This window comes from Artemia sp. Qi Xiang Cuo, unplaced genomic scaffold, assembly GCF_049724085.1.
Source record: "Artemia sp. Qi Xiang Cuo unplaced genomic scaffold, ASM4972408v1 HiC_scaffold_3386, whole genome shotgun sequence".
Lineage (NCBI taxonomy): Eukaryota > Metazoa > Arthropoda > Branchiopoda > Anostraca > Artemiidae > Artemia > Artemia sp. Qi Xiang Cuo.
In genome coordinates, this window is record NW_028300811.1 from 2561849 (window position 1) to 2629283 (window position 67435).

General features: G+C 34.1%; 1 protein-coding gene across 1 annotated transcript; it reads left to right on the top strand.

Annotated features, from left to right (window-relative positions):
- Positions 1 to 6983: 6983 nt before the first annotated feature.
- On the top strand, positions 6984 to 58427 carry LOC148938352 (protein Star-like). Its single transcript, XM_089107868.1, has 2 exons — positions 6984 to 7215; positions 57910 to 58427. Exons 1-2 carry the CDS (start codon positions 7008 to 7010, stop codon positions 58425 to 58427), a joined length of 726 nt encoding a protein of 241 aa, XP_088963994.1. The 5' UTR covers positions 6984 to 7007.
- The last annotated feature ends 9008 nt before the right edge of the window (positions 58428 to 67435 follow it).

Here is a 67435-nt window from a genome sequence, read left to right on the forward strand (position 1 = left end):
ATCTAAAACTGAAATTTATTAGGGATAACTACTTTCCGGGAAGTCAAGATTTTGGTAGACTGCAGGATGAGAATTTCAGAAAAACGTTCCAGGAACAGTTAAATACTAAACTGAAGAGTTTAAAATTTTACAATGTAATATTGGGATAAAATCTGTTTTATGTTTAATAGAGACGAGAGAAGTTTCTACAATGCTTATTTAAGAGATATATAAATTAAAAATAAGAGGAATGTAAAAAAAAGTTGAGAAAGCTTTATAATATGAATTGAAGAGGTGTTAAGTGGAAGCCATGGATAAAATTGCCGAAGATCTTGAAGAGGCAGCCAGATGGCATAATAATAGAATAGTACTTTGGCATGAAGATAAACTGAGAAGGAGTAGTAAATCTTGATTTGTACAAATTAAAGATAGGAACAGGTTCACAATTATTTTTACAGAAATAATTATAGAGAGATGTTTGCAACATTTTAAAATGTACTAATCTGTGGTGGAGCTACGAGAAAAGATATAGAAAAGAATGAAAAAGCTTACGACACTTCGGATGTGAAGTGTGACTTAGTTTATAAGGAATAATTGATGAAAATAATAAAACTAATAAAAATGTAAGATCTTTAATAGTTTTTTTAGTTCTTTAATATCGGTTATTAGGTTAGAAATTAGTTACTGTAGATTATGAATTTTATTTTTGAATAAGAAAAGTAGCTAGTGATTTCAGGAAAACTAATGAAACCTCTCTATGAGAAAAGTGATAAGAGTGAGTGAAGTAAATATAGAGCATACTTTCTGTAGGTAGCAAATTACTTAGCATAATGCTACTTTATAGACTTAGATTTTTTGTAGATAAAGTTTAAAGGAAGAGCATGGTGGTTTTAGGGATGTTAAAGGATGTTTTGACGAAATTTTAACCTTTAGATTAATAATTGAGAATTTTCTGATTCATCCAATACTCTAGTTCTTAGTTTTATGGATTTAGCAGGTAAAATAGCTTAGGCGATGGTCTTATCGTTGTATGTATACCAGAAAAATACATCAAAGTGATTAGTGCTATGTTCGAGCATAATATTGCTGCTGTTAATCTAGGAAGTAAGATTAGTTGCTGGTTTCATATTAAATCAGTAGTAAAGTAGGGTTGCATTCTATTCACATTAATATTGAATATTTTGATGAACTTTGCCCTAAGAAGGAAAGCAATGGTAATGGGAGAACATTTAATCAAATTGGGATTTGAAACACTGCTGGACTTAGATTTTGCTGAAAATTTAAACATCCTAAACGAAAGTACTAGCAAAAGTAATGAGCTTTTAGAGGTTTTACGAGTTCAGGGTACAAGAATAGATTTGAAAATTAATGTCAAGAACACTAAGGTGCTAAGGCTAGGAATAAGTGAATACAAAAAGATGATGTTGGGTAGCGAGAAGATAAATCACGTGGAAGCTTTACTTACCTAGGTAGTATTCATAGTAGAAAAATGCCAATAATGTGTTTTCACAGTCGAAAAGATTTAGTAAAGATAGGAAAATAAGTCTACGAACAATGATTAGAATATTGGAGTGATGACAATGTTATAATATGGTTATGATGCCTGGGCGCTCGGAAAAATGGAAAAAGATTATCTATATGTTTTCCAGAAACATAGTCTATCGATTGTTTTTGATACCAAAATGACTGACCGTATCTTAAACAGTAGGTTATACGAAAAGTGTAGTTCAAAACTGCTTTCTAGAACTATAATAAGAAAATGGTTATGTTGGCTAGGGCACGTTTTGAGGATGAAGAATAGCAGATTGCTAAAAAATTGCCCTTCTCGGCCCATTTTCTAGCGCCAAACGAAAAGCAGGTCGTCCCACGTTGGCTTAGGAGGATGTGGTAAGGAAAGATTTAAAGCAAATATGAACTTCATGGGAGGGTTGTAAAACTAGAGGCTTTGAATAGATTGGGATTGAAGGGTACCGTGTGTGTAGCTGTGTCTGCCTTAGGTGGCTTGGTGCTGCAGTGAGTTGATAGCAGTACTACTAGTAGAACTTTATGATTTTTGGGGATTTAACAAATTCTTAGATAGCGCAGTGGTTATAGAACAGAACAGAACTTAATTTACAAATTTCTTTCACAGCATGGTTGTCAAATTTAAAGTTTACGTCACAAATGGCACTTATATATATATATATATATATATATATATATATATATATATATATATATATATATATATATATATATATATATATATATATATATATATATATATATATATATATATATATATATATATATATATAAATATATATATATATATATATATATATATATATATATATATATACATATATATATATATATATATATATATATATATATATATATATATATATATATATATATATATATATATATATATATATATATATATATATATATATATATATATATATATATGAACGAATTTGAATTTCACGTCAAAAATAATCCATTGCACAAAATACATAAGAAAATGACAAAACGAGTCAAAACTTAGTTAAAACTTACTTGGGGTTTCATATTAAATCAGTTGTGAAGTAGGGTTGCATTCTATTCACATTAATATTGAATATTTTAATGTACTTTGCCCAAAGAAGGACAGCAATGGCAATGGGAGAACACTTAATCAAACTGGGATGTGAAACACTGCTGGGCTTAGATTCTGATAATTTAAACATCCTAAACGAAAGTATTAGCAAAAGTAATAAGCTTTTACAGGTTTTAGGAGTTCAGGAATTTAAGATTAGATTTGAAAATTAATGTTAAGAACACTAAGGTGCTAAGGCTAGGAATAAGTGAATACGAAAAGATTATTTTGGGTAGCGAGAAGATCGATCACGTGGAAGCTTTACTTACCTAGGTAGTATTCTTAGTAGAAAAAGGCCCCTACGAACAATGATTAGAATATTGGAGGCTACAGTGATGACAGTGTTAAAATATGCATATGAAGCCTGGGTGCTCCAAAAAATGGAAAAAGATTAGTTATATGTTTTCTATAGAAATAGTCTATGGATTGTTTTTGATACCCAAATGACTGACAGTATCTTATACAGTAGGTTATACGAAAAGTGTGGTTCAAAACTACTTTCTAGAACTTTAATAAGAAAAAGGTTAAGTTGGCTAGGGCACGTTTTGAGGACGAAGAATGGCAGATTGCTAAAAAATTGCTCTTCTCGGCCCATTTTCTAGGGCTAAACGAAAAGCAGGTCGTCCCCAGTTGGCTTAGGAGGATGTGGGTGGGGGCAGAGCCAAAGCAAACAGAGACTTGGCGGGGAGGTTGTAAAGGGAGAGGCTTTAAATAGATTGGGATGGAAGAGTACTGTGTGTAGCTGTGTCTGCCTTAGGTGGCTTGGAAGCTGCAGTGAGTTGATAGCAGTACTACTAGTAGAACTTTATGATTTTTGGGGATTTAACTAATTCCTAGACAGCACAGTGGCTAATTTACGCTGAGAACAATTTTCTTGAAATGATAACGGCATCACTGGTGGCTTTTTTACCTAGCATGTTTTACCAATCTCTACCAAATCTCTTGGTAGCACGGGGAGTAACCAATGAAATCAGAATAAAACAAAAAGTAAAGGTATCGGAAAGAAAACAGGAAATGGGGGTAAAAAGAGGATATAGGGGAAAGGGAGAATTTTTTTCTTTTTTAACAAATTAAATGCGGAGAGCTACATTAAACATGAATGGAGCAAAAAAGCAAAAAGACAGACATTCATTTCAGAATTTGTGACAAAACAGAATATAGATGTAGCGTATCTAAAAGAAGTTCACTCGGAAAAAGTTTAAAGTCCAGAAAAGTTACCAGTATGTTCATCGAGGGCTTCAGCCAGATGTTGGTTTCCTTTTAAAAGAAAGTGTACAGTGTGATCAAGGAAGCATGCGTTTTGAAGATGATGCAAGCATTTGTAGTGTGTGTTGTGTGTCCTTGGTAATAGTAAACGTCCACCTACCGTTAGGAACGGGTAACTTCACACAACGGGGGAGTACCATTCGTGAAAAATTGCCAAGGTTCCTTTGTGATGAAAATTGATAATGTTGGGAAATTTTAATTGTATAGTGTCCAGAGCGGATGCTTTAGGAAGGAATGAGAAAGTAGCAAGAAGAAGACGTAATGAAGGCTTAAAGTCGTTGATAAGAGCTTGGAATTTTAAAGATGTGTGGGTTCACTTAGGGAAAGGATTTGTATTTACCTGAATGGATAGTCGAGAACCAAGAGAATAGACCAGATTTATGTGAGGCAAAATCTGTTAAAGGAAGTGATAAGTGTGCAGAACAAACTATTATCTTTCTCTGACCCCACTGCTCTTATGATGGATATGGGAACTAATACAAACTGAGAAAGAGTCAGAAAGAGTGGTTTGAGACTGAATCCTTCAACAGTAAAGGGTCCACTGGAAGAGCTGCTGAGAGTCAGTATTGGATCTTGGATGTATGATTTTACTGATGGAACAGAGCCAGTGCAATTTCGGAAAGTACTAAAGCAAAAAGTAAAAGCATATTTACAAAACTGGGAAAACGAATCAAGAAGGGAAAATGAAGCACATAAAAGACATCTTTATATAGTACTAAACCAACATAAAGAAGAGATTGACGAGGGGATGGAGGTATGGTACTAGTTCAAAGAGGTCAAAGATAAAATACGAAAGATTGAACAAAACAAATTTTAAATATCTCCTTGAAATCACTCGATTTTGTAGATGATGAGGTCTTCCTCCCTCGGAGTGTGGCTGATTTGATGGAAGTGGTGAGAGGACTAATATGGTATGAGGAGCATTTTTTGGTAAAAAATACAGATGAAAAAGAGCCAGTTACTAAACATAGGTGAGTTTGCACGGTTAGATGATAGCATCTGGGTCGAGGAGGCTCAGTCAGTGAAAGTATCAGGTGCACTTTTTCAAAGAACGGTTAACGTGGAGGAATTTGAGGGAAGAGCGTGTGCAAAAGATTGAGGGGTCGCTCGTAGCCCATAAAACAAGACACTTCGTGTCAGTGTTTGAGCGAGTAGTATATGCAAACAAGTATGCTCTCCGCTGCTAATTTATCTGGCACTGGCTTGTAATCTTGATGAAAAGTATGCTAAACAGGTAGAAAGGAGCATTAGGTGGAAGAGGTGGAAGAGTATGAAAATGTTGTATGTGCTCCAGGAAGAGGTGGTTTTGGTGCTATAAACTTCCGAAAAGTGTACAAGTCTCTGAGAATTAGAAACGTATGTGAGATGATCTGAAGTAAATGGATCGACTGTGAAATAACAAGAGGATGGTCCTTACCAGTGATAAATACTGAGGAGGATGAAATAGCAAAATTAAAAATGATCAGGGAAGTGCAAGAGAAACTCACGGAAGAAGAGGTGGATTTTCACGTGAAAAGAAAACAACCGAAGGCTGTGAATTTTAAGCAATCGTCTGGGAAAATCAAAAGTGTGCCGTATAGTCAGTTTATAAAGGAATTTATGTTTCTGTTTATTTATGAGATACTACCGCATCAAGATCGAGTAAGTCGTTTTACCCAAGATGAAGGTCCAAAAAAAAGCTTTGTAACAAAATAGTGATAAATGGCCTAAAACACGAATTTTTCAATTGTAAATATAATGAAGGATTTGTAGATCAGTCCTTTGGTGCCTTAAGAGATAATGGAGTAATTTGGAAAACTGAGGACGATGAGATTAGGTTAATTAAACTGAATGTAGAAATTCCTGGAAATAAGAGTAGAGAGCGAGCTGTGGTGTTGATTGTGATGGAATTATGTGAATATGTATGGAGAAGAAGGAAGAAGAGAAAAGGGGTTGAATTAAGAAGGATTGGTTGTGATTGTAGGAGAATGAAAGTGCGTTTAAGTGAAACTTAAAGATGGAAAGAACGTGTGGAGGTTTAGTGGATGGAGTTGTTGGTTCAATAGTTTGTTGGAAAGAAGTAGGTTATATGTGAAGAGAGATTTCGTGAGCGTGTGTTTGTGTGTAAGTAGAAATTGGTAAGGCAGCCTCGCCTGTTTTTTAATTTTGCTTTTTGTTTTGGTTTGGGAGTTTATTAATAGCCGAAGTGCAGTTAATTAAGGGAAGGGAAAAATTAAGGTAAGAGAAAAATGAAAAGATACAGTTGGAAAGTGTTATCACTATAACTTTCTTTGAAATCTTTGTATTTTGTAAATATGTTGGTGTATTTTTTTGTAAAAGAAAGTTATACGATAGGAAATTTGGTTTATTTTTTTTATTATTATTAATTTAATTAGTTTATTTTGAATTTGTATCATTATTATTTGTTTTATAGGAGACATGTAGGATCAGCATCCAAAAGAGGCTAGAGGTATGGTAAGAAATAGCCACCGTATGAAGGGCTTCCTGTTGGGGGAAGACGCCCTTTTCCACGGGAATCACAATTTTTTTTTCTTTTATTGGGTTGTTTTTGGTAGTATATGGTGACTTGAAGTGTGTCCAGTTCGGCTGCTATTTAATAAAAAAAGAGTAGGTAACGTCTGAAGTTAAAATTAGATGTATTTTTAATTTAAAATTATCGTCACTGAGAGGAGAGGAGGTGGATTTTTCTAATTAAAAAAAAGGAAAGAAAGCAATATTCTAATGCCAATAATACTACTAAATAGGCTGGATTGGCACTATTTTAAGATGAAGCCTATTTCACACATGCTAATTCTGCATTGAATTTTTATACATGACAGTATCATTTTCCCTAGCCTATATAGTTTGTAACTGGTTCAGTCAGTTAAATTCATGGCTATTGACAAAATGGTACCTTCTAATGATTCAAATTTAACCAAATTGATTAAATATGTCTAAAACTACACAAAGGAAGTGAATAACAACCATCATTTGTTATGTTTTTGTTAAAATGAACAGAAAATTACAACGTAGAAGCTTAATAAAATTCTGGTTGCAGTAGGAATTCCTTCTGAACTTTATTTATATAAATAATATAGCCCTTTGAAGTTTACAGGTTGGTCAAAGAAAATTCTTGGAATGTGGAGCGCTAGATGGTGTAATGTTTTCAACAACACTATACTTGGAAAGGTTTCTCAACTGGACTGGTATACTTATTGAGCCAGATATTAGATATTACTCAGATATGAAACATGCACATCGAAAAGCTTATGGAGTTCATTCATGTCTAAGCCTTGAACAACATCCTACTATTACACCCTTTAAGACTTCTCCTGTTCTACATAAAATCAAAGGAAGTAACAAATCACGTAAGTTGGAATTCAAACAATTTTTTATGTTATAGAATTAGATTTTAAGATTTATTTTTCCTCAAACAAATTATGAGCACGTTTATCTCAAGGTTATTTCAGCCTAAATTTGAGAAAAGCTGAGCAAAATAATAGAAAGTGAGTTTTGATAAAAGATCAGTATTTTGAGAATTTCATTTTTATATTGATTCTGTATTTATTAATTTTCTGCTAAGTTTTGTTAAGGAATAAATTAACCAACCAAAAATATGTCTCGTATTTAAAAAGGTGGGAGTATAATTCTCAAAGGAAAGTGATATTGAAGAAAATTAACCGCCAGTATTAGCTTACTACAAAGCCCTTTTTCTGAGCATCTAATCTTTTTTCTAGAAGGCCATACTAAATTCTAAATTTAGTCCAAGAAGTATGGCCGCGGATTCATATTTTTCTTTCTTGAATTCTTTTGAATTTAACTTATTATGAGAAATGCTGAGATAGCCAATTTATTATAAACTATTAATTAGTCTTGAGTTGAACCTAAAAAATTCAAAAACAGCAACACCTTACGTTGGAACCCTCCATACTAAAAGTCACAGTGTCCGAAAAGCCAAAGAAGGTTTTGGACTTTTGTAGATTTGTTTTAGTCATATTAGGTCCATTGAATCTGAAGTCAGAATATAACAAGACTTAAAATTACCCGTCCAAGATGTATGGCGAAGTAAAATATGCCTAAGAAATGTGTTAAATCTTATTAATGCTCATGATGTGGATTTGAGATCTCAATACCTTCTTTAAGGATGTCTTTCACTACCCCCAGCATTTTTTACAGCACTCTCGTATAAAAAGGATCTAAATTTGGGCGTTGTTATTTCCTAAAACAGTTACCAGTGTTCGTATGCATTAAAAAGTGATTTTCATTTTCTTTTGTGAATACCTTAAAACTTAAATAAAAAAGAAAAATCAATGCAAACTTCAATGTAAATTAGTGTTATATTAGTGATGGTATAATTTTGAGGCAAAAGTCTTTAAACAAGAGTGCACGAATTACCATTAACAGCGCATTGCGCTTTAGTTTTCATTTGCTTGAGTTTTTCTTTAAATCCATTCTCTGTTTTCATTCTTACTCATTTATCTTTGCCCTTTGATGTGACCAACTGTATAAAATAATTTCAGCGGGTCAAAAAGACGAGAAAGAGTGCCATATAGTATCTGTATAAGAAAGGTAATAGGAGTGAGTGTGGTAATCATAGAGGCATTAACCTAGTTTCTGTAGGTAGGAAATTACTTAGTTAGATATTACTTCTTAGACTTAGAAATGCTGTTGACAAGGTATTAAGAGAAAAAAATGCGTATTTGGAAAGGCTATGGGATATGTTGACCAAACTTTCAATTTTAGATTAATAATTGATAAGTGTATGAATTATCAAACAATTTTATTATTCGGTCAAATTACGAGCAAGTGTATTATTCAGGTTATATTAGAGCCTTAGGGAAGGAATTATCCTGGTATGATATACCAGAAAAATATGTCAAATAAAGTTACTTATATGTACTAAAATTAAATTACTGTGTTTAAGGTAGGAAATGATATTATTGACTGGTTTCATAATGAATCAGGAGTTAAGCAGTGTTGAACTCTATTTCAATTTATACAGATCATTTTTATGGACTCAGTATTCAGGAGCACAGGAACAGCAATGGGAGAACATAGAATTAAATTAATAAGTAAAACTTTCCAAGACTTAGATCATGCTGATGGTTTAATCATTCTTGATGAAATCTATAGCTTTTAGAGGTTTTGTAGAATCAGTGTATAAGAACAGGTTTGAAAACTAATGTTAACAAGACTAAATCGCTAAGGCTAAGAAAAAGTGATGCTGAAAAGGTGACGTTGGGTAACAGGTAGATCGATCGTGCTGACAGCTTCAGATATAGGTAGTATTATTAGTAAAGACACGGGTGCAGTGATGACACTGATCAAACATAGCTCTGAGGCAGGTGAGCTCCCTAAAAGAAATGTAGATTTGCTACATTTTTCAAGAAAAATTTGCCTACGATTAGTTTTGGGTAGCTGACTGACTGACTGACCGTATTTCAAACAATAGGTTAAATCCCGCTTTCTATTGTTAAAATGTAAAAAAAATTGGAAAAGACTAGGGCACGTGCTGCGGATGATGAATCATAGATTTCCAAAGATTGCCTTTTTTGACCAGCTGTTTTGAGGAAACGAAAAACAAGTCGTCCTCGGTTGGAGCGGAATGAGGTTGTAGGAAAAGATTTAAGAGAAATGGGAACTTCCTGGGGGGGGGGTTAAAAAAGGAGGCCTGAAATAGATTGGCTGAAGGAGGGCAGTTTATACCTGTGTTGCCCTCAGAAAATTTGGTGCTGTTAGAAGTTTTTAATAGTAGTAGCAGCAGCAGTAAATTGAACTTGGTGTAGAAGCCTTACCGACCTCATAACCCATGTCTTAACAAAAATTAAGATCTGAAAACTACCGACAAAATAAATCGAGAAATCCTTGAAAAATGTGTTCTTTCTTTGTCTTCTACATGGCAGTTGTCCATCATGTCTTAGTGAGATTCTTAGGAACAAAATAACAGGTTTGCAAAAAGTGCAATTTATGCTTCTTATCACGTATATGATATTGTCTGCAACGCATTGGTGGTATTTTTTTTGAGTTTGTGAGTTTTTCTCAAAAAATTTGACCTATTTAAACTTCCGGAGATTTTGAAAGATCTTTAATAGGACACCCTATATGCCTAGGTGAAGAACAGTCTTGTCTCCATGTATTATTTATTCACTTTCGTTTTGTTTCACCCAATGCATACGTAGAAAACATTGTTCTAGAAACTTTATAACAATCTCATTCAATTGAAAATTGAAAACAATAGTACTCTCTTAAAAAGTGAAGTAATTTGAAGGCAGCCAGCTCTCCTCCAACGCCCAATAAATGTCGATAAAGCCAAAAAGAATTTTGAGATAGCCATTTTGTTCAGTATAGTGAAAAGTTCTAGTAATTACGTCTATGAGGATCTCCAGCCCCAGAGCACTAAGGGTAAGGGCTGTAAGTTATGAAATTTGCCCATTGTTTACATATAGCATTTGTCAGAAGTGGTGTCAAGGCATTGCCTATAATAAAGAACCATGACACTTCAATATTAATTATTATTATTTATTTTTAGTTTTCTTCCTAGATGCACTTCGTACGGAAGCAGTGATCTAATGAACTTTGAAGGGGCAGATTTGATTTTATTTGGAAGTTCTAGCGCCCTTTGATTTAAGAACTATCAAAGGGTAACATCCCCCCTCATACCCTCTTCTCCCTGAAAGCATCTGATCAAAATATTAATAAAGTAATTTTGTTGAATATAATCCAAATGTCAATTAACTATGCCTCCGGGGTTGAAAAAATCCTTTATAGTCCCCAGGGCCAGGGCCATAAGTATTTTGTAATCTATCCATTGTTAACATATAACATTCTTAAAGAAGGTGTGGTCGTATTTTCAGCCTTAAATGCGGTGTTTTACAGAGTTTATTGTCCAACAAGAAATGATGAATAAAACAGTCTCTATAGTTTTGTTGAATATAAACGGGACAAGAAATTAAGTACTTCTAATCGATAAGGAATCATACCGGTCTATGAATGATGCGGGTTTTTCTTGATCCACAATTGTATGTCAGAAGTGGACAATTGAAACCGCAAGTTGATGCTTTGAAAAACTTGTATTAACAGTGATTTGTTTCTAATTATTCTTTAGTTGTATCTTTCTAACTTCGGTGGAAAAGCTACTCTAAACATCCACCTTTTCTATTTTTAAAACAGTTTACCTTAGCTCTGATTGATGTGTGAACGCCACTTAAATGCAACAAATGAAGTTGGACAACGGGACAACTAAACAATTATCAAGTTTTTTGAACAAATTGATATCAACAAATAAAGGACAAAATGAAGAGCATGGAATTGATAAATTAAAACTATATGCGTAAATCAAAAGATTGTATAGACACATAAAAACATCTTAAAATAGCATAACAAGTTTACCTATTTAATTTATATAATATACTAAATTATATAGGATTTCCAGCCTATTCATCCCGTAGTTTTCCCAAAAATTCAAATGAATTTACTGAAAAAATGTACATTGTCAGTTTAATATGCATATGCTGATATTTATTCCTTAATTTATTAATTGATTTTTGATTTTATAAAGTTATAAAAGTGAAAATATTTAAAATACTTTTTTTCAGTAAAGTACAAATTATATTATGGCTTTTAGAAAGCATAGGGTTTAGAACCCTACTCACATTAATTTCTGCTGGTTTTGAGTTTGACTTATTTTAATTTATGTTTGTTTTGGGTTTCATTTACTTATTGATACTTATTTGTGGTAGTTGTATGCTGGGTAGATTATTTGATTATAATTTTGTTCATTTTTGGTTTAATGGAGTTCCTTACTTTTTTTGAGAAACTTATTTTTTGCAAAAAGATATTTTTATTAATTTCTGTTTGTTTTATATTGACGTAGTCTTTTTCAGGGAGAAAGACTGAGCCTCTTCCGAATTTAAACAACCATCCCTACCATAAAAACCTTAAATACCCCCTGGGCATAACTTACAACCCTTGCCCCTAATCCTTGGGGTTTGTTTCAACCCAAAAAGGGAGGTTATATGATATTTAGACAATTTTGAACAGAATAGCTATCTCAAAATTTTATTAGACTCATTTCGAAGCAATACGACGTGTGTAGGGGGGAGAGGGTAGCTGCTCTCTGATCAAGTTTCTATCTCAAAATTTTGATTAGATTTGTTTGGGGAAATGGTGGGCACGAGAGGGGGATAAGTTGCCCTCCAATCACTTTCGACTATCAAAAAGGCCACTATGCCTTTGAATTTCCAAACGAATGAGCCATTTTTGAATTTTCTATGACAACTCATTCTATAAAAATCTTATATACCCCCAGGGCATAAATTACAACCCTTGCCTTTAGGGCCTTGAGGGGGAGTATCCTCCTCCAAAACATAATTTCCAGATCTTTCAACTACGTCAAACAAAAGGTCAATTTACAAATTTTGATTGGATGTGTTTGGGGAAATGGTGGATGTGAGAGAGGTGTTAATTGCCGTTCAAGCACTTCCGACTATCAAAAAGGTCACTAGCTCTTTGCATTTCCAATCTAATGAGTCTTTTTTGAACTTTCTACGAAAACGCTTGGGTAATGATAAGATTGATCAGGTGGGCAGCTTCACTTACCTTGGTAGTATTATTAGTAAAGATGGTGGGAGCAGTGAAGATGTTAAATATAGAATAGCCAAGGCTCAGGGTGTTTTTTTACAGTTAAAAAAAGTCTGAAAGAATAGGAAGATAAGTCTGCAAACCAAGATTAGAGTATTAGAAGCTACAGTGATGACAGTGGTCAAATATGGCTCTGAAGCGTGGACCCTCCGAAAAGCGAATGAAGATTTGCTAGATTTTTCCCAGAGAAATTGCTTAAGGATTGTTCTGGGTACCCGGTTGACTGACCGTATTTCAAACAATAGGCTGTACGAAAAATGTGGTTCAATACCGTTCTCTAGGGCTAAAATGAAAGAAAGGTTGAGGTGGTTGGACCATGTTGTGTGGATAAACGATGACATATCGTTAAAGATTGTTCTTTTCGGCCAACCATCTAGCGCTAAGCGGAAAGCAGGTCGTCCCCGTCTGGGGTGGGAGGACGTCATAAAAAAGATTCAAAGGAAATGGAAACTTCATGGGCGGGTGTAAAAATGGAGGCTTTGAATAGATTGGGGTGGAGGAGAAGCTTGCGTAGCTGTGTCTGCCTCAAGTGACTTGGTGCTGCGGTGAGTTGTTAGTAGTAGTAGTAGCTTTCTAAAAAAAATTTATATGCCCACAGGGTATAACTTACAAGCCTTGACCTCCTGACTGTAGGGGGAATGTCCTCCTCAGAAACATAATTTCCGGATCTTTCAACTACGTTGAAAAAAGTCATTCCAATTTTCATTACAAGTAATTAATGGTTGTATAGTTTCCAAAGTTAGATTTAAGCTCCATATTGAACATTAAAAGTTCGTTGTGAACAGGAGTAACTATAATCATAAGGCGGTAGCAAATTTGTATTCAACCTACAGCGACAACTATGTTCTACCTTTATTTGGTTAGTTTCAAATTTTACACAAAAAACATATCCAAGCTCTCCGCTCAACGCATTTTTGGTATTTGATATTTTTACTATTATTTGTCATTATGGTATAAGAAAACAAAAATTGTGGAATTAACGCTCCAGATTTAATGGCGAAAACTGGCCCTGTTACATGAAGAGTTGTCCGAATCTACTATTTAAGTTTCAGCCACTACGTGACCTTATCTGGTGTTTTTTTCCTTGTTGATTATTTTCTTTTCTCTTTCTTTCATATTATATTCTTTACTGTTTGAAAGATACATAGCCAATAACCCGTGTTTACAATTGACGGGCTACTATAAAGAATGATAATACTATCACTAGCCTTATGAATAGGTTCAAGGATATCCAAGGGTATGCAATAGGTTTTGTATTTGAACATGTACAGATCTAATTTGACCTCATTGATTATTTGATTTGTGTTCGCGGTGCCAATTCTAATAGAACACTGCCATCTGGGGTAATTTCCCGATTGATTTCAAATTGATTTAAATTTATTAATGCTATTCTCTACTCCAATGCCTCGGCAAATGTTCACTCTAAACGCACAGTGTCAGTTTGAACCACACTCATATCTTGAGTTCCTTTTGTTTTTTTACATGAAGTATTGCCAAAGTGAGAGAGATTGATGCATCAGGCGCAATGGTAAGTACCAAATTTTAAAATTACAAAATTAAAATTGTTCGGGGCAAGTTTTAACCTTGTGTCATTCTTAACATTTGGACACATCCATTGGGGTATATTAAATGTTTCATGATTTATTTTCCCCATGTTGTGTAAATCGCTAAGTGTCACCTCTCTAAGTATACTGGTAGTATCATTGTCCGTTCTATATTCATATCCCATAGCTAGGTTCCTCAATTTTTGATAGTACTATGGCATAATCAACATGAATTGTATGTAACTTGCAAAGTTTGAAAAATTGTTGGTAGTGCTCACCAATGTTCAATTTATATAGACACTAAATTGTCTAAACAAATAGCGTAGTACACAATGTTCATAGGATAGCCCATCGGTAGCACTTAGTTTTTCATTGTTAGTTTTTTTCCGTCGCTTGCAAATTTACAGATTTGGAAGTCAAATATACGAAATAGTCTTCACTGGAATAATTTCGAAAATGTACGTTATAAGACAGCAGTTGCTATGAATACAATTGTTCATAGTAACCATGTTTTACACACACATCAGCTTATCATAATTTTTTATGCCTGTCCACTTTTCGAACGGCATCTTAAAGCAAAATTAATTTTTAATCGTCGACAATTATCTCATTGTTAATAAACTTACTTATTTTGACCTCAAAGTGCTTTTTTTCTAAAAGACCGAGTTATATTGGTGTCAACTTGTAGGTTTTACCTTTTTTTTAGTGAATACTGTTTAGAAATATTGCACCTGTTGGCCATAGAAATATGTAGAAGGTACTGAATGCTTGAAGACGACGTTTTCTTTTAAAATCCTTTCCCTTGGTTGTGGATGCTAGGCAACGTACAAGAAAACGATGTTACTTTGTCTGCTGCTTAACTACTTCTGGCACGGGAACATCTGGGAACATTGTCTTCAGATAAATTTAAACAAAGCTTTAATAAGAGCTTAATGAATTATTTTTCAACACCTTGTTTTAGTAGTGCCTCTCTAAGCCCTGGCTATGGATTACCTAGAACAGAAAATCAATTTCTGTTTTCATGTAGTTTCTTCAGTGTCATAATGGTAGCTAATGACCTTTTTTTACAGTTCACAGATAGATAAACGGTAATTTAATTGTCGAAAATATTGGTGACTACACTTAAGTCCTCGTATGTGTTCTGATTGAGATCCAATAGAATTTAATCATTTGGTTTATTCGTTGACGGAATGTATGCCGAGAGTAGGAATTTTGGCTCACAGGGATATTTTTGTTTATTTAAAGTTATGAGGGATCTTCAATAACGAACAACCCTGTAGATGATATAGTAAGTAAATTCAAAGCAAGTGACCACATAAATTTGCTCTGATGAAAGAGGTTGTTTAGCACTACTATTAGGGAAATTTTCTCAGAATGCGATCGAACCTTGAATAATTGTAATGTCTCCTGACCAATCTTCAATGGATTAAGCTGAATCATCAATAATAAACAACGAGTTTGGCTCACGAATTTTAAACACATAAAGTTCATCTGTGAATTTAATGTCTGGTGCAATAGTAATTATTTTATCATAGCGCTCTTGCCAAACGCTATAGCAATAATAAGTATTTTCCAGATTGTCAAAAAAAATCTATTGCAATTTTGAATTATTTTCGTTAAAATTGTCGTTTTGCCAAACATTGATGGCCCACAAAGGAAAAATATGAATAGAGTTTAAAATAGATACATACTACTCTTCTCGCTGTCAAAATACAACTAACTGTAAAAACCTCAAGTTGAATAAATAATAATTTAATATGACCAAAAAGAAAAAAATAGATACCTGTTTTCTTTAATGATAATAAATGCACTACAAAAATGTTAAAAAAAATATATCACTTTATTTACTAAAAATAAGCACTTGGGAAAAAGATTAAAAACACAAAAGAAAGGTCCCCCCCCCCAACACGAGGACGCAGCAGCTGCTGTTTGGGCTGATCAAAAGCCTGAGACTCCCGGCCTTTGATGTGGCTCTGCCAGTGGCAACATTTTTACTTAACAATAGATTTCTTTTTTTCCTATGCAAAACAATCATATTGGAGTATATGATTCTGAACGATGTAAATTTTGGATCGGCAATGCTTCGACCATGTTCTTTGGATCAGTTACAAAACGTCTCCTTGGGTGGCTATTTTTCCTCACAAAGCCTCAAGCCAGAGCTGGAGTACTCAGATGAGTATATGCCCATACAACTAAATAAATCATACATTTCATCACCTGTAAAACGTTAAGCAGGGAAAAACTATTAAAATCATCGCTTTTCTGTACTTGAATGAATTGATTTATAGACTTTGGGAAAAAGCTATGGGAATCTAAAACAGATTTTATTCAATTATGTATCACTATTATCCACTTTTTCCATTTTGAACCTAAGCCTAGTAGCTTATCAGTTGATTTGGAAGTTACATTTAAAAAAAAAGAAGCACTATCATTGTGCCATCTACAGGTTCACCTTTCTGCACATCTGCCGACGTTTGACCTATGAATTTCAGTCCCTGCCGTTCAATAAGATTGGATTGCTTAAATGCTTATGGTTGCGGACTGGTACTTCCCCACTAAACTCAATAAATTTCCCCTTTTCTATACAGCACATTTTCTAATCTTTGATAGGCAACCATTCCTCTGGTAACAGACTCATTGGATAATTTGTATTATGCAATTGTGAAATTGACGTATTTGCTGTCTTGATATGTGTAATCATGGATTAAGCCCATAAGATCTTTTCCACAAAATGAATCGAAAACCTCTACCAATAGCATGGTATTACTAACATCTGTTTTTGCATATGCAAAAGAGACAGCAATGGCTTCATGCTCTTTAAAAAGATTCAAATTTGTTGGATCGTAGACGTCTGTGAGTTTGACCTCGACATCTAACACCCCTTGTCTCTCTGTATGAGTGAATTCTGGAAATTCTTGAATCCCAAGATGGCATTCTCACCTAAAACCGTCTCAACAGACTGATTTCCATGACACTTTCAGTGTCTAAAGTGATGTTAAAATTTAACTCTGTATGGAAACATGATAGACACGTTAGACAATAATGATGTGAAGTATAGCCTTTCTCTTGACTTAAAATCCAACAAATGTCCATAATTGGAAAAAAATCCGATTTAAGTGGGTTCACTAGCAGGCTCGTAAGGAAGCCATACCCAGGGCTTCACAGGCTACACGGACAGAGCCCTCACTGAATGTATCACACCCTTTTTATCTTTGCGTTCCAGTTTTCAAACTCTTTATCTTATTACACAAGAGTATCACTAATCTCTAAATGCTCACTAGCCTGCTCAAAAATTACTATTCTTTAAAATTCTACCGAATATTACCCATTGTAACAGTAAAAATCTACGTCAAGAAATTATGCCCCCTCCATAGGCCCATTAACTACCAAATCTTCCAAATTTGTCATACTGACAATATTTTGCATGGGTTTATGGGCTGTGATAAGGAACACGTGCTTCCTGCACTGTAACCCCGTAACAAAACGATTTTGTTTTACATCCTGACAAATTTTAAATCTGCATTATATTTTAAACGTTTATGCTCTCCCCATCCTTAAAACTAAAAACCCTCCCGACTCGTAAAACAAAATTCTTTTTAAATTTAACCATATTGACATCTAAAACTTCTAAAAATAACAAAATTGAGCCCTTCCCTTTTTCATTATAGCTATCCGCCACTTGAAATACTACCCAATCAACCCGAAATTAAATCTTCAAAATTATGTAGATCTGGGTAAAGTCTTTGCATTTCTGTTTGCATATAATATTAATACACCTCACCTGACCTTTTGTTTAAATAAAAAAAATCCGCACGATGAATGCTATAATGCTATCCTTACTTCCCGCCTTTTGAATCTTTTTGCCAAGAAGGGCACTAGTCTTATTCACATAGTAATGTACTATGTCCAAAGGATCCATAAATACTACCCCACATAAGCGTGTTAAATGGATCCCCAACTCGGTTCTGAAAACTTATTCATTGCGCAAGGGAGAAACTGATATAAGAAATTCAGGTAATGTTGGGGGGTGGTAGTGATAATGTTGCTAGGTAAACCTAAAATAATAATAGCTTATTTTCATTTGAAAAAGTTATGATTTTAACATGAAAAAATAATATATATTATTTGAATTTTTCTTGTAGATTAGGGCCCTCATTTCCCCTCCCCCTCTCAGCAGCATCGAAAAACACCCCCAACAACCTAGTTATTTTTACTTTGTAATCGATTAGTTCTAGCTTGAATAGGAATACACTATTTTAACAGTGTGAAAAAACCTTTTTTTGTAGGGCCATGGCCCTCAAAACCCCCTCTTCCCAGTGACATAAGAAACTTCATCCCCCCAAAATGTTTTGAAATGGTTTTGTTTTAGTTTGAAGAGGAATGTATTGTTTTAACAGTGATGAAAAAAATAATAACTGTTTTTGATTGTCAAGGCCCTCAACCTCCCTCCTCCTCCCAGAAGCATCAAACAAGGTCCCCATTCACTCAGATATTTTCTCCCTTGAAATAGTACAGTTTTAGATTGAACAGGAATGTATTATTTTAACACTAATGAAAAACATATAGCATTTTCATGGCCAGGACCCTTAAACAAAAGCCCCGGCACACTATTATCTGGGTAAATTTATTTTTACTTTTTTTTCACGAAGAAAGGAATTCGTTAATGCATTCTCATTTTATCGTCGAAGTTAAAGCAGACACATAGACATAACTGCGATTTTACTTACGAAAGAGCTGGTATTATTGTTGTCCATATGCATCGGGGTCAGTGCCTCAGCAGCCCAAACCTTTAATAAATGATAAACACAATCTGGTTTGTCTACTCCTCACTGCATCTGCCAGTATTTCAACGGGTGCCTGAAAAAAGGACAAAAAGTTGTTTTCTTTTATGAAACACTTATTGTATTAATCTAAAAAAGAATATATTATTTTTATTATGTTCAATCAAACGATAAATTTTTTTGTAGGGCCAGGGTCTCCTCAAATCCCCATGACCCTTTGAGTTGATCCCTTGGTGAACCTAATAATAAGAATAAAATCTTATTTTACTTTTGACACAGTTATGATTTTAACCTGGAAAAATTTATTATTTCCATCGTGTTTAATAGCCTGTTTTTGAGGCCGGGCCCCCTTAAACCCCTCCAGTAGCTGCAAATTTAGTTAAAAGGAGGGTACTAGTAATGCTCTCTATTTACGCATGGTCGCTTGGTATGGGTTTTGCAGAAGGCCCCACATCAAGACCCTGTAGGGGGAGTGCAAGAGGTCATGAGCTCCCTACATCTTCATTTTTCACAATTGCATCATTGCTAACCCACTGCTTGTTTGGGGGAAGAACCCCTTCTTGGTGGGATTATTCCTTAAATAAAGATTAAAATTTTTTAGTTTGCCGAATATTTCATCCTTAAAAATCCTTATTTCAACAGCTATTGTGTTCCCCCTAAATTTGGCTTTAATATATCATCCTATTTAATGGGCCCAAACGTAGCCAAATATACGGTACTGATACGAGTCTAAGGCAAAAAATTGATGTGTAACCCCTTTTTTTACATTAATTAAGGGGAAAGGTTCTTACACTGTACTAACAATCATTTTTATAATCGAAAAGAAGATTGTTTAACTATCTGTATTTACCATTTAAAAAACATTTTCCACCCTATTCATTAAACGCTTATATAACAGACATTTTTCTTTAAGTATTCAAGTTAATTATTTTAATGAAGTATGTTCAGATCATGAAATCCCACAGGAGAAGAATTCTCAAACTCAAAATTATATGAGAACCTCGAAGGATTCATTCAAGGTGAAATTTAATGAAGACCTCGGAGGATTGATTTAGTTCACTACAAATTTTATTACTTTTATATAATGCTTTAGTCCACTAATACATTTCTTTTGTATGTGTGTTGTGGTAAAGCAACTTTTTATTCAAATTTTAGACTAGCACTTATTGTTCAAAACAAAGCAATACGACTTATTGGTGGATACCTGGAAAAAGTGAAAGACACTGAGGCATGTTATAAAAAACTTAAAGTGAATAGTGTTGGGCAGCTTCGTGACTACCAAGCAGATATATTCTCGTATCAGTGTTGGAATGGTATCAGTCCTGAGGTATTTCATGGTTTTTACAGAAAAAATAAATCACTTCATAGTTATTCATAGTACCCGCAATGCTGACAATCTAGTCACTGAATACAGTAGTTGAACTAGAGCACGCTTTTCTGTCAGATATATAGGTCATAAGGTTCGGAACTCTCTTCCAGTGATCATTCTGGCGGAGGAGCACCTTGGTTTGTTTAAAAGAAAAATGAAAAATTTTCTTTTGGGTCTTGGTTTATAGATGATCTTTTTTTTTATGATTTGAGATTGGTCATAATTTGGTTGTTTATTTATTATTATTTATTTTCATTTTTTTGTTTGTTTTGTTCGTTTGTTAAGAGTTCTGTTTGTTAAGTGTTTGTTATATATGTGGTTGTGCAGTATCAAGTGCTCTTATGTCTTTCTTTCGGCAGCCACTTGGGTTAATGCAATGTGTTATATCATTTTTTAATAAACAGAATTGAATAATTGAATTGAAAATTGCTTTATAAAACTATATCAATCATATTCAAGAATTCCTCAAGCTTAACAAGATAATAATATTTTGAATAAAGATAGGAATCCGGCAGGAAAAAAATGTGGGGGAAATTTGACATTAGAAACCTACGGAGGATGGAAGGAAAAAGTTGAAGGAAAAGTCGGTTAAAGTTGACCTGTTACTTCAGTTAGAAACAAGACAGAATTTGGGAATAACTTGGAAATTTATAAGCGAAAAACATCAGATTACGCACTTGAGACGTAAAAAACGGTATTTATATTACCAGCTACTTATAAAATAATTAATTATTACACCATATTAAATTCGACATAAAATGACTGTGTGGAAATTTTTAGATATCCCATGAAAATTAACTTAACCGATTAACGACCAATTTTCTCATTTGAGAACAGCCAAGTCTGGATTTTTTTTCCTGGTGGTATAGTCAGTAGAAGAGTGAATTTCTGCTCACCATAGTTTTTCAGATGGCAAAAGTGTTAACACAATTTTTTTCATCTCCAATATTATAATGTAAGTTTGTTTTGTATTTTGTCAACAAAGGCCATTTTTTCAGTACTAGAAAGGCTGGTAACGGATGTGTTATAGTCATAAAAAACGATGGTAAAGGACTTTTGTTTCTTAGGTATCTCTGATCCCATTTTTCATTTTTATGGAACGCAACGATAGAAAAGAAATAGTTTAGAGAGTACTAGATAACGCTACTTCTTTTTGCTCCCAAATGGGAACATTGGCCAGAATCTGTCTACCTGCACTGCTGTTCGGCTTTGGAGTGTTCATATTTTGTAATTTAAAAGTTCCTGATGCTAATTATAGGAGTCAAAGTGCAGTCCAGCAACTTATTTAGCGATTTTTAGGGACTCGCCCTTGGTAGGATATTGAACACACGTTTCTTTCTAGATGAAGAATACAACCTGTCTCTCTGTTAAAGAAGCCCTAGATGTCATAGAAGAACTTTCTGATGCGGAGAGAGACGGTGAAAGTATTGAAGTTGCTGTGATTCCGCCCAAACCAGACCCGGTTAGCGACGAGGAACAAGGGGATGAGGACGATCTTCAAAACCCGGAGGGTTTTACGCTCGATGTTGCTGGTACTTTGAAATTCCAAGTAGGAGGTTCAAACACTATGGAAGATGGAGTTAGTCTTTCTAGTTCAGAGGAAGACGTTTCTGTTAGCCTGACGACAAGGAAAATGGGAAGAAAGCCGGTAAATAGAATGACTGCAAAAGCCTATATCTCTACTCCTAAATGGAAGAAAAATCAAAAGGCAGGACTGTTTGATCATGATCATATCCCAAAAATAAACAATGAGCAGGTCGAACTCTGAATTTGAAATTGTTTGTGAGTTTTATGACGGAAATATTCAAGCACATATAACTCATGAAGACTAAATAAAGACTAAATAAAGCTAGAAAAGCAAGAAAGAGGCTACTATGGCTGCAAATCGACAGGAACAATCTTGGAAGTGAAATGAAACGACATCAAGGCAGTTTGTGTTGCCACTAATCATGATTCTATTTAATCCCTATACCCAGCTATGATGTTTTCAGCTGCAGAGAAAAAGGATATAGCTGTTGGCCAACCGAGGCTCATCAGAAATTATAACCAAGGCATTGGTGGTTTGGATCTTCCTGATAATACACTGTCAGCTTACCAGCCAATTCTACGTGAAAAAAAATGGTGCTGGGGTAGTGTACAAAACCTTCTGTGTACACTACTTATTTTTTCCTGGAAGTCTTATCGTCGTCTTCACGAGGATGATGAAGACGGAAGAATCCGCCAGTTTTTAAACAATGGAACATTAAACGTACCGATTTCCAACCCGGGCAGCTCTGGCACTTTGAAGATTCACCCCCAAAAATCTGCTAGCCCCTCTCTCGTCACAGCACGCAAGCAGGGATGTTGTGTCGCAAAAATATGCGATTAGAGTGTAGAGAGTGTGGAGTTTGTTTTCATCTTCATGAATGTTCTGAACAATTTCATGCTTTGTTCTGTTTTCATTTACTTTTCTTAAAAATAAATGAAATAGAATTTATAATTTTTTATCCCATTCCCGCCCAATAATCCCAAATTTGACCATGTTGCTGCTGCTGCTAGGATTGGTGTTAAATTTTATTTTCTTTACTAAAACCAGAGTTAGACTCCCATTGGTCGATCCTGTAAAGCTCTTGGAGAAATTTTTCTGTATCTTGCCTTGGGCGTTAATGGGTTCATTTTTGTTATGCATGCATAACTGACAGTCATTACCTATTGAATGAGCTGCCAGAAAACTTGACTACCCTGATTTTTTGTAAACCCCTCTGTGTTTCACCTTTATATCTCTAAATCTATTCAATACAAACTCATATATATCTAAGGTATCCTTAAATGTCAAATTCCTAAGTAATGCATCTTGGGTTTTAATAGCTGAAGACTTCGTGTTATGCACGCATAACTGACAGTCATCTTGATTGTCTAGGTGTATAAATATTCAGTTTGTCCGTATTTCAGAAGTCACTAATACCTCCCTAACTGATTGGTTTATTTGCACCATTTTTGAAATTGATCCTCCACTCTTCCAAAGACCTTCCAGAGATGTATTAAAATGTTTATAAACAATGATTTTTAGAAATTACGACAAAAAACCTAGTCAAACTCAAAACAAGCAGAAAAAGAAATGAGTATGGCAGACACTCCTCATGCTTTATGAATACTTGAACATGATTTGCACTTCACTGAAAGCAACTGTAATTTAGAGAAAATTTTTTCTATTTATTTATAAAGTTGAAAAAAATCATTATCAAAACCACTAAAAAACAATAAAAAATAAATGTAGACATACTGTTTAATTGATGTATACAGATATGTATTCCTCTAAGTCTTAATAACTTTGGATTTATTAAGTTTATCAAGTAAAAATATTTTAAATATATTTTGTTTTCAGTAAATCGCAAATTATGTTTTGGTTTGCTGAAGGTTTTTAACCCTATTCATTTTAGTTTCAGCTTGTTTTGAATTTCAATCGGCTACCTATTGAATTGATTCGATTCAGGCCTTGTTTATTTATTGATGGTGATTTGATGTTGTTTTACACATGGAAAATGATTTTATTTCTGCTCATTTTGGGATTAATTTAGCTCTTTACTTTTCTTGAAAACTTATTTTGTGAAATATATTTTCAAGTTAATTTTTGTTCGTTTTCATTCACATGGTTTTTTCATTGGATCAAAAAATATTTATCTTTCTGCTATTTTCCTATAAGAATAAATAATTTGGCTTACTATTTTTTTGTTGGACAACATTTTTCTACAATTTTTAATAACATTTATATTTTTGAAAATATGCAAAGACATAGTAAAGTTTAATTTATATATACACCTCCTCAAGTTCTCCTGAAAAATAATACTAGATGCCATTTTCAAAATATTGTAACTATCCAATTTTGATATCTTATATGCACTTACACTCTTTTAATTTAAAGGAGTGGGAAGAGTAGAAGCAGTAATATTAGTAGCCCTAAAAGTCTCAACTTAATACCTTCAGTTGTTCTTAAAATATTATTGAGACGTCCTATTGGACACCAATATACACATAGTTCAATTTGATTTAGCTTTAAAGCAGGATTAACTTTCTGTGAAATATTCCATTTTATACCCAATTCTATGAAATAAGGGTATGAAATATCCTTTATTCCATATAAGCTAGGAGATGCAATAGTAAGAGGAAGAGGAATATAATTAGTGATAGTAGTATTATTATTAGTAGTTTGCAGCAATGATATTCACAATATACCTCTTTAAAGTTTCAACCAAATACTCTAAGCCCTTTTAGGTATATTGCTAAAAGAGCCATTCGACAGCCTGCATACTTGCAGCGTATTTCAATTTAATATAGCTAACTATCAGTTTTTTCTGAAAATATCACCTTAATCCCATTAGCCTTAATGGTGATATTAGTAGAAATAATAGAAGGAATAGGGGCAGTATACAAATAGTACCTTTTACAACAACATAGCGTGTTTCAGTTGAATATCCTCTTCAACATTCCCTGAAAGTTTTCTTTTAATACCTATTGTAGTTGAGGGCTTCCAGATTGAGGGCTGCCACGCACGAGCACCCGCATCTAACCTGTGACAGCCTTCCCCATGGGCTCTCTCAAAGACGCAGGTGTTACTGTTTAAATATTGAAATTCAAAAGACCTTGTCTATGACATCTAAAGTTTACTTATGTAAATTTAAATGAAGATGATATAGGACTCAAAATATACTTTTACTCCCTCTTCAAGGATATTCTTCAATCTGCAAGTCAAGTGGAGAACCCCCAGATGAAAAAATATTGATCTTAGTTCCACCTGAAGAAGTTTTTTCTTCAATTTTTTTAAAGATTGTTTTCTTCAAGATGTTTCTTCAAGAAAATTTCCCAAGACACTTGTCAAGTTGGGAACCCCGCACGTAAGAAAATGGATCTTATTAACCCCGCAAGACGTTACTCTAATGTTTATTTATATAGATAACGTAGTTTTGTAGGTCAACGACACTTAGTGTTTGTTACGGCCTTCAGAAGGGTTTATTTTGCTTCTAAATTCGTAAGGCAAGATATTTTATTTTTAGTGTTTCCAGAAACAAAGGTTTTCACTGTCACTTGGGTTACGCAAACCATATTTTGCTCCAGGAACGATCTGCAACCCGACAACAAAGGTTTTCCCCCGTATGTGGTCTAGACAGTAGTTTGTTCGGATTTTCTCATTTGTAAGGCTTCCTGCGGGCCAGATATTTTTAGTATTTCCAGAAACCAAGCTTTTTACCATTACGCAAGACATTTTTTGGTCCAAGGATCGCTTGTAACCAAAAACATAGGTTTTTCTATTACAAGGCTTTCGTTTATTCTCTTACTGGGTAGTGAACCGGGTAGTTCCTTTGTTCCTCTAGAAAAAAAATATGTACACAAGCGTAGAGAGTAATCAGTCTAGCATTCAAAATGACTCGTAGCACCAGAAACTTCAAAAAGGATACTATCCTAACATAACTATAGGTAAGATTCTTAGTATATTAAGGGATGAGGCAACCTTCCTCCAAAAAAAGGGTGAGTATTCTTAAATTGAAGCTGATAGGATTTTATGTACGAAATTACATCTAAAACCTTTCCCCCTGTCATTGCATAGTTCTATTGGAGATATAATAATCACGTTTTATTTCAACAAAAACATATTTCTGTAAATTTTTCCCAATTTTAAAGCACTTTCAAGAACTGCTAATCAAAGCTTATTTTGACATATTGGTAAGCAAGAATTAAGGGAGAACCATGAAATTTGGGTACATTTGAAACGGATATAGGATTGATCGTGCATAGCATTAATAGTTGAGTGTTTTGTACATATTCCGTGTGAAGTGATGAATTTCTGCCAAAACACAATTGAGTTTGGATGTGGAAATATTATAATCTAATGGGTTTGCTTTTCTAACCCTATTTTCGAGCATGCGGTTCGAGATTGCTGAATCACAACCCCGTAATTCTTAATCACTTACCCTAATTCTAAAGGCTACCAAATAAAAGTGGCTCCTGGCCTGAACAGACCAGGGACAGACAAACGCCTATCTAGCCCTCTATACTCATTATTTACTCAGTACAGTTAACGGACATACCACTAATTTATTGTTAAAGTATTGAATTATAATATTGACAGTAAATAATGAAAATAATATTAAATTAAACTGATATGTAATGATACAGCTTATTGCCCTGATCCAGTCCCGGTCACCAAAGAATTGCCTTCACTGATATTTAATTCAAAACTAACTCAATCCTTCGAGGTCTTCATTCAATTTCACCTTGAATGAATCCTTCAAGGTTCTCATATATTTTCAAAGCTGACAATTCTTTGCCTGTGGGGTTTCATGACCCGAACATACTTCATTACATTACCCCCCCCCCCTTATCGAAGGCTCGCCCACGAGCCTCCAAAGTCAGAACCACGGTCCAGAGAAATTTTTTGAGAAAAGGCAAAAAATGTTGATCTCCCAGCCATAGATAGCCGTCGAAAAAATTTAGTCCAACAACTGACTAACTAGCCACTCATCCAACCCATAAAATATAAGGCAAGGGAACTCTAATTCTCAGAATCGCAAAACAAAGAGAACCCAAAGTGACCAACCTTATCCGCTTCCAAGGATCAAAACCAGAGCCAAACAAAAAAAAAATTGAAAATTTACATCAATTAATATTTAAAATTGCTAAAATTTTGTTCTTTCGGTTGATGCCATGGACTTGTCAAGAGACAATGCATACGTCTCGACTAGGTGGGGCCAGGTCTTTTTAACACAACTTGCTCATTCTTAAATAGCTCTAAACCAAGAAACCAACCACGGAGAACTGCGAGGAACCAACAAAAAGGGATAAGATAAAGGGGGAAATACTTTACTTATTGTGCCAAAAAGGAAAAATAATATCCCAAAGAAGGAGAACTTTCGACCACCAAAATGATAGAAAAAAAATTACTATCAAGGTCTATCAAGGTGGCAGCCAAAATCTAACGATGGACAGATCAGAGCGAAAAAAAACATCAAAAAACTCTACATGGTACGAACATAACGAAATACATATAAATACACAAACAATAAAACAACAACACTAAACGATTAACACTATTGGCTTAGTGACTGGACTTCTGTACTGGCATGGGGGGGCTGATGGCTGACGCCTTATTATCTTGCCTGGAGGAATATTAACCAAAGGATCATGGAGCCCACCCCAGGGTCTTTCAGTATCTAGGCAAGTCCTAGCTCTAATTAGATCCCAGTCCTAGGGTCGGTTGGGCCTGCACCCCTCCACCCGAAAATTTTACCGCAACGAAAAACGATGATACTGCCTCGGATGACCTAGCCCCCCCCCGCCCTTTACCTTCCACGACCACAGCATGTCCCTGGACCGATTTCAGACCATCGAATGAACCTTATTGACGAGGCTGGAATACGACTCGCCACCTGGAACGCACTCACACTCAACTTTCCTGGAGCTAAATCAATGCTTGCCTATGATCTAAAACGCTTCAATGTAGCTGTGGCTGGCCTTGCAGAAACCTACCTTGTCGGAAAAGAGCCCAAGGATATTGGTGAAGAATATTACCTGATATGGTCTGGTGACCCAAAAAGCAAGACCAATGGTGTAGTCCTGGCGCTGAACGCTAGAGCCAAGAGATGCCTTCTCTCCTAAAAACAAATTTCAGATAGAATACTGATGGTTCAGCTCCAGCACAAGCATGGAAAGTGGACAATTATTGTATGCTATGCTCCCATCAATCCTAGTCCTGCGGAAGTGAAGGATCAGTTCTATGCGGAGCTCTCAGCGACCCTGTCTAGAGTCCCACCCCACGACATCGTCACTCCTCTGAGAGACCTTAACGCGACGGTAAATGACAGGGAGGGCGTGTGGAGAAGTGTTCTCGGCCCTATGACTCCAGATTCACTGAATTACAACGAACAAAGACTCCTCCAGTTCTGCAATATGCATAATCTGGTTATTTCAAACACGCTCCTTCAGAGACGAGATATACACAAATACACTTGGTATAGTAACGACGGCCAGACAAAGAAGATGATCGATTAGGTTATGATCTCGGGTCACTAGCGCTCGTCGATAAAAAATTGCCGGACTTATAGGTCGGCCAAGCTTTTGCTGCGCTGGTCAAAGGTTGAAAGGAGAGCTGTTAAAATGAACCAACGAAAAGGTGATAATCGTTTTGACTGGTGCTGATTTGAGGTGTGGACGGGTTGATTTGTCGAACAGAGTTGATGGTAGCTGCAGATTTAACGGGATAGAAGTAGGCGGTGTTGGTTGGTTCAAATGGCTGACAGTATGTGTACGAGCGATGCCGGTAGTTGCATATATTCCTTGGCAAATGATGATGGTGACGTCCACCTGGCTGTTAACATGCCCGGTTCAAGTCCTATGGTTGTTTCAGTGGGACTTGGGGTTCAAGGTGACTCAGTGATGATTGTAATGATTGTCTCAGTGATGATGTTAACCAGCCCGTAAGGGCAGATGGGCTTGCAGATGAAGTGACCATCTCATTTGATAAAATAAATCTTTTCAGCATAGCGTCGCAGAAAGTTTACTCTGATTCTTGCCTTTCTGAAGTCCTCGAAATCAGTCGGATCCTGAGTATTTAGAGCTTGTTCGTATAGCAAATTTCTTTTATATCTCTGACTTATGATTTGATCAGTCATCCATGGTTTTCGTGGTTCATCCTTCTTGTGTCTGACAGCTCGTACGTGACACGTTTTATCATAAATTGGTTTTAAAATAGACATGAATGTCTTGTAAGAAAAAAAGAATCAGTTATTTCCAACACAGTGTCCCAGCTGAGATAGCTCAGTTCCGCGGCAAATTTATTCAGGTTTTTATTTTTAAGCGCACGTATCATTATTTTGTTTGACCTAGTATAAGCTTTTTTAAGACAAGTTAACTGAGTAACAACTGGGAGATTGTCTGAACTGGAATGCACAACCATGTCTGCGCAACTATTGTTCAACTAAGAAGAACCAACGAAAACATTATCAATCAGAGTTGCCGAGTGACTTGATATACGGGTTGGATAACAAGCTAAGGGGTAAAGGGGTTTGAGATCATATAATTGGAGGTAATGATGCTCGTCTGCAGTTAGTTCCCATGTGAATGGGCGCATGAAGAACGACCTCCACGACCCTCTGGATACCTAACTAGCCAACAGAGAACCAAATGCATCTAGGGACGGTTGGGTTGGCAGCCCTCCTCCTGAAATTTCTATTGCCACGAATGGAACCAGAAATTCAGCCTGGGATATATCATCTCAAACCCCGTCGCGACCTCAGACCGCCCACGGACGATTCCCTGTAAATATGGTTGACCAAGGTGGCATCAATGTGGCCACCTGGAATGTTCTGACACTGAACCAACCCGGTTCAAATCTTTTATTAGCCAGAGAATTAAAGAAATGTAAAATTAGAATTTCTGGAATCAATGAAACACATCTATCTGATGATGGTGAGGAGTACATTGGTGAAGGCCAGACACTGCTTTGGTCTGGTGGTCACCAGAAACGAGGAGGCGCAATGCCCTATTGTCATTCACACCAGTTACACCCAGGCTCCTGAGAGCAAGGTTTGATGGTAAACATGGAAAAAACACCATAATCACCTGTTATGCCCCCACAAATGAAGCCCAGGAAGAATTTAAGTATGACATCTAGACCCATTTAAGTTCTGAGCTCTCGTCAGTACCTCCCCATGACTACCTCGTTCTCCCAGGAGATATGAATGCTAGCATTTCAAAAGAGTCTGGCCTGTGGGATTTTGCTGTTGGACCCATAACAGTTGATAGCCTAAACGACAACGGAGAGAGAATATTAAACTACTGTCTCGCCCAAAATCTTACCATTGCAAAAACATTGTTTCAGAGAGCAAATATAGCCAAGTACAACTTGTATAACAATGATGGATCAACGAATAAGATGCTCGAGTAGATTATCGTATGCCGGTGATGGCTGTCTTCTCTGCAGAATTGTGGACCTACCAAGGCGCCTCCTCCCGAAAGCTAGCGAGTGTAAATTTAAAATTTTTAAAAGTCGAAAAGCATGTAACCTGGAAAGATAAGAGTTGCCAATAAAAGAATGTATAAAGGAGTAAAAAGCTGGCAAGGCTAGAAAAGGTGAATAAATGTCATTATTTCTGTGGGACAAGTCTATTAAACTAAGGGGACGGGGTACATATAAGTTGGACCTTTAGTATTCTAGCATAAAGTCCATTCAGAACCTGAAAGAGGCGAAACTAAAGATAGAAAAACTATTGAAATGCCTGAAAAACATTTAATGTCTTCGACACGTTAAAATTGCGAAAAAAATGCCTGTACCAGGCATATAATATAAAAAACATTATTATAAGGTTGATAGAAACTAGCAAAAAAACTAAAGAGTAAAACAATCTAAGAAAGGTAAAAAAAATAGCATTTATTAGATTTTAAAAAACAATTACTTACGTCCTCAAACTCTGGTGGCGCTTGGACGTGGGTGCTGGAGGCCCCTGGTAACAAATGTCGGAGAGTGGAAGGGCTGGCAACGTCATAGACCTGCATGGGTGGTGCAGGTATTGAAGGGCTTGGCAATGCATGATGGAGGGTGGAGGGGCGGGTGACGTCATAGTATTGCTTAGGTAGGGCAGATTGACTAGTGACGTCCTGACCTTGCACAGATTGCGCTGCGGCTAGTGCAAGCAGCGCTGGAGTCTTTCTGGAAAGAGCTGAAGTTCTTGGCTAATGACCAAACTGAAAAACTGATGCCTTTACAGGGGTTTTATCAAAGGTTCTCTCCCTCTTGTTGGGAGGGGGAGGGCTGGAAACTCCTAAAAAAAAATAATTTAGTATAAGGCCCAAAAATTAGCCATCTTAATACAGGGTCCCCTAAATGAAAACCATGTACTGATAGAGAAGGTAAGAGATGCATTAGTTCTTTCCTGTAATCAAATGTTTTTCCAGATAAAATGAGTATAATTTTAGTACCCCCTAAATTTAAATCATTGCATATTTGCTTTCTATATCAAAGTTAAAAACCTTAGTTTTCACGCCTCCATAACAATAAACTTTTTCAAAGAAAAGTAAAGAATTAAATAATTTATTCTCCCTATAATAAACATTAGTAAAGCTAGAAATGTTTTAAATTCACTAGAAAAAAGAATGAATCCGAATAGGCAGGGAAATAAAAATTTCGTTTCCCCCCAAGATAAGCCCTTTCAAAATGATAAATGTATAAAAACTATGTGAATTTCTTATAAAAAAATTGCGCGCTCAAAATTATTAGTCTGTAGCATTGGGATAGAAATAAATGTTCTTGTTTTTACCATTTAGAAAAAAACATTTTAAAACATGCCTAGAGATGCAGAACATACAAAACAAAAAAGAGCTATGGTGTATTTAAAGCTTTAAAAAACTGAACTTTTTTCTCTATGCCTAGGAAGGAAATAAATGTTTTTTTATTATGCACCCGTATGCCCTTATTAGACCCCCTCCTTATACGCAATTTTTAGCCCTAATATATCACTAATCATACAAAAAAATTTTTTTCTTCCATAAAATTTATTATGCGACAATTTTACAAAGAATAGTTTCCTCGGACCTTTTTTCAAAAAAACCTGTGAATCCATCTTCCATCTCGTAAGGTATAATTGGTGGAAAACGCAATCCCTTTTGTACGAGATTAATTGTTTACAAAGCACCCTTTCGAGACAGTTGTGCACTAGAAATAGCAGCCTTATTCATACATTTTTTTTTGTTTTGACAACAAAAGGGGAGGCTTCAAATTTAATAGTTTCTCACTTTCAGTGCATGAGGGGAAAAAGTCACCTTTTTTGAGTAAAAAGGATAATTCTTTTTAAAAGGATTAATTATTTCAAATGAATGGAGGGGTTTGGGTTTTTACATGGTGAAAATAGGGTATTTTATGCTTTGAAACGAGTATAAACAAAGCGATCTGGAGGTTTTTTTTCGGGGGGGGGGGGTATAGGAAATACTAGAGAGAAAGTGACTTTCTTTTTGGTACGGATTATCCATTACTTAGATAGTTGTATTGTCTTCATTGGGTTATATGAGACTTATGATGTTTTGTCTTTACCCAGGGTGTTTATAGTGTTCCAAGGACAGTCAAGAGATCTTCTAAGGGAACTTCTGGAAAGCCCTCTAAGGTTTTTTAGAAAAGCATCATGGGGGACTCTAGTACCTTGGGGGCATGTTTGGATATGATTCCTTATAAAATAATCGCCTAGAAAAATATAGGAGGGGAAAAAATAGCTTCTTCCACCTGGGGAGCATGTTTAGATAAAATTTCTTGCAATTGTCTATGGTTTATACGTCTTAGGCAGCGCTAGCGCGCTGCCTAAGTAATGAACGATGTGGGCACAATGTGTTTTTTTTTCTTCAGCTGGGCACTTTGTATCGAAGGAGTTATCGTAGAAACTTCAAAAAGGACTCATTCGATTGGAAATTGGAGTGGCTAGTATCATTTTTAATAGTCGAAAGTGATTGGAGGGCAACAAGCCATCCCCCCCCACGCCCATCATTCCCCCAAACACATCCAATCAAAAATTTGAGATGGCTATTTTGTTCAGTGTAGTTGATTTCAAGATAGAAAATATGTTTTTGACGAGGACAATCCCCCACAACCTTCGGGGAAGGATTTTAAGTTATGCCCTGAGGGCATATAAGAACAATGTTGCATTAATTGCATTATTACAATTGCATTAATACAATCGTACTATGTATTATTTTTTCCTTTCAAGCAGACAACTTCATATGGAAGGGTTCGTCGTAGAAACTTCAAAAGGGGCTCATTCGATTGGAAATTGAGAGTTCTAGTGCCGTTTTTAATAGTCGAAAGTGATTGGAGGGCAACTTGCCCCCCCTCCCCCCACGCCCATCATTCCCCCAAACACATACAATCAAAATTTTGAGATAGCCAATTTGTTCAGCTTAGTTAATTTCCAGATAGAAATTATGTTTTTGAGGAGGACGCTCCCCCAAAACCCTTAGGGCAAGGGTTTTAAGTTATGCCCAGGGGGCATATAAGGTTTTCACAGAAGGCGTTGTCGTAGAAACTTCAAAACAGGCACATTCGATTGGAAATTCGAAGGGCTAGTACCCTTTTTAATAGTCAAAAGTGATTGGAGGGCAACTAGCCCCCACGCTTATCATTCCCCCAAACACATCCAATAAAAATTTTGAGATAGCCGATTTGTTCAGCGTAGTTGATATCCAGATAGAAAATTTGTTTTTGAGGAGGACACTCCCCCACAACCCCCCATGCCCATCATGCCCTCAAACACATCCAATCAAAATTTTAATATAACCATTATGTTCAGCGTAGTTTATTTCCAGATAGAAAATATGTTTTTGATGAGGACACTCCCCCACAACCCTCAGGGTAAGGGTTTTAAATTATGCCCTGTGTGCATATAAGGTTTTTATAGAAGGGGTCGTCGTAAAAACTTCAAAAGGGGCTCATTCGATTGGAAATTGAATGTTCTAGTGCCCTTATCAATATTCGAAAGTGATTGGAGGGCAACTAGCCCCTCTACGCCCATCATTCCCCCAAATATATCCAATCGAAATTTTGAGATAGCAATTTTGTTCAGCTTAGTTTATTTCCAGATAGAAAATATGTTTTTTAGGAGTACACTCCCCACAACCCTCAGGGCAAGGGTTTTAAGTTATGCCCTGGGGGCATATAAGGTTTTTATAGACGGCATTGCCGTAGAAACTTCAAAACAGGCTCATTAGATTGGAAATTTGAAGGGCTAGTACCCTTTTTGATAGTCGAAAGTGATTGGAGGGCAACTAGCCCCCCCCACGCGCATTATTCCCTCAAACACATCCAATCAAAATTTTGAGATAGCCATTTGGTTCAGCTTTGTTGAATTCCAGATAGAAAATGTGTTTTTGAGGAGGACACTCCCCCACAACCCTCTGGGCAAAAGTTTTAAGTTATGCCCTGGGGGCATATAAGGTTTTTAAACAAGGCGTCGTCGTAAAAACTTCAAAAAAAGTTCATTCGATTAGAAATTGAAAGGGCTAGTGCAATTTTGAATAGTCAAAAGTGATTGGAGGGCATCCAGCCCCCCCCCTCCCACAAACATCATTCTCCCAAAAACATCCAATTAAAATTTTGAGATAGCCATTTTGTTCAGCGTAGTTAATTTCCAGATAGAAAATATATTTTTGAGAAGGACACTCCCCCACAACCCTCAGGGCAAGGATGATAAGTTACGCCCTCAGGGTATATAAGGTTTTTATTGAAATCTTTTTCGTAGAAACTTGAAAAAGGACTCATTAGATTTGAAATTCATAAGGATAGTATCCTTTTTAATAGTCAAAAATGATTTGAGGACAACTAACCCCCCTCTCACGCCCACCTTTTCCCCAAACACATCCAATCAAAATTTTTAGAAAGTTATTTTATTCAACGTAGTTGAAAGTTTTGAAAACTTGGTCTTTAAGGATAACAACCATTCCCCCGACAGCCCTCTGAGCAAGGGTTGTAAGTTATGCCCTGTGGCATATAAAGTTTTTATTGAAAGCGCTGTCGTAGAAAATTCAAACGGGCTCATTCAATTGGAAATGGAAAGTCACGCCCACCACTTTCCAAAACAAATCCAATCAAAATATTGAGATATCCAATTTGTTCAACGTAGTTGAACGTTCTGGAAATTAGGTCTTTTAGGATGATAACCCCCTCAGTGCAAGGGTTTCAAGTTATGCCCTGGGGGCAAATGAGGTTTATATAGAAAGTTATTGTACAAATCATAGGCAGCAGGATCGCGCTGCCTAAGTAAAGAACGGGGACACTCAAGAACGAGACAAGAAACGGGGACTAAGTAAAATGGAAGACACTCCCCACAACCCTCTGGGTAAGTGTTTTACGTTAGACCCCTGGGGGCATATAAGAACGAAGTTGGCACAATGTATTATTTATTAATTTTCCCCTTTAGAGCAGGGCACTTTGTATCGAAGAAGTTGTCATAGAAACTTCAAAAAGCGCTCATTCAATTGCAAATTTGAATGGCTTGTGCCCTTTTTAATAGTCAAAACTGATTGAAAGGCAACTAACACCCCCTCACGCCCACAATTTCCCCAAGCATAACCAATCAAAATTTTGAAATAGCCATGTTGTTTAACGTGATTGAAACTGGAAATTTCGGTCTTAGAGGATGACAACCACCCTAAAAGACCTTAGGGTAAGGGTTGCAATTTATGCCCTGGGGGCATATAAGGTGTTTATAGAAAGCGTTGTCGTTTCCAAAAGGGCTCATTGAATTGGAAATCAAAAGCCCTAGTGCCCTTTTAAATAGTCGAAAATGATTGGAAGGCTTGACATTTTTATAGTAAAGATCGAAGTAGATATAATGTATTATTTTTTGTTGTTGTTGTTGTTTAGACCAGGGCACTTCCTATCGAAATAGTTGTCGTGGGAACGTCGAAAAAGGCTCATTCGATTGAAAATAGAAAGGGCTGATGCCCTTTTTAATAGTCAAAAATGATATGATGGCAACTAATCCCCCATCCACTCCCAACCTCCCATGCCCATCCTCTTACGCCAACCCTCCCAATTCTTCTCTTAAAATTTAACAAAATCAAAATAGCGTAAGTGTATCAAAGCAATCAAAGAAATTAAACAGATTTTTTCGCAAATAGTATCAAGTATTCTATTCCAGGTCAACTAGAGGACGTATGAAACTAAATTAAACAGTACTATTTGTGTCCAGATTTTTAAAAGGGTGTATGTTGTTAAAAATTGCTGAAATTTTTTCTAACACAAATTGCAGGCCAAACTATAAAGTCTTAAAAAACGAAAAGATTTTAAGTATTATTTTCTTTTCCCCTGAAAAGACTATGTGAATATAAAACGAACAGAAATTAATTTAAAAAAAGTTTTCCACAAAATAAGTTTTTCAAAGAAAAGTGAAGAGCTTCATTAAACAAAAAATGAGCAAAAATAATATCAAATAATCTACCGAGCGTGAAACTACCACAAATCAGCATCAATAAATAAATGAAACCCAAAACGAACAGAAATTACAATAATTAACCGAGTTAAACTCAAAATGAGCAGAAATTAACATAAGTTAGGCGCAAAACCCCTATGCCTTCCCAATGCCAGAACAAAATTTGCAATTTACTGAAAAAATACAAATGAATATACATTGTCAGTTTAATACACATATACTGATATTTAGTAATCAAAATGTTAATATTATTTGATTTATTAAAGTTATAAAAGTAAAAAAAATTTATATTTTGCACAAATGAATGTGCAAATGAAGACAAATGAATGTGCATCGTCAGTTTAATATACATATACTGATATTTAGTAATCAAAATGTTAATGTTATTTGATTTATTAAAGTTATAAAAGTAAAAAAAAATTTATTTTTTCAGTAAAGTGCCAAGTTTTTTCTGGCCTTGGGAAGGCATAGGGATTTTGCGCCCAACTTATGTTAATTTCGGCTCGTTTTAAGTTTGACTTTGTTAATTATTGTAATTTCTGGTCATTTCGGGTTTCATTTATTTATCGATGCTGATTTGTGGTAGTTTCATGCTTGGTTGATTATTTGATTTTATTTTTGCTCATTTTTTGTTTAACGGAGTTCTTTACTTTTCTTTGAAAAATTTATTTTGTGGAAAAAGTTTTTTTTAAAATTAATTAATAGAAAAACATCGTGGTGAAAACAGAAACAGGGGTGACATTGGCTAGTAACTCCATTTATTATCAAATATATACAAACCATCATCTAACAGTCATAACCAGCAACCAACAAACATAACTATCAAACATAACCAAAAGTTATATCCAACAATCATAACCAACAAACATAACCAACAACGGCCAAACATAACCAACAAACTTAAGCAACAACCAAAAAAATAACCAACAAACATTAATCATAACCAACAAACATAACCAACAAGAAACAAATATTAATCATAACCAACATAACCAACAACCAAGAATCATAACCGAGTGGACAAACATAAACCGTATCTTGTAAGACCACTCAATGTAAGTGTCATTGATTACAAAAAGAAAACATCTCTTCAAGATTTTGCTGCTCGAAAAATAACAGAATCAAAGGAGGAGGAATTGAATTAAATAGTGTCAAGTGTTGCAAATCTACTGCCACGTTCGCTATCGTGAACAAAGATAAAGAGTCTTAACATATTTCATTGAAAGTGGTCAAGATCACACTCAAGTGAATAGCAATGGGAAACGAATTATAATTCAAGGGAAAAGTTATAATCTACTTGATTCAATTTATAATATGGTTACAAATTGTAAAGGAATTTTATCACTTGACAATCATCTATATAACTTATTAAATACATTAAACTTCCCGAAAAGTTTTATGATAAATTAATTAAAAAAAACTTTTTCACAAAATAAGTTTTTCAAAGAAAAGTAAAGAACTCCATTAAAAAAATGAACAAATATAAAATCAAATAATCTACCAAGCGTGAAACTACCACAAATAAGCATCGATAAATAAATGAAACCCAAAACGAACAGAAATTACAATAAATGACCGATTCAAACTCAAAACGAGCAGAAATTAACATAAGTTGGGGTCAAAACCCCTATGCCTTCCGAAGGCCAGAACATAATTGGCACTTTACTAGAATTTTTTTTTTTTTACTTTTATAACTTTAATAAATCAAATAAAATTAAAATTTTGATTACTAAATATCAGTATGTGCATATTAAACTGACTATGCACATTCATTTGTATTTTTTTCCGTAAAGAGAAAATTCTATTTTCGCCTTGGGAATGCATAGGGGTTTTCAGGGCATCAGCCCTTTTTATTTTTAATCGAGTGAGCCCTTGTCAAAGTTCCTAAGGTAACTCCTTCAATACAAAGTTCCCTGTTCTAAACACTATAAAAAAGTCAAGCCTTCCAATAACTTTCAAATATCAAAAAGGGCAAAAACCCTTTCAATTTCCAATCGAATGAGCCCTTTTTGAGTTTGAAAGACAACGTTTTCTATAAACGCCTATTCTATAATGCCGCCAGGGCATAATTTACAACCCTTACTCTAAGCGCTGTGAGGGTGGATGTCATCCTCTAAGACTTGACTTCCAGAACTTTCAACTACGTTAAACAAAATGGCTATCTCAAAATTTTGGTTGGATGTGTCCAGGAAAATGGTGGGCGTGAGAAGGTCGTTAATCGCTCTCCAATCACTTTCAACTATTAAAACAGGCACTAGCCCTTTCAATTTCCAATCAAATGAACCATTTTGAAGTTTCTAGGACAAAACTTTCAATAAAAACCTTACATACCCCCAGGGCATAACCTAAAACCCTTGACCTAAGGGCTGGGGGGGGGTCATCCTCAAAGACCTTATTTCCAGAACTTTCTGCAACGTTGAAAAAAATGGCTATTAAAAATTTTGATTTGATGGGTTTGGGGGAATAATGGGCGTGAGAGGGGGGTTGTTTACCCTCCAATCACTTTAAAATATTAAAAGGGGCACTAGCCGTCTCACTTTTCAAGTGAATAAGCCCATTTTAAAGTTTTTACGACAACTCTATCTATAAAAACCTTATATGCCCCCAGGGCATAACTTACAACCTTTGCCCTGGGGGCTCTGGAGGGTTTGTCATCCTTAAATACATAATCTCTGGAACTTTCAACTACGTTGAACAAAATGGCTCTAAACTTTGACTGAATATGTTTGGGGAAATGGTGGACGTGAGAGGGAGGTTAATCACTCTCCACTCACTTTCAACTATTAAAAATATAACTTAAAACCCTTGCACTGAGGGCTCTGATGTGGTTATCATCCTAAAAGACCTAATATCCAGAACTTTCGACTACGTTGAACAAAGAGGATATCTCTAAATTTTGATTGGATGTGTTTGGAGAATTGGTGGGCGTGAGACAGGGGTTAGTTACTCTTCAATCTTTTTGGACTATTATAAGGGCACTAGCCCTTTCAATTTTTGATTGAATAAGCCGTTTTTGATGGTTCTACAACATCACTTTCTATAAGGACCTTATATACCCCCAGGGCATAACTTACGACCCTTGCCCTGAGGGCTGTGGGGTTGGAGGCATTGTTATCCTTAAAGACCTAATTTCCAAAACTTTCAACTACGTTGAATAAATTGGCTATCTAAAAATTTTGATTTGATTTTTTTGGGGTAAAGGTAGGCCAAAGAGGGGAGGTAGTTGCCCTCAAATCACTTTCGAGACCATTGAAAATAGCACTAGCCCTTTGAATTTCCAATCGAATGAGCTCTTCTTCAAGTTTCTCTGACAGAGATTTCAGTAAAAACTTATATGCTCCCAGGGTATACACTTGCCCTGAAGACTGTGGGGGGAGTGTTCTAATCAAAGGTATAATTTCCTCAACTTTAAACTGTGTGAAAAAATGGCTATATCAAAATTTCAATTGGATGTTTTTGGGCAAATGGTGGGCATGAAAGGGGTGTTAGTTGCTTTGCAATCACTTTTGACTATTAAAATGGACATTAGCCATTTCAATTTCCCATCGAAAGAGCCCTTTTTGAAGTTTCTACGACAACGCGATCTATAGAAACCTAATATGCCCCAAAGGCATAACTTAAAACCCTTGCTTTGAGGGCTGTGGGGGAAATTGTCATCCTCAAAGACCTAATTTCCTGAACTTTCAACTAAGTTGAACAAAATGGACATCTTAAAATTTCTATTGGATTTGTTTGGGGAAAAACTGGGCGTGAAAGGGGGTTAGTTGCACTCCAATCACTTTCGACTATTCAAAAGGGTACTAGCCCTTTGAATTTCCAATCGAATGAGTCTTTTTTGAAGTTTCTTTGACAACACTTTCTATAAAACCCTTATATGCCCCCAGGTCATAGCTTACAACCCTTGCCCTGAGGGCTGTGGGGGAGTGTCCTCCTTTGAAACAAAATTTCTATCTGGAAATAAACTACGCTGAACAAAACGACTATGTAAAAGTTTTAATTGGATGTGTTTGGGGAAAAGGTGGTCATGAGAGGTATTAGTTACCCTCAAATCACTTTTGACTATTAAAAAGGGCACTAGAACTTTGAATTTCCAATTGAATGAGCCCTTTTTCAAGCCATTTAGGACAAAGATTTTGATAAAAACTTATATGCCCCCAGGGCATAACTTATAACCCTTGCTCTGAAGACTGTGGGGGGAGTGTCCTGCTCAAAGGTATAATTTCCTGAACTTTAAACTGCGTGAAACAAAAAAACTAACTTAAAATTTTGATTGGATGAGTTTGGGAAATGTTGGGCGTGGAAGGGTTGTTCTTTGCCTCCCTATCACTTTCGACTATTAAAAAGGGCACTTGCCATTTCAATTTCCAATTGATTGAGCCCTTTTTGAAGCTAGTAGGACAAAGCGTTCTATAAGAACCTCATATGCCCCCAGGGCATAATTTACAACCATTGCCCTGAGGGCTATGGGGGGGGGGTTATCCTCCTCAAAGACCTAATTTCCAGAACTTTCAACTACGTTGGACAAAATGGATATCTTAAAATTTTGATTGGATGTTTTTGGGGAAAAGATGGGTGTGAGAGGGGGGTTAGTTGCCTCCCAATAACTTTTGACTATTAAAAAGGGCACTAGCACTTTGAATTTCCAATCGAATGAGCCTTTTTTGAAGTTTCTACGACAACACCTTCTATAAAAACCTTATTTGTCTCTAGGGCATAACTTACAACCCTTGCCCTGAGGGCTCTGAGGGAGTTTCCTCCTCAAAGACATAATTTCTATCTGGAAATCAACTACGCTGAACAAAATAACTGTCTCAAAATTTTGGATGGATGTGTTTCGGGAAATGGTGGGCTTGGAAGGGGTGCTAGTTGCCTTCCAATTACTTTTGACTATTTAAAAGGGCACAAGCTATTCCAATTTCCAATTGAATCAGCCCTTTTCGAAATTTCTACGACAACTTCTTCGATACGAAGTGCCATGGTCTTTAGGAAAAAAAATAATAAATAATACATTGTGCGAACATCGTGTTTATATATAAATATATATTCTTTCTGGAAATCAACTACGCTGAATGAAATGGCTATCGCTAAATTTTGATAAAATGTGTTTGGGGGAATGATTGGCATGGAGGAGGGGGGCTAGTTGCCCTCTAATCACTTTTGACTATTGAAAGGGCACTAGCCACTCCAATTTCCAGTCGATTGAGCCCTTTTCAAAGTTTTTACGACAACTCCTTCGATACGAAGTGTTCTGTTCTAAGACCAAGAAAAAAAAAACATTGTGCCAGCATCGTTCTTTACTTAGGCAGTGCTATTAAACTCCCTATGATTAGCAAATTCTAAAGAAATTAATAGATTATAGAGCCGGTTTATCATCATCATTAACATTAAAGGAAGAAGATGAAGATTTTCAATCGATATTTGAAAGTACTAGCACATTCAGTAGAAACATTGATTTGATGACAACGGTGGTAGCTAGACAAAGAATAGACGTATTGATTTCAGCTTAATGCCACCAGTATCACCCACTAGTATGTAAAAGGGTAGCAAACATTATACTACCTGTTTACGTTCAAAATGGTTGAACATAACCAACAAACAACACACATAAGCAATAACCATAACCAACAACCAACAAACATTAATCATAACCAACAAACATAACAAACAATCAACTAAAATTAATCATAACCAACATAACCAACAACCAACAATCATAACAAACAACCAAAAGCCATAACCAACCAACAACCGACAAACATAACCAACATAACCGACAACAAACATAACCAACAAACATAACCAACAACTATAACCAACAAACATAACCAACAAACACAGCTATCAAACAAAAAATAAAACCAACATCCAAAAACCAATAAACATAACCAACAACCAACAAACCACACAACCAACAAACATAACCAACAATAGCATCCAATATTAATGTTCCTATGGCTGCCGTGACATAACAGGGCTTCCAGGTAACAGCCTAATACCTAGAACTTAAAAAAAGTGTCCGGATTTGGATTCGAAGAGGGTGGGCCCAGGTCAAATCTATGAAGACACCACTACTTGTATCGGCCAATTTCACCAGACAAAATAAGTGGAAAACGTAACAGATATCCTGAATATCCTGATACTGAAAAAATATATTGAAAATTATAATTTCTTTGACAAAAATTGAAAAAAAAAAATTAAAATATCACAACAAAAAATGAATAAAATGTGAATTTCCTCTACAGCTTTTGAAAGAGGGTGAAAACAGAACTGAAATTTTAAATTATGCTAACTTCTTTAAACAAAATTCAGGAATGTGAAAATCTAATAATAATTAGTAATTCTATATTTCTTGACCAAATATTTAATTTATTGAAAATTAACCGTTTTGAACTATTTTTTAGGCGTTTGTGGTGAGAATTTCCGTCGTATATGGTTTTTCATATAAGCAAGCATAGTTTCCCATTTCAGGGTTTTACTGTATTTAATCGAGCGGGTAAAAATTTGTTAAAATGCTTTTAACACGCGAGATTTCGATATTTTTAAATCGAGTCTTACGATGATAAAAGTGGATATTCTTAAATTTTTGCTCGCTTTTGGTGGATTAATTAATTTTTTTGTCTAGATTTCTGCATTGTAATAAATTATTGAGTAAACTGTGTTTTCACATATGTGTGGTGAGTTTTGTGTTGCTTAGTTTCCTGTATTGACTCGAGAGATTTAATTTCGTGAAACTAAATTTCCGCAATGAATTGCTGTGCTAGTTGAATTTTTGACAACTTGAGATGGTTTTTGGTAGTTTAATTTGTAGTTTAAAGGAGTTTTAACGAGGTTAAAATTTTTGGGCGAGTTTTTCGGTGATTGATTTCTATTTTGAGTATCGATTTACCTTCTAATGTTTTTACTAGTAACTTCGACATTAAAAAATAGGAATACAAAAAAAAGGTAAGGTGCTCAAAGATGAATTGAAATCTAAAAAAATAACATTGGCGAGTTTCTTTAAAACAAAACAATGAGAAAAAATTTTATCACGATAAAGGACTTTTATATTCTACTTAAATTCCAGAAATATTAAAATGTTGACAGATAAAATTTTACTATATTATGGCAAACAATCGATCATTTTTATCTTTCCTATGAATTCAATGTTTTCAATTTCGGGTGTATTGGGGTGGCTCCTTAGTAATCGTTTATAGTATTCATGACTATGGATTTTGAATTTGGTATCATATGAAACAGGTTTTATCTAATTATGAGATACCTCAAAATTTTATTCTTTGAATGAAACTTCATTTTGGGGTGAAACACCGGTTGTGTTAGGCATATCTTTAGAATCATCGCTAGTTTTTCTTCTCCGGATCCAATTAGTCGTGCCATTAATCATTTTAATATTTTGCTGCTTATTTTGTAACTCGTCAATTTTTAAATTTTTTGTTAGAGGTTTTCATTTATCAGTCTTGGATTCTTCCAACTTCTATAAATCTCTTTTAAATCTCTTATACACACAATTTTGCGGCGAACGCATTTTTAGAGGCATTAACAAGAAAATCTTTAATCCCATAATACCGGCCTCTTTGGTCTCTCAGGGAAAATTATTAAATTTCAAAAATACTAATGTTGAATTGAGAGAGATAAATTCAAAATTAGTTTGTTGATTTTTGGATTCTTAAATTATATTGGCTTATACAATGAGAACAGCCTCATCTGCCCAATTTTCTTCAAAGTTCTGTGGACATGGTCAGTCATAAATCTTTGAAATCCTTTTATTTGGGGTCTCCAATTGCCATTAAATGCCTCATAGAAACTCGACGTCTGTTTGAATTACACTTATCCAATGACTATCTACCTTGATTTTACTCTAGGATGGATACTCTAGGATTTGCCTCTTACTCAGGCTAATCTGTCTTGGCTTTTTCTCACATTTGTGGTAATATATACCTACCTGCAATTAAACCTTATCTGATCCCATCATTTTTTCAACTCCTCAGTAATCTTTAGGAGACAAAATGAACTGGTGCATTTGAGCTTTTGATAATGGAAAATATCAACGTGATTTTTTACCTTGCATTTTAAGCGATGTTAGATTTGATATCAGTTCTGATCATACCTTGTGCATAGTTTGCATTGCAGAAAGTGTATCTATGACTGAGTAGTCCTAGATTGATAATGTTTTCTTCTCTTTTAATTCTGTGAAGAATTTTGTACAGTTTAACAATATATTTGACGGTTTTCCTTTTTTTCTGCATTCAATGTTAACAAGACAGTGATTTAAAAGAATACTTTATTGGAATCGGCTGATTAGAAATGAAGTCAAAATGAGTTGACTATTCTTAATTCCCAGCCAGCAGAAAAAGTAACTTTTGAAAGTTCAATAATTGAAAAAATCAATATTAAATTCAACTGATGATTAATTAAGTCTTAAGTCCCTTTCTCCCTACTATTTTGTTATAAGATAATTTCTTTCCAGTACCTCTCTCTAGGGTGGAGCATATAACTCTATCCTTCGAATGAAGTCTCTTTAATGAGTCTCTGATGATTTGAATCAATGTTGTATTCTTTCATGAGTTTCTTCCACGTTTCATACAGCTCCTATAGTTCTCAAATAAACTAATTCAATAGTGGATGTTAATGCCATACTGGGTGCAGCCTGAGGGAGACAACTGGACTCCATTCTGAACATCATAAGGCGACTTGAACACTATTTAAACCGATCAAATGGTAAATCATACGCATGTAAGACCCCTGAATTAGTAAAATTGTTCCATAGATAATTTCGGAGACCACACTGCCTTTCCATGACGATAAATAAAAGTTCAAGTATGTAACCTATAGGTTAATATATTCAAATTAGAAAATGTCGGTTCTTATTTTAACTATATATATATATATATATATATAATTCATAGCTCAATAGAAAATTATCTCAGTTTGAATATTGCATCAGAAGCTATAGAAATTTATTCACTCTGAACGTTAAATTCAAATCTATAGAATATTGCATTCAAATACGACAAATTATAAAATAGAAATTGTGAGTACTTTTTTATAACTTTTTTAATATTACAAGTATCCTATTAAGAGTCATATATAAATTAATTTTACATAGCACATTATAATTTTTTACTGGCCTACTTCGCGATAGCCTATATTAAACTGACTTTTAAACTTAGTGTCGTCAAATATTGAAATTTTTACTCGTTAGTTATGCATAAAATATGAGGTTACGGGATCATATAGCATACATTAAATCGGAATTTTCTGTTTAGCATCTAGCCAGTGGACATACTTAAATACGCTAACGAAATCCGGTAGTCATGAGGTTGAAAATAATGACTGTTTATTCTGTGCAGGGTTGTCACTTGATAAAATATCACTAGGTCATTAAATTATTTCAATAACAGAAATTTGTTTTTCTTAATTTTAATAAGTTAAATACAGGTATAGAATTATAATTGTTTACTTTTATTTAATAAGTTATATTCAGGCATATTGAAATAAAAGGGTAAAAATAGTGAATGTACATTCCGTGCAGGGTTACCAGTCGATGAAAAATCACTAAATCACTAGATTGTTTGAATAACAGAATTTTTGTCTTTCTTTTAATAAGTTATATACAGGTATAGAATTATTATTGTTTTCTTTCCTTTATAATTTATATAAAGGCATATTGCAGAAAGAGGTTAAAATAATGACTGTCAATTCCATGCAGGGTTTCCAGTCGATGAAAAATCACTGTATCACTAGATTATCTAAATAACAGGAATTTGGTTTCTTTCCTTTAATAAGTTAATACAGCCATAGAATTATAATTGTTTTCTATCTTTTGATAAGTTATATACAGGCATATTGCAGTAGGAGGGTAAAAAATAATGACTGTTTATTCCGGACAGGGTTGCCAGTCGATGAAAAATCACTAGATCACTAGATTATTAAAACAACAGGAGCTGTTTTCCTTCTTTAATAAGTTATATACAGTTATATTTACAGTAGAAGGATAAAAATAATGACCGTTTATTCCGTACAGGGTTGCCGAACGATGGAAAAATCACAAGATCAATAGATCATTTAAATACCAGGAATTTGTTTTCTTTCTTTAATAAGTTGTTCATTCCTTTGATGTGGTCACTATAAGACATAAACAGCTTTAATTAATTTTGTGGTAGCGTCTACCAAATACTGAGTAATAGATTTGTGATTAAAGTTTAAACTAAATTCTCAATTTTTTCTGATTTCTAATACATATGCGGATGCGTGAATTTCAACTAAAACAATTCAAATAATTAATCTTCATTTCCGTTATTCTTTAGTAATTGGTACTTTTCCTTGGCATATTAGAGACAATTTTATCTCTTTGGATACATTCCCCCTCAGTATAAGTCCTGTCTTCTAATTAGTGATATGTATATTACTCAGTTGCACACATATATATATATATATATATGTATATATATATATATATATATATATATATATATATATATATATATATATATATATATATATATATATATATATATATATATATATATATATATATATATATATATATATATATATACACACACACACACACACACACACACACACACACACACACACACACACACATATATATATATATATATATATATATATATATATATATATATATATATATATATATATATATATATATATATATATATATATATATATATATATATATATATATATATATATATATATATATATATATATATATATATATATATATATATATATATATATATATATATATATATATATATATATATATATATATATATATATATATATATATATATATATATATATATATATATATATATATATGTGTGTGTGTGTGTGTGTGTGTGTGTGTGTGTGTGTGTGTGTGTGTGTGTGTGTGTGTGTGTGTGTGTGTGTGTGTGTGTGTGTGTATATATATATATATATATATATATATATATATATATATATAGTTAATATCGTTTCCTATGACATGTCTAACATATGACTAAGTAGCTTTTATTCAATGAAAGGCCAAAATTTTATTTATTTGTAAGAAAAATTCTGAGCAAGATTCTCCCAAAAGTTGGAAAAAGATTGAGGATGGTTTTGCAACGAAATCAGCTATACAATGTGAAAACTTAGTCCCTTTCATGAAAATGTCCAGCATACGCGTGAATAATGGCCTAGTGTCATTATACATGCCGGCTCAACAAAACCTGACCTCTTTGTTGAGATTTTAGGTTCATCCAAGTTGCATGAGCAGGAAAATGAAGGTGCAAGCCCATCCACACTCCATTGGCAACCCAATCATGCTCCTCCCATGGACACCAAGCTCTATGTTATGAACCCCTCCAACGAAGATTGATCTGCTGACATAATTTTAAGTAAATTTTTTGATGCATATAGAAAAACATAGGAAGGTGAACCTAGGTTATGACAGACTAACAAAAAAATATCGAACCTGTATTGGCTCTTTGAGTTTCTAAATTTGTTAAATTTTCTGATATGCGTTTCATAAGAGATCTAATCATTTTGTGCTAATAATCTGAATTAAAATCAAGTAGTCTTTGGCATATAATAAACCATTAATAATTGTAGGGGGAAAAAAGGGAGGGTGGGGCCAAAAAAAATTATGATATGCTTTGCACCAAAGATCGAATATTCTTTTATGCTAATAGTTTGAACTAAAATCAATTAGTCTTGGGCATACATTAAGTAATTGCTGATTTTAGAATAAAAATAAGGGATGGGATGCTCCCCCCGCCCCCAAAAAATTATACTCTGCTTTTCATCAGAGGGTGGATCTTCTCTTATCTTAGTAATTTGATATAAAATCAAGTAGTTTAGGGCACGCATTAGGCCACGGATAATTGCAGAAAAAACCAACGGAGGGGTGGAGCCGATGGAAAATATTTATTTTTATTTAGTATGTGTTTTAAATGAAAATAGAGCTCATTAATAATCCATTTTTCAACTATCTAAAAACAGTAGTAATTTAACATAAAAATATATTCAATTATTGTAGATTAGCATCGAAGATTTATCACCCCTATCCACTCAAAGGTCACGTAATCCGATTGAGGATATGACAATATTCACAGCACAATTGAAATTTCAAGGTGATTCTCGAGTTATCGACTTACCATCAGTTGGCAATGACTTATAATGGTACGGAAAGGGTACTTATAATAGGGTACGGAATCTTGTTGAGATTTAACTGAGTGGTGGTAGAGGTAATGGGGATATGAAAATATCCCCAACATTACCTGAATTTTATTAAACAAAATCTTGATTTCACACTATAGATATTTTTACGGGTATATTCGGTGATCCTTGTATTTCATTAATAGCTGGGGACATTATAACAGACCCTATAAACATTGTACATTTATATATGGGCAAGATTCGAGCCCTTCTTGTCCGATAAATTCAGGTTTAGGGGAGTTGGGACAGTATCAATGTGTCAATAACACTCAAAATATTTTATTTAAATGAAAATACCGTTGGAGTTTATTCAAATTTCCTGCGCACTGAAATGTTAGTCCTTCATCCCGATTTGAAAAAATTATAAGGGTTTATTTATGGAATGGATAGCTAGTATCGTAACTAAATTAGATAATTTTAATGAGAAGGGTATTGGGGCAGTGGTTTTACTTATTAAAAATTTAAATGTAAATTTATTTCAATTAAAAAAAATATTTTAAGAAGGGAAGGGGTGGGGGTTGGGGCTATAATTTTAAAATTTAATCCAGATTTGGAACGATGTAAAGGTTTGCAATGAATTTGTTTCGAAACAAGGTTATATTGGTCCATGTATGCATTTCTTATAACACTATATCAACCCCTAAAAGATAATGCCACTAAGACAAAGTTAGACAAATTTGCAGCTAATGGTAGCCGAGGTGGAGGCAAAGTTTCCTAAAGTGGATTTCAGTTGTTTAAAAGGTCAATAGCGTGTAACACTCAAGAGACTAGATATTTTTAACGGGCTAACAAACATTCATAGATTGGTGTTACGGTGTCACAATATTAAACAGAATTTGACAAGGGTGACCACAGTAATAAGAAGGGGGTTATATTTCTACTGAGGGCTCCGGCGATTGAACCAGTGAAGCACTGGGTATGGCTTCTTTACACACCTCCTACAGAGCCTGATTCGAATGGACATTTTAATTCAATTACAGATATTAGTAGGGTTTTGAGGGAGGGAAAAACACATGGAGTGTGTTACTATTGTCAAATATATCTGTCAAGATTTCGTAGCGATTTAAAGATAATGGATCACATGAAACACTGTAAACGTCATGGATACCAGTCTGTGGAAACAGTTAGTGGTAATAAGGCAATTTTACGTTTTACAAAATTACCAAAATTCACTATTGCAGAGTAATAAGATCAGCTAGATTGCAAATCTAAATTCACAGTTGTGAATGATTCATTAAATTCAAATCTTATCAAAGAACAAATCTTATCATATCACGCAAGTGTTAGATGTAGTTGACACATTGGGTGGGGAGGATTGTATGCACACACCCTTGACTAAACTTGTTATAACAGCAAGTAAGGCAATTTCACAGTTTCGCCACACAAAGTATCTTATGATTCTATAACCAGAGGACAGATAGACCATAAGAAATGAGTAAATATGTTGGGTTTGTACGGAGAAATTTGAAAAGGGTAAAGCTGGGAAAGGGAGTAAGGGGAAAGGGTATAAGAGGAAAGGGGGTAAAGGGAAGGTCAGCCGGCACGATCATTGATGGCAAGAAATATCATTGGAAGGTAGTAACTTTCGTGGAGTGGCCAATCAATCGTGCAGTTTAAACGTTAGTCAACAGTATTTTGTACTTATTTTTATACCCAAATCCTATTATGATTCGAATGACATCATACCCAAATCATCTGAGAAGTTGCTATTCTTAGAATTCATATGGAAAACATTAGATAACGAATATACATTTTTGAATAAAATCCGGTTTGTAGACTCCTTTTTATCCCAAGTCTCTAATCCAATTAATTCAAGTACACAAAAGCGACAATTTTGATAGTTTCCCCCTCCTTAAACAGCACTTTCCAGATGATAAAATGTATGATTTATTAACGTGCTAGGGCCTATATGCATATGATTCCTACAACTCCATCTCAAAGCTAAGTGATGTAAAACTACCGCCCATTGAATCTTTTTATATGGATGGGATTATTGTAAAATGTACTTGGCAAGTGATGTATTGACACTATTGGACATTGTCGGTAAGAACACGGATAGAATCTATTTGGAATTTTGGGTTGAATTTAGGTTATTGTTTTCAACTCCTCATCTGATGATGGATTTAATTCTAAAAATCAGTAAAGAAGTAATAGGTTTGATAACCGAAGTAGATCAGCGCTTATTTGTAGAAAGATCAGTGAGGGGAGGTTACGTTTTTCACGGGACCGTATCATGAAAATTAATCCAACTAGGCAGAACTTTGCCGACGGTGTAATGTTTGATGCAGTCTTATGGATATGAATTCCCTTTATCCTTCGGCAATGTCTCCATACTATTTGGCGTGTAGTAATTGTAAATGCCGTTAAAATCCTTGTGCTTCAAATTTCCCAAACAGTCACACTTTTAAGATTTATCGATCACGAGAATAGTTTTTGAAATTGACGGTGAAATACTGGTGGAACACGATGATTCGGTAAAAGTTTCGTTTTTCCGTGCATAAATAGACCGGTCACCAAGGACTCTTTGAGTCCATACAGTTTATCTTTGGTGAAGGATAAAGATATGCACTGGACACCTTCAAAGCAAAAACTTATTGCCAACCTTGATCAAAAGCAGAATAGAGTTTTACATCGTCTGCTATTGAGATGGATGATAGCCGTTGGTTTCATGGTCACAAAGATAAATAGAGCCCTCCAATTTGAAGGAAAACCATATTTGAAAACGTTTATTGACTTTTTTGTCTGTAAACGCTCTCCAGCGAAAACGAAGGTTGAAAAAGAAATTTTATAGACTCATTTTAAGTTCTGCCATAGGTAAAATATGCAAAGCGTATGAAACAGGAGTTGATCTGACGTTGTAACCAATCAAAAAGAATGTGCTTGAATCGATGCCAGCCCCAACTTCACATCATTCACTATCATAGACTCCAGTATGGTCCTCCTAAATAGAAAAAACAGAAATGTTGTTTTAAAAAAAATATTGCACGTGGTAGTTCATTAACAGAAATCTCAATGAAACTCATGTTGTCATTCTTTTACAATGTGTGTAAGGTTAAATGGCTGAGAGAGGTGGAAGTTCAACTGAACAATGGAAACACAGATTCACTCTTGTTAAAAGTTAAAACCGAAAATTTACAGAATGATTTAGAAAACTTTAAGCACATTAGCTAACGAATGGATTTTACCAATGGGAATGAGTCCATTTATCGCGAGTTAGTGAAACGCAAGCTCCCAAATCAGTTGTTGATGTTAATTTAGGACACGGAGAGTGATTTAATATCCAATGGTGTGTTTCCAGGTCTGAAGGCGTACTCTGTGGAAACACACAATTATAATATCAAACATGTGTGCAAGGGGGTGCCTACACAGTATGTACAAAAAATATTTTCGACAAATGTCTTATAGAAACTGTGTGGATAGTAGTTTAGTACCACAGGTGAAATTCATGGCGATTCTTTATTTACAATTTAAAAACTACACAGTTAGAGTAGAGAAAAACGCAATGACAGCCATATTGAACAAAGTCTATTTACGTGAGAGTGGTGTGAAGGTACTTCCCCTTGGACAATACTCTCTTTAAGATCGAATTGAATTTATAGACTATAGAAAACAAGTCAGTCAGGATAAATTCACAAAAATCATCATCGATACTACTAGGTGGGTGGTGGGAAGATTCCATCAATGTTGAACAACTGCAGCAGCAAAGCTTATGTATGCAACAGAGTTATTTTTAAAATATTTTAAATTTTTTCAAAGTGCCTCTTGCCCACCTCTGCGATCCCCCACTTCTTAAGGCCTGGCCTTCGATCGCCTCAGTAGCCTTTCCTGGGGTTTGGGTGGGTGTTTTGATTTGATATAGCTAAAATAAAATCATTTAAATATTTATGTTTTTGCCTATAGGAGAATGATGATGTTCAAGGGTCGTTTCACTTAAGAAAGGAAGAAAAAGTATTACATATAAAGTGTTCCGATAGAATTAAACAATGGAATACTTTTTTTAATACTTGGGATCATGAAGCTGAAAGTATCTTCCTTGATTTAGAAATGTACCCTTTTTGTTTTCTTTTTTCAAAAACAAGTGTTTTAAACGTTGATATTATGTAGATTAAAAAGCTAGTTTTATATATATTTATTGTTAAATAAAAGTGCTGCTGCTTTTTTTCTGATGATTAAAAATTTTGTTGATTAATTGTAAAGTGCTATTTTTCTGTTAAAGATATTTATAATAAATAAAAGAAAATGTGATCCTAAATTGTTGATGTTATTATTATTATTATTTTTGAACGGAGTAGTAGGAGTTTGGATTAAGATAGGGAAATTATTTATTCATTCGTCAACTATAGTCTACAGTTAGTTGTAGGTCAGCAGAACTATTTTGTTTTGTTTCGATTAATATGTCAATAAATTGTGTACATGCGTTTTGACCACGACATAAAGGATTCATATAGTACTACAATGATGGAGAATCATTTCTCATTATGTCATCAATTATTTTTCGAGAAAATATCTTCCTTTTAAAAAGATAACTCAAGAAAATCCTCATCTAATATCAAAAATTTATCCATAATCACAAAATTCCTTATAATTTTTTGTTTCCCATAGATCACTTATGCAGTACCAAATAGCAAAAATTGTATGAGGAAGTAGAACTTATTCTCGGCAAAGAACCTAAACAACCAAACTTTAACCTAAATGAGCCTCCTATAAAAACCGCGAACGACATAAACCGCCACCTTAGTTTGATTTCCCAACGTTACGTACCCCTAATCTGGAAAGAATTTCCTCCTAAACCTCTGAAGATAATTTTATAATAATCACAAAATCTGAGATTACAAATAAAATCCAAAAATTAAAAAGAACCAGTATCTGCCCCGTAGATATTCCGATTCGGCTCTTAAAAGATTTCTCCGATAAAATCTCAGAGCCAATCTGGTAGATATTTTTAACAAGATTAAAAAACAGGCAATTTCCCGGTTCTTTGGAAACAAGGTTATATAACTCCAGTTCCTAAAAAAAGGTGCCGTGGTTAATTTTGACAAAGTTAGACCAATAAAATTAACACCACTATATACAAAGCTGTATTATTTCATTTTTTCTGACTGGCCCAAGGTCTCAATTGCAGAACGTATTGAAATCCGACAATTTGGAAATGTATCAAAAGTGTCAACGTTCCACTATCTAGTATATATGTATGACACAATACTGAAAAACCTAAAGACACCAAATAGTTCGGCTAATCTCATCTCAGTTGACCTAGAAAAGGCTTTCGATTATGTTGACCATAATTTTTTAGTTGATAAACTCTCCCATGAATTCCAAATCGACCTCTCTCTGGTAAAAATTTTCTGACTATTTTTAAGCCAACGATCTCAAGTGGTCGATTACAGTAGTATAACTGGACCCATCTTATACAACGTTATGGTAAACAATTTGATAGAAGATATCCCCTTAAGATGGAAATTTGTGGATGATATGACTCTATTAGAGGTCGCCATGAAAAATATAAAAAGTATTCCGCTAGAAATCCTTGAAGATGTTGCAACAGATGCCCTCAAAAATAAAATGCATGTCAACCCATTTAATTCTACAATTCTAACATTCAATTTTCTAACCACAGTCCCCTCATTTACGTCTATTATTTCAAGTGAACTTATGACAAAAAAATAACTTCTAGGAGTAACTACACCTTCCGATCTCAAATGGGAAGCACATATTTCAAATATAACCAAGTAAGCCAAAATTTCCCTAGCTTTCCTTAAGCAATTGGAAAAATATTAATGCCCTGCTTCTCATATTTTGAAATTTTACATATCTTTTATTCGCCAAGCTCTCAAATATACTTGCCTCTATGGCACTTCTCACAAAATAAAAATCAAACCAAAAGGTTGGAATCTTAGTTATTTTACATGTGTGTAAAACTTTTCTTGTCAGTTTGCCATTCTTTCGGTGACTTTAAGGAAAATCTTAAGCAATCAGGATTTTTGGAAGATTTTTTTCTTTTGTTTATTTCAATTTTTCAATTGCAGGCAGTTTCCCCCTCTTATGAAAAGAAGGAAATTTTGATCGTTTTAAGTGAAATTTATTTTATATATTTGAAGTCAAGTTAAAGTAAAAAAACTAAAAAATGTTAAATTAGTTGTTTCATTCTCCAAAACATTGAAAAACCCAAAATTTGTACAATAGCCACGATTACAGAAAAGAAATAATGATGGAAAATTTACATTCTCTTCTATATTAATTTTCTTTTCTTGAAAATCTAAGCAATTTTAGATTTATTTGGGATTTGGTACTCCAAAAAACTGAAATATAACATATGTTCATCAGATGGCAAATGGTCTTCTGTCTGTTTGAAAGCTAAGAGTTGCTTGCTATTTTCCAGTTAGTGTTAATTTCAGTTTTTTAAGTTTGAATTGATTATTTGCCATAATTTCCAATCTTGTTGGGCTTCATAGACATTGAAACGATTCGTATTTTAAATGACATTGAATATTTTCATAGGTTAAAAATTTTATAGTTTTAAAAAAGTTTTGGCTTTAATTCTTAACTATTTAGATTTTGGCTATTTATGTTTTGGAATAAAATTCCCATAGCATGAGGAACAGAATTCAAATTAATAGATTAAAATATGTATATTTTTTGGATATCTAAAGGTTTGGAGCCATTTAGACGCCCAGTGGGTTATAGCCAAAATATATGGAAATTTCAATTGACTATTTCATCACAAAAATCATATTGTGTAATTTTTATTTACTTTAACAGCTTGCTTTTTGGTTTAACTTATTTATTTCTATTGATTACATGAGGTCTAATTCATTTGTAAACAAAACGAGATCTCAAGAGCCAGTAGTACCATATTTGATTCCAGTTGAGATTTTATGGGCTCTAATACTCTGAATGAGGTCTCTTCATATCCCAAAAATATATTCAGATCAACCCAAGAAAAATGACATTTCAAATGAAGAATAAGAATAACATTTTTTAAAACATTTCCTAAATATCAGGTTAAACGTACAGTCCTTTTGTTAGGTTCAGCACCCCTTTAAACATTAAAATGTTATTTCAAATTAATACCTCAGCCCTTCCTTATACCCTAAATTTACGCCACCCTTAAAATACCGATTCATTAAGCTTGTACGGATTTTCTTCTCCATAATCTGAAAATTTCTTTATATAAACTTTATTGACATAGATATTCATTTTATTGACTTAGTGGTTGCAAAATTATGATTTTGCTTTTTAGTTTTTTGTGTATAAATGTGTTTTTACTTTAAAACATTTTTTAGTTGTATGTTTAGCTTTAAACCAGAAATATGTTTCATTTTGTTACAACTCTTAGAATATTGGTTTGTGGATTTTCCACACCATGAAAAACGCAGGTCATTTCAAAAATTATTGAAATTTCAAATTCCATTATGATATCACCTCCTAAATGAATCGCTAACTTCTATAAGTACTGGCGGATGGGTAATGACGTCATGAAAGAGAATACTTGATATATTAAATTTAATCAAGGGTTATATATTTTCGAAAACCTCCCCAAAGATGGCTTTTTGGTTTAGACTTTCTAATGTGCGTTCTAAAATTCATCAATATTTAATCCCTATTTATTTTATTTTAATCGCTAGTGCACATCCTCTTAGCTCATGTCACCTTAGCAAAAGAAGTTTAACGGGGGAAGGACTGAACGAATTTCCTTTTTTAAGAAAATAGATTTTAAAGATATTTGTGATCGTATAAATTTTATTTCTCGTGTATTGCAGAGAAACTATGAGCTAGCATAGAAGGGTTAAAACATACAATAGGAGAATTGCTTTAAAAAAATGAAGAAAATAATTTCTGCACATATCTTGTCCTTTAAATAAGGGAGAGAAGATCAATCAGTAGTTTTACCACCAAAAATGAAGAAATTTGACTGATCTGGGAATGCCAATGAAGTTTTAGACTTTTGTATTTCCAAAATAATCAAACCGCTATAAAAATTTACAAAATGGTTCTGGGATTGCAATGAAAGGGATTGAAGGATTAGATTTGCATCTAATGCTCACTGATTATAGCTATACCATTGGCCAAAAAGAACCCAAATCCCTGAAGCATTAAAAAAAGAACCCGCAGTTATCGTTTTACCCTTTAACCAAGTAAATGAATGCTTTAAATGGAGTGTTTTATGCAGCGGGAACCAAATTTTAAAAAATACTGCTTGCAAGAAACAGCTTCTAGCTTTAAATGGAACGGGGCTAGGTGGGTGTTTCTTCCCTAAAGTTTCGTTCAAAATACTTTGAGAGAAGATAGCCTATTCAAATGAAACCTATCAAAATCTGGGAGACTGATAACTTAACTGAAGGAAAAATCCTCTTTTTATGATACAATTGACAAAAATTATACGGGCTGCGTCTAATCCTTATGTAAAACATTATGTCTTCTTATTGTATGTAAAAAACGATAAAACCATACTTTTATTAACAAGCGAATTTAATTAAAACATACCTATAATAAAAAATATTTCCTAATTGATTACAACAGCGTTGAGGAAAATAGGAATCGCACATGCTGGACAAAATTTCCGAATTAAAGTACCTACCAAAACGGAATTGCACCTGCTGGTTAAAAATTTTCGATGTGAAATACCTACCAAAAGGGAATTATAAGCTCTGGATAGGGATTTCCGAATTGAAAACAGTGACTAACCCAACTTTTATTTTATTTTTCGTTGATGTTTCAAAAATTAAATCACGTTGTTCAAAAAACTCATAGATTTCTATAAAAAGGAAATTATCCAATAGGCTTTAGAGCTTTTGCGGTAAGATGAGGGGGAAGAATGCAGTAGCCAAATATTTGTCCAAATAAACCCTCAATGTTTTTAGTTTGATTTGAATATTCAATTTATTTTTACTTTTTTTACAAATAAATGCATTCCTATATATTGGTATCTGTCGATATCTTTTTGTATAATTTGATAATTTATTTTAATTTTCGTTGTTTTAAATTACTCTTTTGTAAAAATATCTGATTTTTTAAGTTTGAATGAAGTAGTATGACTTAACAAATGCATGTCTTAAGTTTGATATAGCACTTTACTTTTCTTAAATTTTTTTTTCGGAAGATGGTTTAAAAATAAAAAATTGAAAAATTGAATATATTGCTTACTGCTTAAATATTCAACAAATAGTGGGTGAAAATTGCAACTAAAACCAGTCCGTACTATGCAAAATTTACTTCCTAGAAGAAAGTAAAAATTGAGATGAACATTGTTTTGAAACTCTTAAGCTATTAAAATAATTCTTGACTGAACATTTTTTTTTCCATCCACAAGTACCAGCTTAATTTTTTTTTCAAGGACATACTTATGAAGAATTTCCTAAAACATATGCAGATATTACATATTCGAATGGCTTTTTGGTTGATCATATGTTTTGTCCGATAAAGAATCTAGTGTTCGAACAATGGTGTGTTGTACTTTACAATTGTAACAGTGACAGATTTAAAACTATACATCATATATTTTTTTCATAAGAATTACAATATACTGGCTTTTGCTTTTGTTCAATTTTACAGCCTAATTAATCTAATTATTTTTTTCTAGTTGTCAATCCAGCACTTGGTCATATTCCTAATGGCAACATGATAGGCGTAGCATTGAAGATGCAAAATTCAATCACTGGAGATCTGGTTCAAGCTGAATGCTTTCCTGTTTATTCAATCTTACTAGCAGTTAATATTACTAGACTTGACTTATTTATATTAGATGTAGAAGGTGTTGAACTCGAAATCTTGAAAACTATTCCTTTTGATAGGGTTGAAATAGCTGTTTTTTTAATTGAAATTCATGGTAAAACAGAGGAATGGAGAAATATTTTCCACAAATTTATGAATTCCAAAGGATATATTTATTATGATACTTTTCGTAATTATATGCATCCTGGTGATGATATTTTTATACACAATAAATATTTTAACCTTGCTGAAGAGAAGAAAAGGTTAAAAAAGACAAACATAAAAGACATTTTCAATATTTTAACTGGAAAAAAATATTTTGAAGTAGAGACAAGGGAGTTTGAAACTTTTCTTAATTTTTTCTTACCTATTTGGGCAGACATGTAAACAGAAATTTGACAGGTAGAGGGGGATTTAGCTTTGGTGTCGGTAAAGAATTTTAAAGGGCTGGGATAGTTTATCACGTGGTATTATGAGAGAGTATCCCCCAAAGACCCTAATGAGGAAAGATTAAGTCTCGAAACGTTAGTAAAAAATATTATGTCATCTTTTATTCTCTAAGAGGATGGATTAACATTTCTCACCTCTAAAACAGACTGCTAACCACATCCTTTTTTGGGCTGATTATCAAAATATGGTTTTTCCATTGCATATTGTTGTTTTTCTTATTCTACCTGCTAATTCTACAAACTTTCCACTAAGAATTTGGAGACCTCTTCCTTCCTATCAGACTCACAATTTTAGACTGCAATGAATGACTGCCATAAAACTTTAACGTGTTTGGAGAATACTGATTTATCACCTTACATCTTCTTATCAACTTATGTTTCTTATTTCTCATTTTTCATTATTTCTTTAGTAGGAGTGAAAAAACAGAAATTCAATAATAGCTTCCATGTTTTTATCTGATTTTCAAAAGCTGTTTCAAATTATACTTGCTGCCTTTTTTTACTGTCTTGTATCTTTTTTCATATTTTATTACTGGTTTGCTGTCGAAAGAACGCACTTCTGAAATCTCAGGAATTTATTATGTTAAATTTTGAAATCTTCAGGGACTATTTGGATAAGTTTGAAGCATAGTCAATTCAGATTGGACAACAACCGTTAATTTATTTATCATATAATTATAAGTTGTAATCATTTAACTAGAGTCAATTACCGTTTATTTGCTTATTTTTATATTATCAATTACAGCTTAAAAATAAAAGAATCATCTAAATATCTCTTATTACTTGACAGACATTATTTACTTTTAGTGAGGATATCCTTGTTTCCAAGAAAATTATAGTCTAATTGCCTTAAAGACAAGTCAACTATAAATGAACAAGCACTTCAAACCATAGGGATTCCTCTAATTTGCTAACATTAAATAGACGAAACTGGCTATACCTGAACAACCTCAAAAATGTCATTGAAAGAACTGCCATATAGTATCACACATGCAAGTGAAGTTTCATCAAGATGATTGAAAGTTTTCCTCAACAATTTTGAAAAAATAAGTTTTATGGTTGTTTAGGAATTCTTTTCAGAATTTTCAGTGCACGGCCATAACTGAACTTCTGAAAGAAAGAAACCCATATTGGTTTCAGGAGAATGTGCATTCATCAAGATTTAAAATGTGCTAAGAGTTTTTAAGTTTACTAGCACTATCTTCGACAAAGCCAAACACAAATCAAAAAACGTTGCCGCCAGGGAGTAATCTGGAGAATTTATGTACATGATAACTACGGGACAACATGTCTGACAAGAATCCTCATCATCGTGTCCCAGTTACATATATTAATATATATATATATATATATATATATATATATATATATATATATATATATATATATATATATATATATATATATATATATATATATATATATATATATATATATATATATATATATATATATATATATATATATATATATATATATATATATATATATATATATATATATATATATATATACATATATATATATATATATATATATATCTTCGACAAAGCCAAACAAAATCCAAAAACGTTTGCTTACCCCGCCAGGGAGTACTGGAGAATTTGTACACGATAGCTGGGACAACATGTCTGACAAAATCTCATCGTATTCCAGTTACATATATTAATATATATATATATATATATATATATATATATATATATATATATATATATATATATATATATATATATATATATATATATATATATATATATATATATATATATATATATATATATATTGTAAAAGTTGTAAACCTCACCCCACAACTATACTTTACCGCTTTTTGGTTACATAAACACCGATAAAATCTTTTCAAAAACCATTTCAGAGCAAGGAACATTCAAATTGCCCCTCTTAAACCCATTTCCAACTTGGAGTAATTATATTTTTCACCCAAAACTATACTTTACAGCTTTTTGGATACCTCCACACCAAGAAATACTTTTCAAAGACCATTTCAGAGCAAGTTACATTCTCACTGTCCCTCCTAAACCCATTTTTCATCTCGAAGTACTTATCTTTTTCACCCAAAATTGTCCTTTACAGCTTTTGAATACCTCAACACCACGAAATACTTTTCAAATACAATTTCAGAACAAGTTACTTTCTTTATGTCCCTCCCAAACCCATTTTCAAACGTTGAGTACTTATCTTTTTCACCCACAACTATACTTTACAGCTTTTTGGATACCTCAACACCAATAAATACTTTTCAAAGACCATTTCAGAGCAAGTTACTTTCTTAATGTCCCTCCTAAACCCATGTTCCAACTTGAAGTACTTATGTTTCTCACCCACAACTATACTTTACAGCTTTTTGGATACCTCAACACTAAGAAATACTTTTCATAGACCATTTCAGAGCAAGTTACTTTCTTAATGTCCATCCTAAACCCATTTTCCAACTTGAAGTACTTATCTTTTTCACCCACAACTATACTTTACAGCTTTTTGGATAACTCAACACCAAGAAATAATTTACAAAGACCATTTCAGAGCTAGTTACATTCTTTATGTCTCTCCTAGACCCATTTTTAATCTTGAAGTACTTATGTTTTTCACCCACAACTGTAACTTACTGCTTTTGAATACCTCAATACCAAGAAATACTTTTCAAAGACCATTTCAGAGAAAGTTACATTCTTAATATCCTTCCTAAACCCATTTTCCCACCCAAAGTACTTATTTTTTTCCCCCTTAACTGTCCTTTACAGCTTTTGGATACCTCAACAACAAGAAATATATTTCAAATACCATTTCAGAGAAAGTTACTTTCTTTCTGTCCCTCCTAAACCCATTTTACAACTTGAAGTACTTATCTTTTTCACACACAACTATACTTTACAGCTTTTTGGTTACCTCAACACCAAGAAATACTTTTCAAAGACCATTTCAGAGCAAGTTACTTTCTTAATGTCCCTCCTAAACCCATTTTCCAACTTGAAGTACTTATCTTTTTCACACACAACTATACTTTACAGCTTTTTGGATAACTCAACACCAAGAAATACTTTTCAAAGACCATTTCAGAGCAAGTTACTTTCTTAATGTCCCGCCTAAACCCATTTTCCAACTTGAAGTACTTATCTTTTTCACCCACAACTATACTTTACAGCTTTTTGGATACCTCAACACCAAGAAATACTTTTCAAAGACCCTTTAAGAGCAAGTTACTGTCTTAATGTCCCTCCTAAACCCATTTTCAAACTTGAAGTACTTAACTTTTTAACCCACAACTATACTTTACAGCTTTTTGGATACCTCAACACCAATAAATACTTTACAAAGACCATTTAAGAGAAAGTTACATTCTTAATGTCTCTCCTAAACCCATTTTCAGACTTGAAGTACATATCTTTTTCACCCAAAACTGTACTTTACAGCTTTTGAATACCTCAGCACCAAGAAATACATTTTAAATACAATTTCAGAGCAAGTTAATTTCTTTATGTCCATACTAAACCCGTTTTCCAACTTCAAGTACTTATTTTTTTCACCCACAACTATACTTTACAGCTTTTTGGTTACCTCAACACCAAGAAATACTTTTCAAAGACCATTTCAGAGCAAGTTACTTTCTTAATGTCCCTCCTAAACCCATTTTCCAACTTGAAGTACTTATCTTTTTCACCCACAACTATACTTTACAGCTTTTTGGATACCTCAACACCAAGAAATACTTTTCAAAGACCATTTCAGAGCAAGTTACTTTCTTAATGTCCCTCCTAAACCCATTTTCCAACTTGAAGTACTTATCTTTTTCACCCACAACTATACTTTACAGCTTTATGGATACCTCAACACCAAGAAATACTTTTCAAAGTCCATTTCAGAGCAAGTTACTTTCTTAATGTCCCTCCTAAACCCATTTTCCAACTTGAAGTACTTATCTTTTTCACCCACAACTATACTTTACAGCTTTTCGGATACCTCAACACCAAGAAATACTTTTCACAGACCATTTCAGAGCAAGTTACTTTCTTAATGTCCCTCCTAAACCCATTTTCCAACTTGAAGTACTTATCTTTTTCACCCACAACTATACTTTACAGCTTTTTGGATACCTCAACACAAAGAAATACTTTTCAAAGACCATTTCAGAGCAAGTTACATTCTTAATGTCCCTCCTAAACCCATTTTTAAACTCGAAGTACTTATCTTTTTCACCCACAACTGTACTTTACAGCTTTTGGATACCTCAACACCAAGAAATACTTTTCAAATACAATTTCAGAGCAAGTTACATTCTTAATGTCACTCCTAATCCCATATTTCAACATAAATTACTTATCTTTTTCACCCTTAACTGTACTTTACAGCTTTTGGATACCTCAACACCAAGAAATACATTTCAAATACTATTTCAGAGAAAGTTAATTTATTAAAATTCATCCTAAACCCATTTTCCAACTTGAAGTACTTATCTTTTTCACCCACAACAATACTTTACAGCTTTTTGGATACCTCAACACCAAGAAATACTTTTCAAAGACCATTTCAGAGCAAGTTACTTTCTTAATGTCCCTCATAACCCCATTTTCCAACTTGAAGTACTTCTCTTTTTCACCCACAACTATACTTTACAGCTTTTTGGATACCTCAACACCAAGAGATACTTTTCAAAGACCATATCAGAGCAAGTTACTTTCTCAATGTTCATCCTACACCCATTTTCCAACTTGAAGTACTTATCTTTTTCCCCCACAACTATACTTTACAGCTTTTAGGATGCCTCAACACCAAGAAATACTTTTCAAAGACCCTTTCAGAGCAAGTTACTTTCTTACTGTCCCTCCTAAACCCAGTTTCCAACTTGAAGTACTTATCTTTTTCACCCACAACTATACTTTACAGCTTTTTGGATACCTCAACACCAAGAAATACTTTTCAAAGACCATTTCAGAGCAAATTACTTTCTTAATGTTCCTCCTAACCCCATTTTCCAACTTGAAGTACTAATCTTTTTCACCCACAACTATACTTTACAGCTTTTTGGATACCTCAACACCAAGAAATACTTTTCAAAGACCATTTCAGAGCAGGTTACTTTCTTAATGTCCATCCTAAACCCATATTCCAACTTGAAGTACTTATCTTTTTCACCCACAACTATACTTTACAGCTTTTTGGATACCTCAACACCAAGAAATACTTTTCAAAGACCATTTCAGAGCAAGTTACTTTCTTACTGTCCCTCCTAAACCCATTTTCGAACTTGAAGTACTTATCTTTTTCACCCACAACTATACTATACAGCTTTTTGGATACCTCAACACCCAGAAATACTTTACAAAAACCATTTCTGAGCAAATTACTTTCTTAATGTCCCTCCTAAACCCATTTTCCGACTTGAAGTACTTATTTTTTTCACCCACAACTATACTTTACAGCTTTTTGGATACCTCAACACCAAGAAATACTTTTCAAAGACCATTTCAGAGCAAGTTACTTTCTTAATGTCCCTCCTAAACCCATTTTCCAACTTGAAGTTCGTATCTTTTTCACCCACAACTATACTTTACAGCTTTTTGGATACCTCAACACCAAGAAATACTTTTCAAAGACCATTTCAGAGCAAGTTACTTTCTTAATGTCCCTCCTAAACCCATTTTCCAACTTGAAGTACCTATCTTTTTCACCCAAAACTATACTTTACAGCTTTTTGGATACCTCAACACCAAGAAATACTTTTCAAAGACCATTTCAGAGCAAGTTTCTTTCTTAATGTCCCTCCTAAACCCATTCTCCAACTTGAAGTACTTATCTTTTTCACCCACAACTATACTTTACAGCTTTTTGGATACCTCAACACCAAGAAATACTTTTCAAAGACCATTTAAGAGCAAGGTACTTTCTCTATGTTCACCCTAAACCCATATTCCAACTTGGAGTACTTATCTCTTTCACCCACAACTATACTTTACAGCTTTTTGGATACCTCAACACCAAGAAATACTTTTCAAAGACCATTTCAGAGCAAGTTACTTTCTTATTGTCCCTCCTAAACCCATTTTCCAACTTGAAGTACTTATCTTTTTCACCCACAACTATACTTTACAGCTTTTTGGATACCTCAACACCAAGAAATACTTTTCAAAGACCATTTCAGAGCAAGTTACGTTCTTAATGTCCATCCTAAACCCATTTTCCAACTTGTAGTACTTATCTTTTTCACTCACAACTATACTTTACAGCTTTTTGGATACCTCAACACCAAGAAATACTTTTCAAAGACCATTTCAGAGCAAGTTACTTTCTTAATGTCCCTCCTAAACCCATTTTCCAACTTGAAGGACTTATCTTTTTCACCCACAACTACACTTTACAGCTTTTTGGATACCTCAACGCCAAGGAATACTTTTCAAAGACCATTTCAGAGCATGTTACTTTTTTAATGTCCCTTCTAAACCCATTTTCCAACTTGTAGTACTTATCTTTTTCACCCACAACTATACTTTACAGCTTTTTGGATACCTCAACACCAAGAAATACTTTTCAAAGACCTTATCAGAGCAAGTTTCTTTCTTAATGTTCCTCCTAAACCCATTTTCCAACTTGGAGTACATATCTTTTTCACCCACAACTATACTTTACAGCTTTTTGGATACCTCAACACCAGGAAATACTTTACAAAGACCATTTCAGAGCAAGTTAATTTCTTAATGTCCCTCCTAAACCCATATTCAAACTTGAAGTACATATCTTTTTCACCCACAACTATACTTTTCAGCTTTTTGGATACCTCAACACCAAGAAATACTTTTCAAAGACCATTTCAGAGGAAGTTACTTTCTTACTGTCCCTCCTACACCCATTTTCCAACTTGAAGTCCTTATCTTTTTCACCCACAACTATACTTTACAGCTTTTTGGATACCACAACACCAAGAAATTCTTTTCAAAGACCATTTCAGAGCAATTTACATCCTTAATAACGTTCCTACACCCATTTTCTAACCTTAAGTACATATCTTTTTCACCCTCAATTGTACTTTTCAGTTTTTGGATAACTCAACACCAATAAATACTTTTAAAAGACTCTTTCATAGCAAGTTAAATTCTTTATGTACTTCCTACACTCATTTTTCAACACAAATTACTTATATTTTTAACCCACAATTGTACTTTACAGCTTTTGAATAACTCATCATCAAGAAATACTTTTAAAATACCATTTCAGAGCAACTTCATTTCTTTATCACCCTCCTAACCCAATTTTCCAACTTGAAGTACTTATCTTTTTCACCCCCAACTATACTTTACAGCTTTTTGGATACCTCAACACCAAGAAATACTTTTCAAAGACCCTTTCAGAGCAAGTTACTTTCTTAATGTCCCTCCTAAACCCATTTTCCAACTTGAAGTACTTATCTTTTTCACCCACAACTATACTTTACAGCTTTTAGGATACCTCAACACCAAGAAATACTTTTCAAAGACCATTTCAGAGCAAGTTACTTTCTTAATGTCCCTCCTAAACCCATTTTCCAACTTAAAGTCCTTATCTTTTTCACCCACAACTATACTTTACAGTTTTTGGGATACCTCAACACCAAGAAATACTTTTCAAAGACCATTTCAGAGCAAGTTACATTCTTAATATTCTTTCTAAACCCATTTTCTAACTCAAAGTACTTATCTTTTTCATCCAAAACTGTACTTTAACGCTTTTGGATGCCTCAACACCAAGAAATACTATTCTAAGACAATTAATGGTCAAGTTACTTACTTAATTACACATCCAAACCAAGATTCCAACTAGGAGTACTTTACTTTGACACCGACAAATATACTTTGCTGATTTTAGGTAGCCTGAAAATCAAGAAATCCTATACTAAGACAATTAATTAGCCCGTTACATACTATTAGTTACATAAAAGCTCATTTTACCACTTGAAGTACTTATCTCTTTCACCCTCAACTATACTTTACAGCTTTTGAATACCTCAACATTAAGAAATACTTTTCAAAGACAATTTCAGAGCAAGTTACTTTCTTAATGTCCTTCCTAAACCCATTTTCAAACTTGAAGTACTTATCTTTTTCACCCACAACTATACTTTACAGCTTCTTGGATACCTCATCACCAAGAAATACTTTTCAAAGACCATTTCAGAGCAAGTTACTTTCTTAGTGTCCCTCCTAAACCCATTTTCAAACTTGAAGTACTTATCTTTTTCACCCACAACTATACTTTACAGCTTTTTGGATACCTCAACACCAAGAAATACTTTTCAAAGACCCTTTCAGAGCAAGTTACTTTCTTAATGTCCCTCCTAAACCCATTTTCCAACTTGAATTACTTATCTTTTTCACCCACAACTATACTTTACAGCTTTTTGGATTCCTCAACACCAAGAAATACTTTTCAAAGACCATTTCAGAGCAAGTTACTTTCTTTATGTCCCTCCTAAACCCATTTTCCAACTTGAAGTACTTATCTTTTTCACCCACAACTATACTTTACAGCTTTTTGGATACCTCAACACCAAGAAATACTTTTCAAAGACCATTTCAGAGCAAGTTACTTTCTTGATGTTCCTCCTAACCCCATTTTCCAACTTGAAGTACTTATCTTTTTCACCCACAACTATACTTTACAGCTATTATGATACCTCAACACAAAGAAATACTTTACAAAGACCATTTAAGAGCAAATTACATTCTTACTATTACTCCTAAGCCCATTTTTAAACTTGAAGTACATATCTTTTTCACCCTCACCTGTACTTAACAGCTTTTGGATAATTCAACATCAAGAAATACTTTTCAAATACCATTTCAGAGCACGTTACTTTCTTTATGTCCCTCCTAAACCCATTTTCCAACTTGAAGTACTTATCTTTTTCACCCACAACTATACTTTACAGCTTTTTGGATACCTCAACACCAAGAAATA

What these genes read in the sequence shown, in the direction of transcription:
- LOC148938352 (XM_089107868.1), top strand. Translation starts at nt 7,008, where the DNA reads ATGTTTTCAACAACACTATACTTGGAAAGGTTTCTCAACTGGACTGGT. An exon ending in CAAAGGAAGTAACAAATCAC is followed by an intron (nt 7,216 to 57,909) that starts GTAAGTTGGAAT and finishes ATTTTTTTCTAG; the next exon opens with TTGTCAATCCAGCACTTGGT.